The 69,585-nt window shown below is 40.2% G+C and overlaps 9 protein-coding genes across 18 annotated transcripts; all 9 read left to right on the forward strand.

Annotated features, from left to right (window-relative positions):
- The first annotated feature begins 782 nt into the window (after positions 1 to 782).
- Positions 783 to 2,011, forward strand: LOC311300719 (extracellular superoxide dismutase [Cu-Zn]-like). Of its 2 annotated transcripts, none has more exons than XM_084425206.1 (2): positions 783 to 994; positions 1,228 to 2,011. In XM_084425206.1, exon 2 carries the CDS (start codon positions 1,243 to 1,245, stop codon positions 1,891 to 1,893), a length of 651 nt encoding a protein of 216 aa, XP_084281332.1. In that variant the 5' UTR covers positions 783 to 994; positions 1,228 to 1,242; the 3' UTR covers positions 1,894 to 2,011. The 2 variants fall into 2 exon arrangements, with proteins under 2 accessions (XP_084281332.1, XP_084281333.1); XM_084425207.1 differs by having other exon boundaries at positions 783 to 989.
- An 11,942-nt stretch (positions 2,012 to 13,953) lies between these two features.
- Positions 13,954 to 15,182, forward strand: LOC311294455 (extracellular superoxide dismutase [Cu-Zn]-like). 2 transcript variants are annotated; one of them, XM_084415356.1, is made up of 2 exons: positions 13,954 to 14,165; positions 14,399 to 15,182. In XM_084415356.1, exon 2 carries the CDS (start codon positions 14,414 to 14,416, stop codon positions 15,062 to 15,064), a length of 651 nt encoding a protein of 216 aa, XP_084271482.1. In that variant the 5' UTR covers positions 13,954 to 14,165; positions 14,399 to 14,413; the 3' UTR covers positions 15,065 to 15,182. The 2 variants fall into 2 exon arrangements, with proteins under 2 accessions (XP_084271482.1, XP_084271483.1); XM_084415357.1 differs by having other exon boundaries at positions 13,954 to 14,160.
- A 6,051-nt stretch (positions 15,183 to 21,233) lies between these two features.
- LOC311276519 (extracellular superoxide dismutase [Cu-Zn]-like) lies at positions 21,234 to 22,462 on the forward strand. Of its 2 annotated transcripts, none has more exons than XM_084386218.1 (2): positions 21,234 to 21,445; positions 21,679 to 22,462. In XM_084386218.1, the coding sequence occupies exon 2, from the start codon at positions 21,694 to 21,696 to the stop codon at positions 22,342 to 22,344; it is 651 nt and encodes a 216-aa protein (XP_084242344.1). In that variant the 5' UTR covers positions 21,234 to 21,445; positions 21,679 to 21,693; the 3' UTR covers positions 22,345 to 22,462. The 2 variants fall into 2 exon arrangements, with proteins under 2 accessions (XP_084242344.1, XP_084242345.1); XM_084386219.1 differs by having other exon boundaries at positions 21,234 to 21,440.
- A 6,057-nt stretch (positions 22,463 to 28,519) lies between these two features.
- Positions 28,520 to 29,748, forward strand: LOC311306099 (extracellular superoxide dismutase [Cu-Zn]-like). Of its 2 annotated transcripts, none has more exons than XM_084434293.1 (2): positions 28,520 to 28,731; positions 28,965 to 29,748. In XM_084434293.1, exon 2 carries the CDS (start codon positions 28,980 to 28,982, stop codon positions 29,628 to 29,630), a length of 651 nt encoding a protein of 216 aa, XP_084290419.1. In that variant the 5' UTR covers positions 28,520 to 28,731; positions 28,965 to 28,979; the 3' UTR covers positions 29,631 to 29,748. The 2 variants fall into 2 exon arrangements, with proteins under 2 accessions (XP_084290419.1, XP_084290420.1); XM_084434294.1 differs by having other exon boundaries at positions 28,520 to 28,726.
- A 6,027-nt stretch (positions 29,749 to 35,775) lies between these two features.
- Positions 35,776 to 37,004, forward strand: LOC311286310 (extracellular superoxide dismutase [Cu-Zn]-like). 2 transcript variants are annotated; one of them, XM_084402451.1, is made up of 2 exons: positions 35,776 to 35,987; positions 36,221 to 37,004. In XM_084402451.1, the coding sequence occupies exon 2, from the start codon at positions 36,236 to 36,238 to the stop codon at positions 36,884 to 36,886; it is 651 nt and encodes a 216-aa protein (XP_084258577.1). In that variant the 5' UTR covers positions 35,776 to 35,987; positions 36,221 to 36,235; the 3' UTR covers positions 36,887 to 37,004. The 2 variants fall into 2 exon arrangements, with proteins under 2 accessions (XP_084258577.1, XP_084258578.1); XM_084402452.1 differs by having other exon boundaries at positions 35,776 to 35,982.
- A 6,027-nt stretch (positions 37,005 to 43,031) lies between these two features.
- Positions 43,032 to 44,260, forward strand: LOC311288364 (extracellular superoxide dismutase [Cu-Zn]-like). 2 transcript variants are annotated; one of them, XM_084405737.1, is made up of 2 exons: positions 43,032 to 43,243; positions 43,477 to 44,260. In XM_084405737.1, the coding sequence occupies exon 2, from the start codon at positions 43,492 to 43,494 to the stop codon at positions 44,140 to 44,142; it is 651 nt and encodes a 216-aa protein (XP_084261863.1). In that variant the 5' UTR covers positions 43,032 to 43,243; positions 43,477 to 43,491; the 3' UTR covers positions 44,143 to 44,260. The 2 variants fall into 2 exon arrangements, with proteins under 2 accessions (XP_084261863.1, XP_084261864.1); XM_084405738.1 differs by having other exon boundaries at positions 43,032 to 43,238.
- Positions 44,261 to 50,317: 6,057 nt separating this feature from the next.
- On the forward strand, positions 50,318 to 51,546 carry LOC311290582 (extracellular superoxide dismutase [Cu-Zn]-like). 2 transcript variants are annotated; one of them, XM_084409161.1, is made up of 2 exons: positions 50,318 to 50,529; positions 50,763 to 51,546. In XM_084409161.1, exon 2 carries the CDS (start codon positions 50,778 to 50,780, stop codon positions 51,426 to 51,428), a length of 651 nt encoding a protein of 216 aa, XP_084265287.1. In that variant the 5' UTR covers positions 50,318 to 50,529; positions 50,763 to 50,777; the 3' UTR covers positions 51,429 to 51,546. The 2 variants fall into 2 exon arrangements, with proteins under 2 accessions (XP_084265287.1, XP_084265288.1); XM_084409162.1 differs by having other exon boundaries at positions 50,318 to 50,524.
- Positions 51,547 to 57,682: 6,136 nt separating this feature from the next.
- On the forward strand, positions 57,683 to 58,835 carry LOC311286980 (extracellular superoxide dismutase [Cu-Zn]-like). Of its 2 annotated transcripts, none has more exons than XM_084403495.1 (2): positions 57,683 to 57,818; positions 58,052 to 58,835. In XM_084403495.1, the coding sequence occupies exon 2, from the start codon at positions 58,067 to 58,069 to the stop codon at positions 58,715 to 58,717; it is 651 nt and encodes a 216-aa protein (XP_084259621.1). In that variant the 5' UTR covers positions 57,683 to 57,818; positions 58,052 to 58,066; the 3' UTR covers positions 58,718 to 58,835. The 2 variants fall into 2 exon arrangements, with proteins under 2 accessions (XP_084259621.1, XP_084259622.1); XM_084403496.1 differs by having other exon boundaries at positions 57,702 to 57,813.
- Positions 58,836 to 64,892: 6,057 nt separating this feature from the next.
- LOC311298499 (extracellular superoxide dismutase [Cu-Zn]-like) lies at positions 64,893 to 66,121 on the forward strand. Of its 2 annotated transcripts, none has more exons than XM_084421492.1 (2): positions 64,893 to 65,104; positions 65,338 to 66,121. In XM_084421492.1, the coding sequence occupies exon 2, from the start codon at positions 65,353 to 65,355 to the stop codon at positions 66,001 to 66,003; it is 651 nt and encodes a 216-aa protein (XP_084277618.1). In that variant the 5' UTR covers positions 64,893 to 65,104; positions 65,338 to 65,352; the 3' UTR covers positions 66,004 to 66,121. The 2 variants fall into 2 exon arrangements, with proteins under 2 accessions (XP_084277618.1, XP_084277619.1); XM_084421493.1 differs by having other exon boundaries at positions 64,893 to 65,099.
- The last annotated feature ends 3,464 nt before the right edge of the window (positions 66,122 to 69,585 follow it).

Raw genomic sequence — 69,585 nt, forward strand, 5'->3', positions numbered from 1 at the left:
CATGCGATTGAAAGAACCTCAACACCTGAGTGTGTTTCCTAGATGGAAATCAGCTGTGATTTATAATATTTGCATAATTCAATCAGCTGTTTCTCAGTAACAATAGGATAAAATACAGGGGATATATTTGTGTTTCAATTCACAATATAAACAGCTGTTTACCTTGACTTTAGCCTGTAAGGTTAGGTTTAGAACATGGTGTTATCTGTTCTGACATACAGTGTTAAAGCATTGGTAAATTTGGCAGTAAAAATCCATTGGTTTGGTCTTGTTTGAGCTTGTGTGTAAAAGAAGCATTTTAAATTTGTGTTAATTGTACGCATTTTGTGTTAAAGCAACAAGAAATGTGTTAATAGGATAGCTTACACAGACGGATGTAGTGCTAACTGTGTTTGGAAAATTGTTAAAAGTATTGAAAAATCTGTCATAGCAATCGTAAAAAACTGCAAATAACAGTCCAATTGCATGTGTAATATAGGCTTGTCAGGCTTGGTACATCAGAGTCTGTAGAAATGGTTTCTTGAAAAAGAAGAACTGTCAGCTATTCACTTATGTTTGATGAATATCTGCTATAAGAAGTGGTGTCAAGCGTGAACGTCAAGTGGAATTGTACACTAAGAATGAATGAGTCACAAATGAGCCACCAAATGAAGAGAAGAGGAATCTATAGCAGTACTTCTTTTAATAAACACAAAACACTGGAGAACACATTGTGCAATGCAAGACAAAGAACTGAATAAACTGAGTGCTATATATAAACAGGCAAACAAAGGGAGCTAAATGAAACACAGGTGAACTTAATTAGTGACTAACAGACTATCATGGTTAACTTGTAGCTCAACATGAGTTCCTATAAGAGCAGCCGAAAGTGTGATTGAAAAGGAACATTCTCTCAACCCCAGGTCAGGACTGCACACGGATTAAGCGTTGTAGTATTTTTGTGACTGCAATATTCAGGCTCCACACGGATTGAGGACAACTTTTCAGCTGTACGGTAATGCACCTTTGCTGTTTTAGGCTTGTTTTTTTTTTTCCATTCCATTTTCTCCATCAACTGACTTGATTTAGTACAACTAAAAAAAGTTAGTTTAAGCAAAAGTATTGTGCTATATTACCTAATGCAACTTTCATTCTCAAAGCTCCCTGCAACAAAGCTTTGACCTTTTATCAAAAATATTATTCTTAAACCAAACGGCATGATTTCACTGAATTCACTCTTCACTGTAGGCTTTAAAGATCAACATGGAGAAAATCATCCTAATATTCCCTCTGATATTGCTGGTGCTGCATATACAAGGAGGAGAGTTCTCCAAACCTCCAGTTTGTTTGCCTGAAGCTCCACAGCCGGAAGTCGTGGAGTTCGACAACACAATCTATGCCACTTGTGAAGTAACTCCCAGCCCCAATTTGCCACGTAACCAGCCAAAGATCTTTGGGCAAATCCTCTTCAAGCAGGTCTTCCCCAATGGAGATTTAGAAGTGAAAATCAACCTCCGTGGTTTGCCTGCCATCGATCCTCAAGAGCGTGCCATGCACATCCATCAGTATGGAGACCTCAGTCAAGGCTGCATCACTGTTGGTCCTCATTATAATCCAAACGGCGTTGACCACCCTCATCCTGGAGACCTGGGCAACTTTGCTTCCGAGAAAGGAGTTATAAGGCAGTTCCTGACGCTTCCAGACGCCAAGCTCTTTGGGCCTTATTCCATTCTGGGACGTGCGGTGGCGGTTCATGAGAAGGAGGATGATCTGGGAATGGGTTCAGATGAGGAGAGTAAACTTAGTGGGAATGCTGGAGAGATAATTGCTCTCGGTGTGATTGGTATTACTACTCCAAGTCTGTGGCAGAAGACTCAAGCGCTCCCCAAGAAAAAATGTAGAGAAAGGAACTGAGAGTCAAAGATGAGGGAGTCGGATATGGTGGAAGGGCAGATTCAAATAGGATAATCATGATTTTTCCTTGTGTATTCTTTGTATGTGTCCTACATTAAAGTATATTTCATAACCTGAACATTCCTATGGTTTTTTTTGTGTGTTTTTTCTTGGTCTTTTCAGAGGCTTTTTGGCCATAGCTTCCAATAGTAAATGCACTCTTAAAAATAAATGTAGGGTGAATGCAGGCAAAGTGGGCCGTTTAGTTTGATTTACTGTGCTCAATGGGTCCAACACTTTAAGAGCATGACGATGGCCTTTAATTAAAGATACACTATTTCTTTAAATGATACAATGGTTTTGGTTGATGCAATATGACACTGGAGGGTGTGGCTACATCTCAAGGGAGGACACCCTTATTGTTGAAGGTAGCCATAACCTCTGACATAAGATTTTATTTTCTAAATTATAAGGTTTCTCGCTAAATGTCAACATATGGGTATATTATTCTGACAATTTGTTACTACAGTTAACAGGGAAAAAAAAAGATTTTAAATGTGTTGGTTTTCTTGGAAGGTGTTTAAAGCTACAATATGTAAGATTTTTGTAATAAAATAACCAAAAATCACTTGCAAAGTGTGATATCTTTCCTGCAGTTGTGTACTTCCAGTATCCCAAAAGTTCTCAAAGATTTTTAATTTCAGAGAAATTCCAATTTTAAATTAAAGCTGCAAGCAGCATTCATCGGGGTTCAAGCATTTAAGGCCGTTAAGCACAAATGCATAAAAAGACTAAGTTTTATTTGGCAACCATTTAACCACTGACATCATACATGGAAAAGACCATTTCCAGCCAATTTAACATAGGAAATATATGGTTTTCAAAGCTTTTTAACAGTTATAGCGCCACCTATGGTCCGATCTCCATAAAATTGTGCATGCTTGTTTACAATGTTATTTCACATATGCTCACCAATTTTCGTGAAGTTCTGAGTTTTCGTTTAGGATTTATAGGCTTTCGAGTGAATTTTGCCACGCCCATTTTCTAAATGACCCTGTTATAGCCATCCAAATGCAAAAGTTCAACTTTTTTTTGATAATTATTGATCCAGAGAATTGTCCTTTGGTTGCGATCGGGCGAAAACACCTAGGACTAGTTCGCAAAAGTAGGTTTTTGACATAATCATGAATATTCAATGAACGGTTTGATTGACAGCAGTGGTTCTTGAGGCAAAGTTGTTCAGGATGAGGAGATCTGTCAAATGATATGCATATTGTGTGGATGTGTGTAACACCACGTGATTACAGAGGGCGTAAACCTCGTTAGCGCCAACTAGTGGCCGATTTCTTTCAAAATTCTTAGAGACCTCTAGGACCATGAGTTGAACATGCCCACCGAGTCAAACTTCATTGGCCGATGGCGGCCATGCTTTTTGAGATACGCCAATGTCCTCATATACGACCAAGACGCTGCATACCAATTTTCTTTTTTTTTTTTTTTTTTTTTTCTTTTTTTTTTGACATGTTTATTCAATATTAGCAGGATGAGTGTACAATGTGCTTTCCAGAAATACAATAGGTTAACAACAATTCTTTAGGCCATTGTGACATGAATTTTTAAACAATAAACAATAATATCAAATAAATAAGCAAATCCAAAATGAGTAAATATACATTTAGAGAGTAAAAGGATGATAAAATAAAAATTAAAAACATAATACCATCTATAAGTATAAATGTTGGTGACTAACTAGCCACTAAATTAAACAGTCACAACTTCTGTAAAAGCACACAAACAAAAGATATTTCCTGTATATATTACCCTAGATATGTTCAGTAATATAACCCTATAATGAAGACATGTCATTTAGAACAACAACAACAACAACAAAGAAAAAAAAAATAATAATAATAATAATAATAATTGTTAAAACAAAGGAACCAAGACCATTCTTTATTTATTATTGAGCCCACCTCCAGGAGGAGGGATCTGACAACCCAAAAGCCCTAATTAACACACAAAACCATTTTTCTCACATCTGGAGGCAAGTGATCTATAAAAGGAGACCATACATTCTGAAAGCTCTGTATATTACCCCTAAGTACAGCTGCCAGCCTCTCGTGTGGTAAAACTGCAAAAATCTCCTTATACCACTGTGTGACAGAGGGGGGAGTACTTTCTATCCATTTAATAAGGATGCATTTCCTTGCCACAAGTAGCAGTTTATCTAGCAATCTATAACCTTTTGCATTAAGTGACAACGACATTGCCTGCCTTTTAGAAGGGAGCCCCAAAAGAAAGAGACCAGGATCCAGTTTCAATTTTATCTTAAGAATAGTGCTAATTTCGTATGCAATAAAGTTCCAGAATCTTGAAATGAACTTGCACCTCCAAAAACAATGAAAGTATGTTCCTAGTTCTGTATGGCACTTAATACAAAGAGATGGCATAGAGGGATCAATTTTATTCATTAAAACTGGCGTTATATGCAACCTATGCAAGATCTTATACTGAGTCTCTCTAAGCCGGTTACAAGTAAAAGTGGATCTAACACTTTTCAGAGCCTCCTGCCAGTCATCGTCTATATAAACATTACATAGATCTTCCTCCCACTTTCGAGCCACAGTGTTTAAAAGTCCAGAGACATTAGAATATAAAAAAGAATAAAATCTAGAAATAAAATGAGCAGCATTAGTTGTGTTGATAAGGAAACTCTCCAAACTGCTAGGTGCTAATGGATCTGGCACCTGTTTTTGCTTTGAAATAGCATAGTGCCGAATTTGCAGATATCCAAAGTGATGTTGATTTGGGAGATCAAACTTTTGTTGTACTTGTTGATAAGACATTAGCGAGCCATCCTGAAACAGGTCTCCTAGCACACGAATCCCCTTCATGTGCCATGTTTTAAAGAGAGGTGAACCTATTCCGGGAGCAAAATCCTGATTCGAATATATTGGATTCAGCATGAATATAGTTCTGCCTCTCCCAAAGAACCTAGAGATCTGTCGCCAAACTTTAATAGAACTATAGAGTATTGGATTCTTTCTCACAGTCTCATCATACTTATGGGGACAGGCAAACAGGCTCCAGACAGAGAGCGGAGTGCAGGCCCAGGAATCCACAATAGGACACAGATCATAGTAAGACCTAAACCACTCCCAAATAAGTCTAGCATGGCAAGCCCAATTATAATATAGAATGTTTGGCATAGCTAATCCACCCAACTCCACTGGCATCTGCAGAGATTTAAACTTTTGTCTAGGCTTTTTACCATTCCATATAAATCTAGAAAAAGCACTTTCCAGCTGAGCAGAGACTTTCCTGCTTAACCATAAGGGTAACATCTGAAGAGGGTACAATAGTCGAGGGAGGATATTCATCTTGATTAAACTTATCCTACCAAGCAGTGAAAGAGGGAGAGCTTGCCAACGGTTTAAGTCTCTTTTTACAGTATGAATAATTGGAGCATAATTAAGTTTCCATAATTTATTTAAATCAGTTGACACATTAATCCCAAGATAAACAAATCCAGATGTTGACCATTTAAAGGGGAAATTAATTAATGATTTAGTATCAAAATTACCTAGCGGTAATGCTTCCGATTTGTTAAAGTTAATTTTGTACCCTGAGATTGCGCTAAATTCATCAAATAATGATAATGTTGCTGGTATCGACAATTCAGGTGAGGATAGAAACAACAAGATATCATCTGCATATAGTGCAATTTTGTGCTCAGCACCCCTCATCGATATACCCTTTATATCCCTATTCTGTCTAATAGCCTCTGCTAAAGGTTCTAGAGCCAGCGCAAACAAAAGAGGGCTCAACGGACAGCCCTGTCTGGTGCCCCTAGCAAGCGGAAAAGAATCTGACCGTAGACCATTAGTAATAACACAAGACATAGGGGAATGGTAAATAGTTTGAATCCATTTTAGAAATTCACCCTCTATACCAAATCTCTGCAAAGCCTCAAACAGGTAGCCCCACTCAACCCTGTCAAAAGCTTTCTCTGCATCTAAAGATACAGAGATCGCCTCACAATTCTGCTGGTTGGTATACTGTATAACATTCAAGAGTCTCCTTATATTTGTGATAGAAAAACGTTTCTGTATAAAGCCCGTCTGATCTGGGTTTATAAGGTTAGGAAGAACCACCTCAAGTCTTCTGGCCAGCAGTTTAGAGAGTATCTTAGCATCAACCCCAATTAAGCTAATAGGTCTATAGGAGCTACATGAATCAGGTGATTTATTCTTTTTAAGAATTAAAGAAATATTTGCCAAATTTAAAGTGGGTGGAAGGTGACCATTTTTCAATGAATCAGTAAACATTTCAGTAAGTGATCCTACTATTTCTTTTCCCATTTTTTTATAGAATTCTGGGCAAAAACCATCTGGCCCAGGGGCCTTCCCTCCTCTTAGAGCGTTTATGGAAAAAAGAACCTCCTCCTCTGTAATTGGCCTACAGAGTTCTGCTTGCTCTTCAACTGTAAGAGAGGGTAATCTGATGTTATCAAGAAAAAGGTTCATCCTTTGCTCTGTCGAATGGCATTCTGATGAGTAAAGATTTTGATAATATTCTTTCATAATTTTATTAATGTATTTATTTTCAAACCTATGAGCCCCGGAGGTATCCTTTAAGGATGAGATTACATTAGTCTCTATCCTCCCCCTAGCCAGCCGTGCAAGAAGACGGCCAGGTTTATTCCCTGACTCATAAAGTCTGTGTCTGGCAAAAAAAAGAGAAGATTCAACCTTCTTGGTTAGTAGTTGATCTAAAGCCAAACGGGCTGCGTTAAGTTGTTGGGACACACCTCTGGATGGTAACAATTTAAAATCTCTCTCCAAAGACTTAATTTTCTTTTCAAGTTCTACTATGTTTTTCATTGCTGCTTTCTTTTTGGCTGAGGTGTAACCTATAATTACACCTCGCAAATAGGCTTTTGCTGACTCCCATAAGACTGACGGAGTGATCTCAGGAGCTTTGTTGATTTCAATAAAGATTTTCCATTGTTGTTTGAGAAAATGCATAAATTTAGGACAGCTCAGTAATGAAGGGTTAAGTCGCCACTGTCTACTACATGGGTCTCTGTAGGGAGGACAGACTATTATTGTAATGGGAGAGTGGTCAGACAAAGTCCTAATCCCAATAGAGCTATCCACTGTTCTATCCAATAACTCCTGGGATACTAAAAATAGATCGATACGTGAAAACGTTTGATGGGGCTGAGAGTAGAAAGTATAATCTTTCTCCCTCATATGAGATACCCTCCAAACATCAAACAGTTCCAGATCCTTGCAGAATTCCAAAAGCCTAAGACTTTTCCTTTGTCTGATACCTCTTGAAGGGGACTGATCTATGGATGGGTCTAGAACGCAGTTAAAATCCCCTCCCAAGAGTATGCGAGAGCATGAAAATGAAGAAATGTCAGCTAATAACTTAGAAAAAAAATTAGGCTCATATACCGTAGGAGCATAAATGCAGCCAATCAGAACATGCTCCCCATATAAGAAACCTGAAAGGAGTACATAGCGACCTTCATTATCTGCAACTGATTTTTCAAATGTAAAGGAAAGATTTTTATGAAGAAGAATTGCAACTCCCCTACTATTGGACTTATACGAAGAAAAAAAAACTTGGCCAACCCAGTTTCTACGCAGCTTCATATGCTCTGTATCAGAGAGGTGGGTTTCTTGCAACAATGCAATCTGACATTTCTCCTTCTGAAAAAAAGAAAGAAGTTTTTGCCTTTTAACAACATGGTTAATACCTTTTACATTAAGGCTAATAAATTTAAGATCACTCATAATCAGATTATACCAATATATTTAAGTTGTCTTAATAATACAGAAATCCAAGTGTGAAAGGGTCTTGGGTTGTTGGAACAACACAGAGAATGGTCAAAATAAAGAACAAAAAAACACACAAAACCAAACCATAACCACCCCACTCCTTTACCAGAAACGAGTACAAACGCAGTTTGATAAACACCTCCCGCCCCCACAGCCAAACTTAAATGCAAATGTGTAGAGAACGTGAAAAAAAGTAGCCACATCACACCGAAAGACGGAGTATAACTCTATCTAACCCCCCCACTTCCATCGCGCAAAATCTTGCATAACAATAACTACGCGGTAATAAAATACGAGCCCTAGGCCAGACACCTCAAATGGAAAAAAATAATAACATCGCTCGTTATAGAACAATAAGAATTCCAGTAAAATAAAAATAAAAATAAAGGTCTTTAAGTGCACCATAAGTCACTCAAAACGAATTCAGCGCAGAACAGGTAAAGAATCAGCAATAAAGTCTTTAAATGAACCGTGTCTTTAAAGTACCTATCTGTCCACATATTTACCTAATGTGTAAAAAAGGGACACTGCGCTCCTCCCATCTGTTCGTGTAAGCAGTATAATGTTAGTCCAACCCGCTCAAAAACGCCCGGGCATCCTCTGCACAGCTGAAGGAGTAGTCTGATCCGTTAAAGTTGAAACAGAGGTTAGCAGGGTAGCGCATCACGAAACGGACTCCTCTTTGAATAAGCTGCCCGCAGACTTCGTTGTATGCCCGTCTCGCCTCCCTGACCTTGACTGACAGATCCTGTGTAATATAAATGTCACTGCCTTCATATGCGAGATGATCCTTCTTCTTAGCAGCTGCCAGTATTTTAGTCTTGTCCGAGTAGTTATGAAGCTTGATCAACACAGGACGTGTGCGGTTTGGTTTGAGCGGGCCAAGTGTTCTATGCGCCCGGTCAATTTTAACAGCGGCATTTTTAGTTTCAATTCCCAGCATCTTAGGCAGCCAAGTCTGGAAAAATTCAACAGGTCTGCGACCCTCCGCGCCTTCTTTCAAGCCTATGATGCGAATATTATCACGCCGGCTGCGATTTTCGGCGTCTTCTGCTCTCTCCGAAAGGGACTGCACTGTTTTTTCCAGCGCCGCTACCTTATTGTGAAGTTCCGCCACTTTGTCTTCAGTCTGGGAAACACGACTCTCCGCCTCCGTGATGCGCTTCGTGTTGTCCTCTAAACGGGTTGCAATTGAGTCTAACGTCGACTCAAAACGAGCAAATTTCTCGTCCAGAAACGCACTTAAATTTTCAGTTACAGCCTGTGCTAGGCTGGACTGTTCGGCCGAGGAACCGCCATCTTTACTACTTTGATTAGCGGCCGATTGGCCTTTCGTTGTCGTGCGACCCCGTCTAGTTTCTTGCTGGGAGGCGGCGGGACCGGTTCCCGACATGGTTAGGAATAAAATTCCCGGAGTTTAAGTGAAACAGCCACGCAGTTCGATGTGAATAAAATGAAAATAGCGCGACGGTCGCGGGAGCTCAGCGAAACCGTGCCACTTAGATGAAGAGCATCACGTCCACAAGCTGCATACCAATTTTCAAGTCAATCGGACTAACGGTCAGGTGGTCATAGCCCTTTTTAGTTTTTTTTCATGTTATAGCGCCTACTAGTGTTCAGTCGGCGCGATTTTTTTTTTTTACTGTGACCAAATATTGAGCCCGTACATATGTGTACCGAATTTGGTGAAGCTATCTCATTTGCTTCTCGGGTTATAGCCATTTTAGTAAAAGTGGCTCCGCCCACAGCGTACGTTTTAGCCCCCCTTAGCGACCGTGAATGTAAATTTCACCTTTTTTCCGATAATTATTGATATTCAGTCTACAGAGAATCTTTCTGCACTGGTTTGGTTCCGGTCGGGCAAAAAACCTGGGACTAGTTCGCAGAAGTAGGTTTTGGACAAAAATCAAGATGGCAGAATAAGACGCTTGAGTCTAGGACAAACCGTCTAGGAGTTATGAACAATTTCATACTTTTGCTTGCTGTAGCGCCACCTATTGGCCAATCGGGGTCATACTTTGATAGGTTCTCCCCAAATTGAGGACTACCATTTGGCCAAGTTTCAAGACTCCAGCATTTACGGTTTGGGCTGCATGATCAGTTTTACGGCGGGATAATAATAATAAAAACCCTAACAATTACAATAGGGTTTCAGCACTTCGTGCTTGAACCCCTGATAATGGCTCGTCCATGTTCACTTGTCGCCTGTCAATGACGTAATATCCGCGTTATCCCTGGTTTCCGCTCGTACTGCCATAGTAACCATGGCGACAACTGCGTTACGTCTAGCGGCACGCTCATGGAGTTGTTTCGTTCAAACATTATGGACCATGGCAAGCAGACTTTGGGACAAAAGGAGAACTAAAACGAGGATCAATATCGGCGTGGTGTTTTCGAGATGCCGAGAGCTCCACGTCCGTGACAAACTTCGACTTGACAGAGACGTCTTGCATGTACTTTATTAGACAGTTGAGCAAATGTACATAAAACTAATCAATGTCATATAGCTCAACATGATGAAATGTTAGAATATGATCAGTATGTTATTCTAATGTTCATCTAGCTTACTGCTAGTCTCATACAGACAAACAAACGCATAGAATAACATTATAACTTTCAATACACTCAAATGCAGTTTAGTGTGATAGTGTAGACCAAGTGAAACAGCGCTGCGTTACCTCACAAGTTTAATTCGCCAAATAAACTGACTTGTTAACCCTTTTCCACCAAGGCAGTGCTGGTGCTGGTTCGGAGCTAGAGCCTAGTTTCAAATCGGTTCTTTGTTTTTCGACACCCAAAGCACCAGCTCTGGACCAGGAAAAGTGGTTCTTAAGTAGCACCAAAACATTGCTGGTCTAGAAGTAAGAACCGCTTGCGTCAGGGGCTGGGGGCGGGGTTACCGTGACCAACAAGACGAACAGAAACTTGTGACCGCCATTTTTCAAATAGCAGCTAATCGAGCTAATAGCAGCTTGATTGTAATCTCCGTCTATGCAAGTTACGGCGAGCTGCACGAACACGTTGGATTCGCCGTGTTTGGATGCCGATGTAGGTTCGCAAAGCCATGAGCATCAATAGTAACGCAACGACCTCCATTGTTGATGGAAGGCTTGTTCGAGATGCATCGGAGCGGCACGGACCGATCGGAGCTGCGGGAGTGTTTGGAGAGCATCCGAGTCCTTGTGCTTTTGGATTGCTTTCGCAGTGCTTTGATGTCATGAGCCGATCGGTCTGCGAGAAGCCGAACCATCTAGAACAAGCCTGGTGTGTTTGTGTTTGGCGCTGCCACGCTAGCGTTGCTGGGCAACATGAGATGTATACAGTGACCTTGTGGAAAGGCAAACCGGATCTTAGAGAGCTCGTCAGTCGAACCAACTCCGGACTGGCAATAGCTCTGGCTCTGAACTGGCACCTGGTTCATGCTGGTGGAAAAGGGGTATGTGTGAGTATTAATTCAGCACTCGCGGGTAGATCGGTAGAATGAAATGTCCTTATTCCTTTATAGCCGCGGGACTCGCATGTGGCTCTGATATCTGTCTCTCATTAGCAATCGCGACCTGCTTCATACCGCAGTCATGTTAAAAACATCAATGTATTCACTCATCCATAAACATTATTAGATCCTTCGGCATGACGACAAGTTCCATAATTCCGCTTATGCGTCATCAACCTACACCTTTGTTATTGTAAGAGGTTAGCAAGCCTGGTCAGTACCTGGATGGGAGACCTCCTGAGAAAACCAGGTTGCTGCTGGAAGGGGTGTTAGTGAGGCCAGCAGGGGGTGCTCACCCGTGGTCTATGTGGGACCTAACGCTCCAGTGTAGCGATCGGGACACTATACTGTCAAAGAGCACCATCCTTCCAATGAGACGTTAAACCGAGGTCCTGACTCTCTGTGGTCATTAAAAATCCCAGGATGTCCTTCGAAAAAGAGTAGGGGTGTAACCCCGGCATCCTGGCCAAATTTGCCCCTTGGCCTCTGTCCATAATGGCCTCCTAATCATCCCCATATACTGATTGGCTTCATCACTGTCTCCTCTCCACCATTAAGCTGGTGTGTGGTGGGCGTTCTGGCCCAATATGGCTGCCGTCGCATCATCCAGGTGGATGCTGCACATTGGTGGTGGTTGAGGATATTCCCCCTTCCATGTAAAGTGCTTTTGGTACCCAGAAAAGCGCTATATAAATGTAACGAATTATTATTATTATTATTATTATTAAAATGTAGATGCAGAATATAACGCTTTAAAATATGGACACAATTTAAGTTCATCTACAGTGTTTAGAGAAAACAGACAGAAAAAAAGTTTTACAATATGGTTACCATTTAAAAGTTTCCTCTTATTGAATTTTTGTTAGTCTATTTGTTGTTGCATGTGTTGTAGTTCCATTTGTAATATGTTGTAGAGTTCATTAAGATATCTGATATTCAAATTTCATAAAACTTCATGTCAACATAACATGTTCTAGTTGTTTTGAACTTTACACATGCATTGAGTGAACTGATGAGTATTACTCATCATAGCCTATCTATGTGCTTTTGGGTCTGTTAAATATGCTGTGGAATATGTTTGTGTGATGTGTTAATAAATCATGTGTTTTTAAGATCCAGGATCATTTTTGATAAATTAGGGATGGGTCACATTACCTGAAAAGAAATTTGTCTGGAGTGCATGATCTCAAAATGTTTATTGGTATATACCTTGCAAATAACACATATCAACTGTATTCAAAATGAAATATTAAAGTTGGACCTTAAAGTTAACAAAAGTAATAAAAAGAAATAAACATCTAGGTACTGTATCTAAATGACAAGTGTCCCACCTTACCTGCATTCAATCTACTAAAAGGGGATTTTAACATCGATGCCATAGAAGAATCATTCCCTCAGAAATGTTTACTTCTGCCTTCAAAGACAAGTACAGTTTTTTACAATCGCTATGACAATTTTTTCAATACTTTTAACAAATTTCCTAAACTCTTAACGCACCAACACACCTACAACACACAATTGGCAAAACAGTTAATTTCATGCTCAAAATCACACATTGTAAACTAAACTCCAACACTAATTTTCTAAATACAATAATACACTATGTCTACCAAAACACTGCAAACATGTCTCAAAATCAAATCATTTTTCAAAACACTAACATATGTAACATAGCCGTCCAACAGGAAGATTTAGTCAATCATAGCACAATGTCATAAAAACACTAACATCAGATGGAATTACAGAAACTGCATTATTGTATACGTGTCAGGTATGCCCTTATACAACAGACAGTATATTGTATTGATCATAGATTGTGTTTTGCACTGCAGTTTCTTTTGAAGCCTCTCTCCATTTTTGTTTTGTTGGGTTTAGGTCTTTTGCTGCAGAAATTCAATAAAAAAAGACCCATCTCAGAGTGCTTTATAGAATGTACGGTTACAGTATACCATATGGTCATGCGATTGAAAGAACCTCAACACCTGAGTGTGTTTCCTAGATGGAAATCAGCTGTGATTTATAATATTTGCATAATTCAATCAGCTGTTTCTCAGTAACAATAGGATAAGATACAGGGGATATATTTGTGTTTCAATTCACAATGTAAACAGCTGTTTACCTTGACTTTAGCCTGTAAGGTTAGGTTTAGAACATGGTGTTATCTGTTCTGACATACAGTGTTAAAGCATTGGTAAATTTGGCAGTAAAAATCCATTGGTTTGGTCTTGTTTGAGCTTGTGTGTAAAAGAAGCATTTTAAATTTGTGTTAATTGTACGCATTTTGTGTTAAAGCAACAAGAAATGTGTTAATAGGATAGCTTACACAGACGGATGTAGTGCTAACTGTGTTTGGAAAATTGTTAAAAGTATTGAAAAATCTGTCATAGCAATCGTAAAAAACTGCAAATAACAGTCCAATTGCATGTGTAATATAGGCTTGTCAGGCTTGGTACATCAGAGTCTGTAGAAATGGTTTCTTGAAAAAGAAGAACTGTCAGCTATTCACTTATGTTTGATGAATATCTGCTATAAGAAGTGGTGTCAAGCGTGAACGTCAAGTGGAATTGTACACTAAGAATGAATGAGTCACAAATGAGCCACCAAATGAAGAGAAGAGGAATCTATAGCAGTACTTCTTTTAATAAACACAAAACGCTGGAGAACACATTGTGCAATGCAAGACAAAAAACTGAATAAACTGAGTGCTATATATAAACAGGCAAACAAAGGGAGCTAAATGAAACACAGGTGAACTTAATTAGTGACTAACAGACTATCATGGTTAACTTGTAGCTCAACATGAGTTCCTATAAGAGCAGCCGAAAGTGTGATTGAAAAGGAACATTCTCTCAACCCCAGGTCAGGACTGCACACGGATTAAGCGTTGTAGTATTTTTGTGACTGCAATATTCAGGCTCCACACGGATTGAGGACAACTTTTCAGCTGTACGGTAATGCACCTTTGCTGTTTTAGGCTTGTTTTTTTTTCTCCATTCCATTTTCTCCATCAACTGACTTGATTTAGTACAACTAAAAAAAGTTAGTTTAAGCAAAAGTATTGTGCTATATTACCTAATGCAACTTTCATTCTCAAAGCTCCCTGCAACAAAGCTTTGACCTTTTATCAAAAATATTATTCTTAAACCAAACGGCATGATTTCACTGAATTCACTCTTCACTGTAGGCTTTAAAGATCAACATGGAGAAAATCATCCTAATATTCCCTCTGATATTGCTGGTGCTGCATATACAAGGAGGAGAGTTCTCCAAACCTCCAGTTTGTTTGCCTGAAGCTCCACAGCCGGAAGTCGTGGAGTTCGACAACACAATCTATGCCACTTGTGAAGTAACTCCCAGCCCCAATTTGCCACGTAACCAGCCAAAGATCTTTGGGCAAATCCTCTTCAAGCAGGTCTTCCCCAATGGAGATTTAGAAGTGAAAATCAACCTCCGTGGTTTGCCTGCCATCGATCCTCAAGAGCGTGCCATGCACATCCATCAGTATGGAGACCTCAGTCAAGGCTGCATCACTGTTGGTCCTCATTATAATCCAAACGGCGTTGACCACCCTCATCCTGGAGACCTGGGCAACTTTGCTTCCGAGAAAGGAGTTATAAGGCAGTTCCTGACGCTTCCAGACGCCAAGCTCTTTGGGCCTTATTCCATTCTGGGACGTGCGGTGGCGGTTCATGAGAAGGAGGATGATCTGGGAATGGGTTCAGATGAGGAGAGTAAACTTAGTGGGAATGCTGGAGAGATAATTGCTCTCGGTGTGATTGGTATTACTACTCCAAGTCTGTGGCAGAAGACTCAAGCGCTCCCCAAGAAAAAATGTAGAGAAAGGAACTGAGAGTCAAAGATGAGGGAGTCGGATATGGTGGAAGGGCAGATTCAAATAGGATAATCATGATTTTTCCTTGTGTATTCTTTGTATGTGTCCTACATTAAAGTATATTTCATAACCTGAACATTCCTATGGTTTTTTTTGTGTGTTTTTTCTTGGTCTTTTCAGAGGCTTTTTGGCCATAGCTTCCAATAGTAAATGCACTCTTAAAAATAAATGTAGGGTGAATGCAGGCAAAGTGGGCCGTTTAGTTTGATTTACTGTGCTCAATGGGTCCAACACTTTAAGAGCATGACAATGGCCTTTAATTAAAGCTACACTATTTCTTTAAATGATACAATGGTTTTGGTTGATGCAATATGACACTGGAGGGTGTGGCTACATCTCAAGGGAGGACACCCTTATTGTTGAAGGTAGCCATAACCTCTGACATAAGATTTTATTTTCTAAATTATAAGGTTTCTCGCTAAATGTCAACATATGGGTATATTATTCTGACAATTTGTTACTACAGTTAACAGGGAAAAAAAAAAGATTTTAAATGTGTTGGTTTTCTTGGAAGGTGTTTAAAGCTACAATATGTAAGATTTTTGTAATAAAATAACCAAAAATCACTTGCAAAGTGTGATATCTTTCCTGCAGTTGTGTACTTCCAGTATCCCAAAAGTTCTCAAAGATTTTTAATTTCAGAGAAATTCCAATTTTAAATTAAAGCTGCAAGCAGCATTCATCGGGGTTCAAGCGTTTAAGGCTGTTAAGCACAAATGCATAAAAAGACTAAGTTTTATTTGGCAACCATTTAACCACTGACATCATACATGGAAAAGACCATTTCCAGCCAATTTAACATGGGAAATATATGGTTTTCAAAGCTTTTTAACAGTTATAGCGCCACCTATGGTCCGATCTCCATAAAATTGTGCATGCTTGTTTACAATGTTATTTCACATATGCTCACCAATTTTCGTGAAGTTCTGAGTTTTCGTTTAGGATTTATAGGCTTTCGAGTGAATTTTGCCACGCCCATTTTCTAAATGACCCTGTTATAGCCATCCAAATGCAAAAGTTCAACTTTTTTTTGATAATTATTGATCCAGAGAATTGTCCTTGACTGGTTTGGTTGCGATCGGGCGAAAACACCTAGGACTAGTTCGCAAAAGTAGGTTTTTGACATAATCATGAATATTCAATGAACGGTTTGATTGACAGCAGTGGTTCTTGAGGCAAAGTTGTTCAGGATGAGGAGATCTGTCAAATGATATGCATATTGTGTGGATGTGTGTAACACCACGTGATTACAGAGGGCGTAAACCTCGTTAGCGCCAACTAGTGGCCGATTTCTTTCAAAATTCTTAGAGACCTCTAGGACCATGAGTTGAACATGCCCACCGAGTCAAACTTCATTGGCCGATGGCGGCCATGCTTTTTGAGATACGCCAATGTCCTCATATACGACCAAGACGCTGCATACCAATTTTCAAGTCAATCGGACTAACGGTCAGGTGGTCATAGCTCTTTTTAGTTTTTTTTCATGTTATAGCGCCTACTAGTGTTCAGTCGGCGCGATCTTTTTTTTTTACTGTGACCAAATATTGAGCCCGTACATATGTGTACCGAATTTGGTGAAGCTATCTCATTTGCTTCTCGGGTTATAGCCATTTTAGTAAAAGTGGCTCCGCCCACAGCGTACGTTTTGGCCCCCCTTACCGTGAATGTACCGTGAATGTAAATTTCACCTTTTTTCCGATAATTATTGATATTCAGTCTACAGAGAATCTTTCTGCACTGGTTTGGTTCCGGTCGGGCAAAAAACCTGGGACTAGTTCGCAGAAGTAGGTTTTGGACAAAAATCAAGATGGCAGAATAAGACGCTTGAGTCTAGGACAAACCGTCTAGGAGTTATGAACAATTTCATACTTTTGCTTGCTGTAGCGCCACCTATTGGCCAATCGGGGTCATACTTTGATAGGTTCTCCCCAAATTGAGGACTACCATTTGGCCAAGTTTCAAGACTCCAGCATTTACGGTTTGGGCTGCATGATCAGTTTTACGGCGGGATAATAATAATAAAAACCCTAACAATTACAATAGGGTTTCAGCACTTCGTGCTTGAACCCCTGATAATGGCTCGTCCATGTTCACTTGTCGCCTGTCAATGACGTAATATCCGCGTTATCCCTGGTTTCCGCTCGTACTGCCATAGTAACCATGGCGACAACTGCGTTACGTCTAGCGACACGCTCATGGAGTTGTTTCGTTCAAACATTATGGACCATGGCAAGCAGACTTTGGGACAAAAGGAGAACTAAAACGAGGATCAATATCGGCGTGGTGTTTTCGAGATGCCGAGAGCTCCACGTCCGTGACAAACTTCGACTTGACAGAGACATCTTGCATGTACTTTATTAGACAGTTGAGCAAATGTACATAAAACTAATCAATGTCATATAGCTCAACATGATGAAATGTTAGAATATGATCAGTATGTTATTCTAATGTTCATCTAGCTTACTGCTAGTCTCATACAGACAAACAAACGCATAGAATAACATTATAACTTTCAATACACTCAAATGCAGTTTAGTGTGATAGTGTAGACCAAGTGAAACAGCGCTGCGTTCCCTCACAAGTTTAATTCGCCAAATAAACTGACTTGTTAACCCTTTTCCACCAAGGCAGTGCTGGTGCTGGTTCGGAGCTAGAGCCTAGTTTCAAATCGGTTCTTTGTTTTTCGACACCCAAAGCACCAGCTCTGGACCAGGAAAAGTGGTTCTTAAGTAGCACCAAAACATTGCTGGTCTAGAAGTAAGAACCGCTTGCGTCAGGGGCTGGGGGCGGGGTTACCGTGACCAACAAGACGAACAGAAACTTGTGACCGCCATTTTTCAAATAGCAGCTAATCGAGCTAATAGCAGCTTGATTGTAATCTCCGTCTATGCAAGTTACGGCGAGCTGCACGAACACGTTGGATTCGCCGTGTTTGGATGCCGATGTAGGTTCGCAAAGCCATGAGCATCAATAGTAACGCAACGACCTCCATTGTTGATGGAAGGCTTGTTCGAGATGCATCGGAGCGGCACGGACCGATCGGAGCTGCGGGAGTGTTTGGAGAGCATCCGAGTCCTTGTGCTTTTGGATTGCTTTCGCAGTGCTTTGATGTCATGAGCCGATCGGTCTGCGAGAAGCCGAACCATCTAGAACAAGCCTGGTGTGTTTGTGTTTGGCGCTGCCACGCTAGCGTTGCTGGGCAACATGAGATGTATACAGTGACCTTGTGGAAAGGCAAACCGGATCTTAGAGAGCTCGTCAGTCGAACCAACTCCGGACTGGCAATAGCTCTGGCTCTGAACTGGCACCTGGTTCATGCTGGTGGAAAAGGGGTATGTGTGAGTATTAATTCAGCACTCGCGGGTAGATCGGTAGAATGAAATGTCCTTATTCCTTTATAGCGGCGGGACTCGCATGTGGCTCTGATATCTGTCTCTCATTAGCAATCGCGACCTGCTTCATACCGCAGTCATGTTAAAAACATCAATGTATTCACTCATCCATAAACATTATTAGATCCTTCGGCATGACGACAAGTTCCATAATTCCGCTTATGCGTCATCAACCTACACCTTTGTTATTGTAAGAGGTTAGCAAGCCTGGTCAGTACCTGGATGGGAGACCTCCTGAGAAAACCAGGTTGCTGCTGGAAGGGGTGTTAGTGAGGCCAGCAGGGGGTGCTCACCCGTGGTCTATGTGGGACCTAACGCTCCAGTGTAGCGATCGGGACACTATACTGTCAAAGAGCACCATCCTTCCAATGAGACGTTAAAACCGAGGTCCTGACTCTCTGTGGTCATTAAAAAATCCCAGGATGTCCTTCGAAAAAGAGTAGGGGTGTAACCCCGGCATCCTGGCCAAATTTGCCCCTTGGCCTCTGTCCATAATGGCCTCCTAATCATCCCCATATACTGATTGGCTTCATCACTGTCTCCTCTCCACCATTAAGCTGGTGTGTGGTGGGCGTTCTGGCCCAATATGGCTGCCGTCGCATCATCCAGGTGGATGCTGCACATTGGTGGTGGTTGAGGATATTCCCCCTTCCATGTAAAGTGCTTTTGGTACCCAGAAAAGCGCTATATAAATGTAACGAATTATTATTATTATTATTATTAAAATGTAGATGCAGAATATAACGCTTTAAAATATGGACACAATTTAAGTTCATCTACAGTGTTTAGAGAAAACAGACAGAAAAAAAGTTTTACAATATGGTTACCATTTAAAAGTTTCCTCTTATTGAATTTTTGTTAGTCTATTTGTTGTTGCATGTGTTGTAGTTCCATTTGTAATATGTTGTAGAGTTCATTAAGATATCTGATATTCAAATTTCATAAAATTTCATGTCAACATAACATGTTCTAGTTGTTTTGAACTTTACACATGCATTGAGTGAACTGATGAGTATTACTCATCATAGCCTATCTATGTGCTTTTGGGTCTGTTAAATATGCTGTGGAATATGTTTGTGTGATGTGTTAATAAATCATGTGTTTTTAAGATCCAGGATCATTTTTGATAAATTAGGGATGGGTCACATTACCTGAAAAGAAATTTGTCTGGAGTGCATGATCTCAAAATGTTTATTGGTATATACCTTGCAAATAACACATATCAACTGTATTCAAAATGAAATATTAAAGTTGGACCTTAAAGTTAACAAAAGTAATAAAAAGAAATAAACATCTAGGTACTGTATCTAAATGACAAGTGTCCCACCTTACCTGCATTCAATCTACTAAAAGGGGATTTTAACATCGATGCCATAGAAGAATCATTCCCTCAGAAATGTTTACTTCTGCCTTCAAAGACAAGTACAGTTTTTTACAATCGCTATGACAATTTTTTCAATACTTTTAACAAATTTCCTAAACTCTTAACGCACCAACACACCTACAACACACAATTGGCAAAACAGTTAATTTCATGCTCAAAATCACACATTGTAAACTAAACTCCAACACTAATTTTCTAAATACAATAATACACTATGTCTACCAAAACACTGCAAACATGTCTCAAAATCAAATCATTTTTCAAAACACTAACATATGTAACATAGCCGTCCAACAGGAAGATTTAGTCAATCATAGCACAATGTCATAAAAACACTAACATCAGATGGAATTACAGAAACTGCATTATTGTATACGTGTCAGGTATGCCCTTATACAACAGACAGTATATTGTATTGATCATAGATTGTGTTTTGCACTGCAGTTTCTTTTGAAGCCTCTCTCCATTTTTGTTTTGTTGGGTTTAGGTCTTTTGCTGCAGAAATTCAATAAAAAAAGACCCATCTCAGAGTGCTTTATAGAATGTACGGTTACAGTATACCATATGGTCATGCGATTGAAAGAACCTCAACACCTGAGTGTGTTTCCTAGATGGAAATCAGCTGTGATTTATAATATTTGCATAATTCAATCAGCTGTTTCTCAGTAACAATAGGATAAAATACAGGGGATATATTTGTGTTTCAATTCACAATGTAAACAGCTGTTTACCTTGACTTTAGCCTGTAAGGTTAGGTTTAGAACATGGTGTTATCTGTTCTGACATACAGTGTTAAAGCATTGGTAAATTTGGCAGTAAAAATCCATTGGTTTGGTCTTGTTTGAGCTTGTGTGTAAAAGAAGCATTTTAAATTTGTGTTAATTGTACGCATTTTGTGTTAAAGCAACAAGAAATGTGTTAATAGGATAGCTTACACAGACGGATGTAGTGCTAACTGTGTTTGGAAAATTGTTAAAAGTATTGAAAAATCTGTCATAGCAATCGTAAAAAACTGCAAATAACAGTCCAATTGCATGTGTAATATAGGCTTGTCAGGCTTGGTACATCAGAGTCTGTAGAAATGGTTTCTTGAAAAAGAAGAACTGTCAGCTATTCACTTATGTTTGATGAATATCTGCTATAAGAAGTGGTGTCAAGCGTGAACGTCAAGTGGAATTGTACACTAAGAATGAATGAGTCACAAATGAGCCACCAAATGAAGAGAAGAGGAATCTATAGCAGTACTTCTTTTAATAAACACAAAACACTGGAGAACACATTGTGCAATGCAAGACAAAGAACTGAATAAACTGAGTGCTATATATAAACAGGCAAACAAAGGGAGCTAAATGAAACACAGGTGAACTTAATTAGTGACTAACAGACTATCATGGTTAACTTGTAGCTCAACATGAGTTCCTATAAGAGCAGCCGAAAGTGTGATTGAAAAGGAACATTCTCTCAACCCCAGGTCAGGACTGCACACGGATTAAGCGTTGTAGTATTTTTGTGACTGCAATATTCAGGCTCCACACGGATTGAGGACAACTTTTCAGCTGTACGGTAATGCACCTTTGCTGTTTTAGGCTTGTTTTTTTTTCTCCATTCCATTTTCTCCATCAACTGACTTGATTTAGTACAACTAAAAAAAGTTAGTTTAAGCAAAAGTATTGTGCTATATTACCTAATGCAACTTTCATTCTCAAAGCTCCCTGCAACAAAGCTTTGACCTTTTATCAAAAATATTATTCTTAAACCAAACGGCATGATTTCACTGAATTCACTCTTCACTGTAGGCTTTAAAGATCAACATGGAGAAAATCATCCTAATATTCCCTCTGATATTGCTGGTGCTGCATATACAAGGAGGAGAGTTCTCCAAACCTCCAGTTTGTTTGCCTGAAGCTCCACAGCCGGAAGTCGTGGAGTTCGACAACACAATCTATGCCACTTGTGAAGTAACTCCCAGCCCCAATTTGCCACGTAACCAGCCAAAGATCTTTGGGCAAATCCTCTTCAAGCAGGTCTTCCCCAATGGAGATTTAGAAGTGAAAATCAACCTCCGTGGTTTGCCTGCCATCGATCCTCAAGAGCGTGCCATGCACATCCATCAGTATGGAGACCTCAGTCAAGGCTGCATCACTGTTGGTCCTCATTATAATCCAAACGGCGTTGACCACCCTCATCCTGGAGACCTGGGCAACTTTGCTTCCGAGAAAGGAGTTATAAGGCAGTTCCTGACGCTTCCAGACGCCAAGCTCTTTGGGCCTTATTCCATTCTGGGACGTGCGGTGGCGGTTCATGAGAAGGAGGATGATCTGGGAATGGGTTCAGATGAGGAGAGTAAACTTAGTGGGAATGCTGGAGAGATAATTGCTCTCGGTGTGATTGGTATTACTACTCCAAGTCTGTGGCAGAAGACTCAAGCGCTCCCCAAGAAAAAATGTAGAGAAAGGAACTGAGAGTCAAAGATGAGGGAGTCGGATATGGTGGAAGGGCAGATTCAAATAGGATAATCATGATTTTTCCTTGTGTATTCTTTGTATGTGTCCTACATTAAAGTATATTTCATAACCTGAACATTCCTATGGTTTTTTTTGTGTGTTTTTTCTTGGTCTTTTCAGAGGCTTTTTGGCCATAGCTTCCAATAGTAAATGCACTCTTAAAAATAAATGTAGGGTGAATGCAGGCAAAGTGGGCCGTTTAGTTTGATTTACTGTGCTCAATGGGTCCAACACTTTAAGAGCATGACAATGGCCTTTAATTAAAGCTACACTATTTCTTTAAATGATACAATGGTTTTGGTTGATGCAATATGACACTGGAGGGTGTGGCTACATCTCAAGGGAGGACACCCTTATTGTTGAAGGTAGCCATAACCTCTGACATAAGATTTTATTTTCTAAATTATAAGGTTTCTCGCTAAATGTCAACATATGGGTATATTATTCTGACAATTTGTTACTACAGTTAACAGGGAAAAAAAAAAGATTTTAAATGTGTTGGTTTTCTTGGAAGGTGTTTAAAGCTACAATATGTAAGATTTTTGTAATAAAATAACCAAAAATCACTTGCAAAGTGTGATATCTTTCCTGCAGTTGTGTACTTCCAGTATCCCAAAAGTTCTCAAAGATTTTTAATTTCAGAGAAATTCCAATTTTAAATTAAAGCTGCAAGCAGCATTCATCGGGGTTCAAGCGTTTAAGGCTGTTAAGCACAAATGCATAAAAAGACTAAGTTTTATTTGGCAACCATTTAACCACTGACATCATACATGGAAAAGACCATTTCCAGCCAATTTAACATGGGAAATATATGGTTTTCAAAGCTTTTTAACAGTTATAGCGCCACCTATGGTCCGATCTCCATAAAATTGTGCATGCTTGTTTACAATGTTATTTCACATATGCTCACCAATTTTCGTGAAGTTCTGAGTTTTCGTTTAGGATTTATAGGCTTTCGAGTGAATTTTGCCACGCCCATTTTCTAAATGACCCTGTTATAGCCATCCAAATGCAAAAGTTCAACTTTTTTTTGATAATTATTGATCCAGAGAATTGTCCTTGACTGGTTTGGTTGCGATCGGGCGAAAACACCTAGGACTAGTTCGCAAAAGTAGGTTTTTGACATAATCATGAATATTCAATGAACGGTTTGATTGACAGCAGTGGTTCTTGAGGCAAAGTTGTTCAGGATGAGGAGATCTGTCAAATGATATGCATATTGTGTGGATGTGTGTAACACCACGTGATTACAGAGGGCGTAAACCTCGTTAGCGCCAACTAGTGGCCGATTTCTTTCAAAATTCTTAGAGACCTCTAGGACCATGAGTTGAACATGCCCACCGAGTCAAACTTCATTGGCCGATGGCGGCCATGCTTTTTGAGATACGCCAATGTCCTCATATACGACCAAGACGCTGCATACCAATTTTCAAGTCAATCGGACTAACGGTCAGGTGGTCATAGCTCTTTTTAGTTTTTTTTCATGTTATAGCGCCTACTAGTGTTCAGTCGGCGCGATCTTTTTTTTTTACTGTGACCAAATATTGAGCCCGTACATATGTGTACCGAATTTGGTGAAGCTATCTCATTTGCTTCTCGGGTTATAGCCATTTTAGTAAAAGTGGCTCCGCCCACAGCGTACGTTTTGGCCCCCCTTACCGTGAATGTACCGTGAATGTAAATTTCACCTTTTTTCCGATAATTATTGATATTCAGTCTACAGAGAATCTTTCTGCACTGGTTTGGTTCCGGTCGGGCAAAAAACCTGGGACTAGTTCGCAGAAGTAGGTTTTGGACAAAAATCAAGATGGCAGAATAAGACGCTTGAGTCTAGGACAAACCGTCTAGGAGTTATGAACAATTTCATACTTTTGCTTGCTGTAGCGCCACCTATTGGCCAATCGGGGTCATACTTTGATAGGTTCTCCCCAAATTGAGGACTACCATTTGGCCAAGTTTCAAGACTCCAGCATTTACGGTTTGGGCTGCATGATCAGTTTTACGGCGGGATAATAATAATAAAAACCCTAACAATTACAATAGGGTTTCAGCACTTCGTGCTTGAACCCCTGATAATGGCTCGTCCATGTTCACTTGTCGCCTGTCAGTGACGTAATATCCGCGTTATCCCTGGTTTCCGCTCGTACTGCCATAGTAACCATGGCGACAACTGCGTTACGTCTAGCGGCACGCTCATGGAGTTGTTTCGTTCAAACATTATGGACCATGGCAAGCAGACTTTGGGACAAAAGGAGAACTAAAACGAGGATCAATATCGGCGTGGTGTTTTCGAGATGCCGAGAGCTCCACGTCCGTGACAAACTTCGACTTGACAGAGACGTCTTGCATGTACTTTATTAGACAGTTGAGCAAATGTACATAAAACTAATCAATGTCATATAGCTCAACATGATGAAATGTTAGAATATGATCAGTATGTTATTCTAATGTTCATCTAGCTTACTGCTAGTCTCATACAGACAAACAAACGCATAGAATAACATTATAACTTTCAATACACTCAAATGCAGTTTAGTGTGATAGTGTAGACCAAGTGAAACAGCGCTGCGTTCCCTCACAAGTTTAATTCGCCAAATAAACTGACTTGTTAACCCTTTTCCACCAAGGCAGTGCTGGTGCTGGTTCGGAGCTAGAGCCTAGTTTCAAATCGGTTCTTTGTTTTTCGACACCCAAAGCACCAGCTCTGGACCAGGAAAAGTGGTTCTTAAGTAGCACCAAAACATTGCTGGTCTAGAAGTAAGAACCGCTTGCGTCAGGGGCTGGGGGCGGGGTTACCGTGACCAACAAGACGAACAGAAACTTGTGACCGCCATTTTTCAAATAGCAGCTAATCGAGCTAATAGCAGCTTGATTGTAATCTCCGTCTATGCAAGTTACGGCGAGCTGCACGAACACGTTGGATTCGCCGTGTTTGGATGCCGATGTAGGTTCGCAAAGCCATGAGCATCAATAGTAACGCAACGACCTCCATTGTTGATGGAAGGCTTGTTCGAGATGCATCGGAGCGGCACGGACCGATCGGAGCTGCGGGAGTGTTTGGAGAGCATCCGAGTCCTTGTGCTTTTGGATTGCTTTCGCAGTGCTTTGATGTCATGAGCCGATCGGTCTGCGAGAAGCCGAACCATCTAGAACAAGCCTGGTGTGTTTGTGTTTGGCGCTGCCACGCTAGCGTTGCTGGGCAACATGAGATGTATACAGTGACCTTGTGGAAAGGCAAACCGGATCTTAGAGAGCTCGTCAGTCGAACCAACTCCGGACTGGCAATAGCTCTGGCTCTGAACTGGCACCTGGTTCATGCTGGTGGAAAAGGGGTATGTGTGAGTATTAATTCAGCACTCGCGGGTAGATCGGTAGAATGAAATGTCCTTATTCCTTTATAGCGGCGGGACTCGCATGTGGCTCTGATATCTGTCTCTCATTAGCAATCGCGACCTGCTTCATACCGCAGTCATGTTAAAAACATCAATGTATTCACTCATCCATAAACATTATTAGATCCTTCGGCATGACGACAAGTTCCATAATTCCGCTTATGCGTCATCAACCTACACCTTTGTTATTGTAAGAGGTTAGCAAGCCTGGTCAGTACCTGGATGGGAGACCTCCTGAGAAAACCAGGTTGCTGCTGGAAGGGGTGTTAGTGAGGCCAGCAGGGGGTGCTCACCCGTGGTCTATGTGGGACCTAACGCTCCAGTGTAGCGATCGGGACACTATACTGTCAAAGAGCACCATCCTTCCAATGAGACGTTAAAACCGAGGTCCTGACTCTCTGTGGTCATTAAAAAATCCCAGGATGTCCTTCGAAAAAGAGTAGGGGTGTAACCCCGGCATCCTGGCCAAATTTGCCCCTTGGCCTCTGTCCATAATGGCCTCCTAATCATCCCCATATACTGATTGGCTTCATCACTGTCTCCTCTCCACCATTAAGCTGGTGTGTGGTGGGCGTTCTGGCCCAATATGGCTGCCGTCGCATCATCCAGGTGGATGCTGCACATTGGTGGTGGTTGAGGATATTCCCCCTTCCATGTAAAGTGCTTTTGGTACCCAGAAAAGCGCTATATAAATGTAACGAATTATTATTATTATTATTATTATTATTAAAATGTAGATGCAGAATATAACGCTTTAAAATATGGACACAATTTAAGTTCATCTACAGTGTTTAGAGAAAACAGACAGAAAAAAAGTTTTACAATATGGTTACCATTTAAAAGTTTCCTCTTATTGAATTTTTGTTAGTCTATTTGTTGTTGCATGTGTTGTAGTTCCATTTGTAATATGTTGTAGAGTTCATTAAGATATCTGATATTCAAATTTCATAAAATTTCATGTCAACATAACATGTTCTAGTTGTTTTGAACTTTACACATGCATTGAGTGAACTGATGAGTATTACTCATCATAGCCTATCTATGTGCTTTTGGGTCTGTTAAATATGCTGTGGAATATGTTTGTGTGATGTGTTAATAAATCATGTGTTTTTAAGATCCAGGATCATTTTTGATAAATTAGGGATGGGTCACATTACCTGAAAAGAAATTTGTCTGGAGTGCATGATCTCAAAATGTTTATTGGTATATACCTTGCAAATAACACATATCAACTGTATTCAAAATGAAATATTAAAGTTGGACCTTAAAGTTAACAAAAGTAATAAAAAGAAATAAACATCTAGGTACTGTATCTAAATGACAAGTGTCCCACCTTACCTGCCTTCAATCTACTAAAAGGGGATTTTAACATCGATGCCATAGAAGAATCATTCCCTCAGAAATGTTTACTTCTGCCTTCAAAGACAAGTACAGTTTTTTACAATCGCTATGACAATTTTTTCAATACTTTTAACAAATTTCCTAAACTCTTAACGCACCAACACACCTACAACACACAATTGGCAAAACAGTTAATTTCATGCTCAAAATCACACATTGTAAACTAAACTCCAACACTAATTTTCTAAATACAATAATACACTATGTCTACCAAAACACTGCAAACATGTCTCAAAATCAAATCATTTTTCAAAACACTAACATATGTAACATAGCCGTCCAACAGGAAGATTTAGTCAATCATAGCACAATGTCATAAAAACACTAACATCAGATGGAATTACAGAAACTGCATTATTGTATACGTGTCAGGTATGCCCTTATACAACAGACAGTATATTGTATTGATCATAGATTGTGTTTTGCACTGCAGTTTCTTTTGAAGCCTCTCTCCATTTTTGTTTTGTTGGGTTTAGGTCTTTTGCTGCAGAAATTCAATAAAAAAAGACCCATCTCAGAGTGCTTTATAGAATGTACGGTTACAGTATACCATATGGTCATGCGATTGAAAGAACCTCAACACCTGAGTGTGTTTCCTAGATGGAAATCAGCTGTGATTTATAATATTTGCATAATTCAATCAGCTGTTTCTCAGTAACAATAGGATAAAATACAGGGGATATATTTGTGTTTCAATTCACAATGTAAACAGCTGTTTACCTTGACTTTAGCCTGTAAGGTTAGGTTTAGAACATGGTGTTATCTGTTCTGACATACAGTGTTAAAGCATTGGTAAATTTGGCAGTAAAAATCCATTGGTTTGGTCTTGTTTGAGCTTGTGTGTAAAAGAAGCATTTTAAATTTGTGTTAATTGTACGCATTTTGTGTTAAAGCAACAAGAAATGTGTTAATAGGATAGCTTACACAGACGGATGTAGTGCTAACTGTGTTTGGAAAATTGTTAAAAGTATTGAAAAATCTGTCATAGCAATCGTAAAAAACTGCAAATAACAGTCCAATTGCATGTGTAATATAGGCTTGTCAGGCTTGGTACATCAGAGTCTGTAGAAATGGTTTCTTGAAAAAGAAGAACTGTCAGCTATTCACTTATGTTTGATGAATATCTGCTATAAGAAGTGGTGTCAAGCGTGAACGTCAAGTGGAATTGTACACTAAGAATGAATGAGTCACAAATGAGCCACCAAATGAAGAGAAGAGGAATCTATAGCAGTACTTCTTTTAATAAACACAAAACACTGGAGAACACATTGTGCAATGCAAGACAAAGAACTGAATAAACTGAGTGCTATATATAAACAGGCAAACAAAGGGAGCTAAATGAAACACAGGTGAACTTAATTAGTGACTAACAGACTATCATGGTTAACTTGTAGCTCAACATGAGTTCCTATAAGAGCAGCCGAAAGTGTGATTGAAAAGGAACATTCTCTCAACCCCAGGTCAGGACTGCACACGGATTAAGCGTTGTAGTATTTTTGTGACTGCAATATTCAGGCTCCACACGGATTGAGGACAACTTTTCAGCTGTACGGTAATGCACCTTTGCTGTTTTAGGCTTGTTTTTTTTTCTCCATTCCATTTTCTCCATCAACTGACTTGATTTAGTACAACTAAAAAAAGTTAGTTTAAGCAAAAGTATTGTGCTATATTACCTAATGCAACTTTCATTCTCAAAGCTCCCTGCAACAAAGCTTTGACCTTTTATCAAAAATATTATTCTTAAACCAAACGGCATGATTTCACTGAATTCACTCTTCACTGTAGGCTTTAAAGATCAACATGGAGAAAATCATCCTAATATTCCCTCTGATATTGCTGGTGCTGCATATACAAGGAGGAGAGTTCTCCAAACCTCCAGTTTGTTTGCCTGAAGCTCCACAGCCGGAAGTCGTGGAGTTCGACAACACAATCTATGCCACTTGTGAAGTAACTCCCAGCCCCAATTTGCCACGTAACCAGCCAAAGATCTTTGGGCAAATCCTCTTCAAGCAGGTCTTCCCCAATGGAGATTTAGAAGTGAAAATCAACCTCCGTGGTTTGCCTGCCATCGATCCTCAAGAGCGTGCCATGCACATCCATCAGTATGGAGACCTCAGTCAAGGCTGCATCACTGTTGGTCCTCATTATAATCCAAACGGCGTTGACCACCCTCATCCTGGAGACCTGGGCAACTTTGCTTCCGAGAAAGGAGTTATAAGGCAGTTCCTGACGCTTCCAGACGCCAAGCTCTTTGGGCCTTATTCCATTCTGGGACGTGCGGTGGCGGTTCATGAGAAGGAGGATGATCTGGGAATGGGTTCAGATGAGGAGAGTAAACTTAGTGGGAATGCTGGAGAGATAATTGCTCTCGGTGTGATTGGTATTACTACTCCAAGTCTGTGGCAGAAGACTCAAGCGCTCCCCAAGAAAAAATGTAGAGAAAGGAACTGAGAGTCAAAGATGAGGGAGTCGGATATGGTGGAAGGGCAGATTCAAATAGGATAATCATGATTTTTCCTTGTGTATTCTTTGTATGTGTCCTACATTAAAGTATATTTCATAACCTGAACATTCCTATGGTTTTTTTTGTGTGTTTTTTCTTGGTCTTTTCAGAGGCTTTTTGGCCATAGCTTCCAATAGTAAATGCACTCTTAAAAATAAATGTAGGGTGAATGCAGGCAAAGTGGGCCGTTTAGTTTGATTTACTGTGCTCAATGGGTCCAACACTTTAAGAGCATGACAATGGCCTTTAATTAAAGCTACACTATTTCTTTAAATGATACAATGGTTTTGGTTGATGCAATATGACACTGGAGGGTGTGGCTACATCTCAAGGGAGGACACCCTTATTGTTGAAGGTAGCCATAACCTCTGACATAAGATTTTATTTTCTAAATTATAAGGTTTCTCGCTAAATGTCAACATATGGGTATATTATTCTGACAATTTGTTACTACAGTTAACAGGGAAAAAAAAAAAGATTTTAAATGTGTTGGTTTTCTTGGAAGGTGTTTAAAGCTACAATATGTAAGATTTTTGTAATAAAATAACCAAAAATCACTTGCAAAGTGTGATATCTTTCCTGCAGTTGTGTACTTCCAGTATCCCAAAAGTTCTCAAAGATTTTTAATTTCAGAGATATTCCAATTTAAAATTAAAGCTGCAAGCAGCATTCATCGGGGTTCAAGCGTTTAAGGCCGTTAAGCACAAATGCATAAAAAGACTAAGTTTTATTTGGCAACCATTTAACCACTGACATCATACATGGAAAAGACCATTTCCAGCCAATTTAACATGGGAAATATATGGTTTTCAAAGCTTTTTAACAGTTATAGCGCCACCTATGGTCCGATCTCCATAAAATTGTGCATGCTTGTTTACAATGTTATTTCACATATGCTCACCAATTTTCGTGAAGTTCTGAGTTTTCGTTTAGGATTTATAGGCTTTCGAGTGAATTTTGCCACGCCCATTTTCTAAATGACCCTGTTATAGCCATCCAAATGCAAAAGTTCAACTTTTTTTTGATAATTATTGATCCAGAGAATTGTCCTTGACTGGTTTGGTTGCGATCGGGCGAAAACACCTAGGACTAGTTCGCAAAAGTAGGTTTTTGACATAATCATGAATATTCAATGAACGGTTTGATTGACAGCAGTGGTTCTTGAGGCAAAGTTGTTCAGGATGAGGAGATCTGTCAAATGATATGCATATTGTGTGGATGTGTGTAACACCACGTGATTACAGAGGGCGTAAACCTCGTTAGCGCCAACTAGTGGCCGATTTCTTTCAAAATTCTTAGAGACCTCTAGGACCATGAGTTGAACATGCCCACCGAGTCAAACTTCATTGGCCGATGGCGGCCATGCTTTTTGAGATACGCCAATGTCCTCATATACGACCAAGACGCTGCATACCAATTTTCAAGTCAATCGGACTAACGGTCAGGTGGTCATAGCCCTTTTTAGTTTTTTTTCATGTTATAGCGCCTACTAGTGTTCAGTCGGCGCGATCTTTTTTTTTTACTGTGACCAAATATTGAGCCCGTACATATGTGTACCGAATTTGGTGAAGCTATCTCATTTGCTTCTCGGGTTATAGCCATTTTAGTAAAAGTGGCTCCGCCCACAGCGTACGTTTTGGCCCCCCTTACCGTGAATGTACCGTGAATGTAAATTTCACCTTTTTTCCGATAATTATTGATATTCAGTCTACAGAGAATCTTTCTGCACTGGTTTGGTTCCGGTCGGGCAAAAAACCTGGGACTAGTTCGCAGAAGTAGGTTTTGGACAAAAATCAAGATGGCAGAATAAGACGCTTGAGTCTAGGACAAACCGTCTAGGAGTTATGAACAATTTCATACTTTTGCTTGCTGTAGCGCCACCTATTGGCCAATCGGGGTCATACTTTGATAGGTTCTCCCCAAATTGAGGACTACCATTTGGCCAAGTTTCAAGACTCCAGCATTTACGGTTTGGGCTGCATGATCAGTTTTACGGCGGGATAATAATAATAAAAACCCTAACAATTACAATAGGGTTTCAGCACTTCGTGCTTGAACCCCTGATAATGGCTCGTCCATGTTCACTTGTCGCCTGTCAGTGACGTAATATCCGCGTTATCCCTGGTTTCCGCTCGTACTGCCATAGTAACCATGGCGACAACTGCGTTACGTCTAGCGGCACGCTCATGGAGTTGTTTCGTTCAAACATTATGGACCATGGCAAGCAGACTTTGGGACAAAAGGAGAACTAAAACGAGGATCAATATCGGCGTGGTGTTTTCGAGATGCCGAGAGCTCCACGTCCGTGACAAACTTCGACTTGACAGAGACGTCTTGCATGTACTTTATTAGACAGTTGAGCAAATGTACATAAAACTAATCAATGTCATATAGCTCAACATGATGAAATGTTAGAATATGATCAGTATGTTATTCTAATGTTCATCTAGCTTACTGCTAGTCTCATACAGACAAACAAACGCATAGAATAACATTATAACTTTCAATACACTCAAATGCAGTTTAGTGTGATAGTGTAGACCAAGTGAAACAGCGCTGCGTTACCTCACAAGTTTAATTCGCCAAATAAACTGACTTGTTAACCCTTTTCCACCAAGGCAGTGCTGGTGCTGGTTCGGAGCTAGAGCCTAGTTTCAAATCGGTTCTTTGTTTTTCGACACCCAAAGCACCAGCTCTGGACCAGGAAAAGTGGTTCTTAAGTAGCACCAAAACATTGCTGGTCTAGAAGTAAGAACCGCTTGCGTCAGGGGCTGGGGGCGGGGTTACCGTGACCAACAAGACGAACAGAAACTTGTGACCGCCATTTTTCAAATAGCAGCTAATCGAGCTAATAGCAGCTTGATTGTAATCTCCGTCTATGCAAGTTACGGCGAGCTGCACGAACACGTTGGATTCGCCGTGTTTGGATGCCGATGTAGGTTCGCAAAGCCATGAGCATCAATAGTAACGCAACGACCTCCATTGTTGATGGAAGGCTTGTTCGAGATGCATCGGAGCGGCACGGACCGATCGGAGCTGCGGGAGTGTTTGGAGAGCATCCGAGTCCTTGTGCTTTTGGATTGCTTTCGCAGTGCTTTGATGTCATGAGCCGATCGGTCTGCGAGAAGCCGAACCATCTAGAACAAGCCTGGTGTGTTTGTGTTTGGCGCTGCCACGCTAGCGTTGCTGGGCAACATGAGATGTATACAGTGACCTTGTGGAAAGGCAAACCGGATCTTAGAGAGCTCGTCAGTCGAACCAACTCCGGACTGGCAATAGCTCTGGCTCTGAACTGGCACCTGGTTCATGCTGGTGGAAAAGGGGTATGTGTGAGTATTAATTCAGCACTCGCGGGTAGATCGGTAGAATGAAATGTCCTTATTCCTTTATAGCGGCGGGACTCGCATGTGGCTCTGATATCTGTCTCTCATTAGCAATCGCGACCTGCTTCATACCGCAGTCATGTTAAAAACATCAATGTATTCACTCATCCATAAACATTATTAGATCCTTCGGCATGACGACAAGTTCCATAATTCCGCTTATGCGTGCAAGCCTGGTCAGTACCTGGATGGGAGACCTCCTGAGAAAACCAGGTTGCTGCTGGAAGGGGTGTTAGTGAGGCCAGCAGGGGGTGCTCACCCGTGGTCTATGTGGGACCTAACGCTCCAGTGTAGCGATCGGGACACTATACTGTCAAAGAGCACCATCCTTCCAATGAGACGTTAAAACCGAGGTCCTGACTCTCTGTGGTCATTAAAAAATCCCAGGATGTCCTTCGAAAAAGAGTAGGGGTGTAACCCCGGCATCCTGGCCAAATTTGCCCCTTGGCCTCTGTCCATAATGGCCTCCTAATCATCCCCATATACTGATTGGCTTCATCACTGTCTCCTCTCCACCATTAAGCTGGTGTGTGGTGGGCGTTCTGGCCCAATATGGCTGCCGTCGCATCATCCAGGTGGATGCTGCACATTGGTGGTGGTTGAGGATATTCCCCCTTCCATGTAAAGTGCTTTTGGTACCCAGAAAAGCGCTATATAAATGTAACGAATTATTATTATTATTATTATTATTATTATTAAAATGTAGATGCAGAATATAACGCTTTAAAATATGGACACAATTTAAGTTCATCTACAGTGTTTAGAGAAAACAGACAGAAAAAAAGTTTTACAATATGGTTACCATTTAAAAGTTTCCTCTTATTGAATTTTTGTTAGTCTATTTGTTGTTGCATGTGTTGTAGTTCCATTTGTAATATGTTGTAGAGTTCATTAAGATATCTGATATTCAAATTTCATAAAATTTCATGTCAACATAACATGTTCTAGTTGTTTTGAACTTTACACATGCATTGAGTGAACTGATGAGTATTACTCATCATAGCCTATCTATGTGCTTTTGGGTCTGTTAAATATGCTGTGGAATATGTTTGTGTGATGTGTTAATAAATCATGTGTTTTTAAGATCCAGGATCATTTTTGATAAATTAGGGATGGGTCACATTACCTGAAAAGAAATTTGTCTGGAGTGCATGATCTCAAAATGTTTATTGGTATATACCTTGCAAATAACACATATCAACTGTATTCAAAATGAAATATTAAAGTTGGACCTTAAAGTTAACAAAAGTAATAAAAAGAAATAAACATCTAGGTACTGTATCTAAATGACAAGTGTCCCACCTTACCTGCCTTCAATCTACTAAAAGGGGATTTTAACATCGATGCCATAGAAGAATCATTCCCTCAGAAATGTTTACTTCTGCCTTCAAAGACAAGTACAGTTTTTTACAATCGCTATGACAATTTTTTCAATACTTTTAACAAATTTCCTAAACTCTTAACGCACCAACACACCTACAACACACAATTGGCAAAACAGTTAATTTCATGCTCAAAATCACACATTGTAAACTAAACTCCAACACTAATTTTCTAAATACAATAATACACTATGTCTACCAAAACACTGCAAACATGTCTCAAAATCAAATCATTTTTCAAAACACTAACATATGTAACATAGCCGTCCAACAGGAAGATTTAGTCAATCATAGCACAATGTCATAAAAACACTAACATCAGATGGAATTACAGAAACTGCATTATTGTATACGTGTCAGGTATGCCCTTATACAACAGACAGTATATTGTATTGATCATAGATTGTGTTTTGCACTGCAGTTTCTTTTGAAGCCTCTCTCCATTTTTGTTTTGTTGGGTTTAGGTCTTTTGCTGCAGAAATTCAATAAAAAAAGACCCATCTCAGAGTGCTTTATAGAATGTACGGTTACAGTATACCATATGGTCATGCGATTGAAAGAACCTCAACACCTGAGTGTGTTTCCTAGATGGAAATCAGCTGTGATTTATAATATTTGCATAATTCAATCAGCTGTTTCTCAGTAACAATAGGATAAAATACAGGGGATATATTTGTGTTTCAATTCACAATGTAAACAGCTGTTTACCTTGACTTTAGCCTGTAAGGTTAGGTTTAGAACATGGTGTTATCTGTTCTGACATACAGTGTTAAAGCATTGGTAAATTTGGCAGTAAAAATCCATTGGTTTGGTCTTGTTTGAGCTTGTGTGTAAAAGAAGCATTTTAAATTTGTGTTAATTGTACGCATTTTGTGTTAAAGCAACAAGAAATGTGTTAATAGGATAGCTTACACAGACGGATGTAGTGCTAACTGTGTTTGGAAAATTGTTAAAAGTATTGAAAAATCTGTCATAGCAATCGTAAAAAACTGCAAATAACAGTCCAATTGCATGTGTAATATAGGCTTGTCAGGCTTGGTACATCAGAGTCTGTAGAAATGGTTTCTTGAAAAAGAAGAACTGTCAGCTATTCACTTATGTTTGATGAATATCTGCTATAAGAAGTGGTGTCAAGCGTGAACGTCAAGTGGAATTGTACACTAAGAATGAATGAGTCACAAATGAGCCACCAAATGAAGAGAAGAGGAATCTATAGCAGTACTTCTTTTAATAAACACAAAACACTGGAGAACACATTGTGCAATGCAAGACAAAGAACTGAATAAACTGAGTGCTATATATAAACAGGCAAACAAAGGGAGCTAAATGAAACACAGGTGAACTTAATTAGTGACTAACAGACTATCATGGTTAACTTGTAGCTCAACATGAGTTCCTATAAGAGCAGCCGAAAGTGTGATTGAAAAGGAACATTCTCTCAACCCCAGGTCAGGACTGCACACGGATTAAGCGTTGTAGTATTTTTGTGACTGCAATATTCAGGCTCCACACGGATTGAGGACAACTTTTCAGCTGTACGGTAATGCACCTTTGCTGTTTTAGGCTTGTTTTTTTTTCTCCATTCCATTTTCTCCATCAACTGACTTGATTTAGTACAACTAAAAAAAGTTAGTTTAAGCAAAAGTATTGTGCTATATTACCTAATGCAACTTTCATTCTCAAAGCTCCCTGCAACAAAGCTTTGACCTTTTATCAAAAATATTATTCTTAAACCAAACGGCATGATTTCACTGAATTCACTCTTCACTGTAGGCTTTAAAGATCAACATGGAGAAAATCATCCTAATATTCCCTCTGATATTGCTGGTGCTGCATATACAAGGAGGAGAGTTCTCCAAACCTCCAGTTTGTTTGCCTGAAGCTCCACAGCCGGAAGTCGTGGAGTTCGACAACACAATCTATGCCACTTGTGAAGTAACTCCCAGCCCCAATTTGCCACGTAACCAGCCAAAGATCTTTGGGCAAATCCTCTTCAAGCAGGTCTTCCCCAATGGAGATTTAGAAGTGAAAATCAACCTCCGTGGTTTGCCTGCCATCGATCCTCAAGAGCGTGCCATGCACATCCATCAGTATGGAGACCTCAGTCAAGGCTGCATCACTGTTGGTCCTCATTATAATCCAAACGGCGTTGACCACCCTCATCCTGGAGACCTGGGCAACTTTGCTTCCGAGAAAGGAGTTATAAGGCAGTTCCTGACGCTTCCAGACGCCAAGCTCTTTGGGCCTTATTCCATTCTGGGACGTGCGGTGGCGGTTCATGAGAAGGAGGATGATCTGGGAATGGGTTCAGATGAGGAGAGTAAACTTAGTGGGAATGCTGGAGAGATAATTGCTCTCGGTGTGATTGGTATTACTACTCCAAGTCTGTGGCAGAAGACTCAAGCGCTCCCCAAGAAAAAATGTAGAGAAAGGAACTGAGAGTCAAAGATGAGGGAGTCGGATATGGTGGAAGGGCAGATTCAAATAGGATAATCATGATTTTTCCTTGTGTATTCTTTGTATGTGTCCTACATTAAAGTATATTTCATAACCTGAACATTCCTATGGTTTTTTTTGTGTGTTTTTTCTTGGTCTTTTCAGAGGCTTTTTGGCCATAGCTTCCAATAGTAAATGCACTCTTAAAAATAAATGTAGGGTGAATGCAGGCAAAGTGGGCCGTTTAGTTTGATTTACTGTGCTCAATGGGTCCAACACTTTAAGAGCATGACAATGGCCTTTAATTAAAGCTACACTATTTCTTTAAATGATACAATGGTTTTGGTTGATGCAATATGACACTGGAGGGTGTGGCTACATCTCAAGGGAGGACACCCTTATTGTTGAAGGTAGCCATAACCTCTGACATAAGATTTTATTTTCTAAATTATAAGGTTTCTCGCTAAATGTCAACATATGGGTATATTATTCTGACAATTTGTTACTACAGTTAACAGGGAAAAAAAAAAAGATTTTAAATGTGTTGGTTTTCTTGGAAGGTGTTTAAAGCTACAATATGTAAGATTTTTGTAATAAAATAACCAAAAATCACTTGCAAAGTGTGATATCTTTCCTGCAGTTGTGTACTTCCAGTATCCCAAAAGTTCTCAAAGATTTTTAATTTCAGAGATATTCCAATTTAAAATTAAAGCTGCAAGCAGCATTCATCGGGGTTCAAGCGTTTAAGGCCGTTAAGCACAAATGCATAAAAAGACTAAGTTTTATTTGGCAACCATTTAACCACTGACATCATACATGGAAAAGACCATTTCCAGCCAATTTAACATGGGAAATATATGGTTTTCAAAGCTTTTTAACAGTTATAGCGCCACCTATGGTCCGATCTCCATAAAATTGTGCATGCTTGTTTACAATGTTATTTCACATATGCTCACCAATTTTCGTGAAGTTCTGAGTTTTCGTTTAGGATTTATAGGCTTTCGAGTGAATTTTGCCACGCCCATTTTCTAAATGACCCTGTTATAGCCATCCAAATGCAAAAGTTCAACTTTTTTTTGATAATTATTGATCCAGAGAATTGTCCTTGACTGGTTTGGTTGCGATCGGGCGAAAACACCTAGGACTAGTTCGCAAAAGTAGGTTTTTGACATAATCATGAATATTCAATGAACGGTTTGATTGACAGCAGTGGTTCTTGAGGCAAAGTTGTTCAGGATGAGGAGATCTGTCAAATGATATGCATATTGTGTGGATGTGTGTAACACCACGTGATTACAGAGGGCGTAAACCTCGTTAGCGCCAACTAGTGGCCGATTTCTTTCAAAATTCTTAGAGACCTCTAGGACCATGAGTTGAACATGCCCACCGAGTCAAACTTCATTGGCCGATGGCGGCCATGCTTTTTGAGATACGCCAATGTCCTCATATACGACCAAGACGCTGCATACCAATTTTCAAGTCAATCGGACTAACGGTCAGGTGGTCATAGCCCTTTTTAGTTTTTTTTCATGTTATAGCGCCTACTAGTGTTCAGTCGGCGCGATCTTTTTTTTTTACTGTGACCAAATATTGAGCCCGTACATATGTGTACCGAATTTGGTGAAGCTATCTCATTTGCTTCTCGGGTTATAGCCATTTTAGTAAAAGTGGCTCCGCCCACAGCGTACGTTTTGGCCCCCCTTACCGTGAATGTACCGTGAATGTAAATTTCACCTTTTTTCCGATAATTATTGATATTCAGTCTACAGAGAATCTTTCTGCACTGGTTTGGTTCCGGTCGGGCAAAAAACCTGGGACTAGTTCGCAGAAGTAGGTTTTGGACAAAAATCAAGATGGCAGAATAAGACGCTTGAGTCTAGGACAAACCGTCTAGGAGTTATGAACAATTTCATACTTTTGCTTGCTGTAGCGCCACCTATTGGCCAATCGGGGTCATACTTTGATAGGTTCTCCCCAAATTGAGGACTACCATTTGGCCAAGTTTCAAGACTCCAGCATTTACGGTTTGGGCTGCATGATCAGTTTTACGGCGGGATAATAATAATAAAAACCCTAACAATTACAATAGGGTTTCAGCACTTCGTGCTTGAACCCCTGATAATGGCTCGTCCATGTTCACTTGTCGCCTGTCAGTGACGTAATATCCGCGTTATCCCTGGTTTCCGCTCGTACTGCCATAGTAACCATGGCGACAACTGCGTTACGTCTAGCGGCACGCTCATGGAGTTGTTTCGTTCAAACATTATGGACCATGGCAAGCAGACTTTGGGACAAAAGGAGAACTAAAACGAGGATCAATATCGGCGTGGTGTTTTCGAGATGCCGAGAGCTCCACGTCCGTGACAAACTTCGACTTGACAGAGACGTCTTGCATGTACTTTATTAGACAGTTGAGCAAATGTACATAAAACTAATCAATGTCATATAGCTCAACATGATGAAATGTTAGAATATGATCAGTATGTTATTCTAATGTTCATCTAGCTTACTGCTAGTCTCATACAGACAAACAAACGCATAGAATAACATTATAACTTTCAATACACTCAAATGCAGTTTAGTGTGATAGTGTAGACCAAGTGAAACAGCGCTGCGTTACCTCACAAGTTTAATTCGCCAAATAAACTGACTTGTTAACCCTTTTCCACCAAGGCAGTGCTGGTGCTGGTTCGGAGCTAGAGCCTAGTTTCAAATCGGTTCTTTGTTTTTCGACACCCAAAGCACCAGCTCTGGACCAGGAAAAGTGGTTCTTAAGTAGCACCAAAACATTGCTGGTCTAGAAGTAAGAACCGCTTGCGTCAGGGGCTGGGGGCGGGGTTACCGTGACCAACAAGACGAACAGAAACTTGTGACCGCCATTTTTCAAATAGCAGCTAATCGAGCTAATAGCAGCTTGATTGTAATCTCCGTCTATGCAAGTTACGGCGAGCTGCACGAACACGTTGGATTCGCCGTGTTTGGATGCCGATGTAGGTTCGCAAAGCCATGAGCATCAATAGTAACGCAACGACCTCCATTGTTGATGGAAGGCTTGTTCGAGATGCATCGGAGCGGCACGGACCGATCGGAGCTGCGGGAGTGTTTGGAGAGCATCCGAGTCCTTGTGCTTTTGGATTGCTTTCGCAGTGCTTTGATGTCATGAGCCGATCGGTCTGCGAGAAGCCGAACCATCTAGAACAAGCCTGGTGTGTTTGTGTTTGGCGCTGCCACGCTAGCGTTGCTGGGCAACATGAGATGTATACAGTGACCTTGTGGAAAGGCAAACCGGATCTTAGAGAGCTCGTCAGTCGAACCAACTCCGGACTGGCAATAGCTCTGGCTCTGAACTGGCACCTGGTTCATGCTGGTGGAAAAGGGGTATGTGTGAGTATTAATTCAGCACTCGCGGGTAGATCGGTAGAATGAAATGTCCTTATTCCTTTATAGCGGCGGGACTCGCATGTGGCTCTGATATCTGTCTCTCATTAGCAATCGCGACCTGCTTCATACCGCAGTCATGTTAAAAACATCAATGTATTCACTCATCCATAAACATTATTAGATCCTTCGGCATGACGACAAGTTCCATAATTCCGCTTATGCGTGCAAGCCTGGTCAGTACCTGGATGGGAGACCTCCTGAGAAAACCAGGTTGCTGCTGGAAGGGGTGTTAGTGAGGCCAGCAGGGGGTGCTCACCCGTGGTCTATGTGGGACCTAACGCTCCAGTGTAGCGATCGGGACACTATACTGTCAAAGAGCACCATCCTTCCAATGAGACGTTAAAACCGAGGTCCTGACTCTCTGTGGTCATTAAAAAATCCCAGGATGTCCTTCGAAAAAGAGTAGGGGTGTAACCCCGGCATCCTGGCCAAATTTGCCCCTTGGCCTCTGTCCATAATGGCCTCCTAATCATCCCCATATACTGATTGGCTTCATCACTGTCTCCTCTCCACCATTAAGCTGGTGTGTGGTGGGCGTTCTGGCCCAATATGGCTGCCGTCGCATCATCCAGGTGGATGCTGCACATTGGTGGTGGTTGAGGATATTCCCCCTTCCATGTAAAGTGCTTTTGGTACCCAGAAAAGCGCTATATAAATGTAACGAATTATTATTATTATTATTATTATTATTATTAAAATGTAGATGCAGAATATAACGCTTTAAAATATGGACACAATTTAAGTTCATCTACAGTGTTTAGAGAAAACAGACAGAAAAAAAGTTTTACAATATGGTTACCATTTAAAAGTTTCCTCTTATTGAATTTTTGTTAGTCTATTTGTTGTTGCATGTGTTGTAGTTCCATTTGTAATATGTTGTAGAGTTCATTAAGATATCTGATATTCAAATTTCATAAAATTTCATGTCAACATAACATGTTCTAGTTGTTTTGAACTTTACACATGCATTGAGTGAACTGATGAGTATTACTCATCATAGCCTATCTATGTGCTTTTGGGTCTGTTAAATATGCTGTGGAATATGTTTGTGTGATGTGTTAATAAATCATGTGTTTTTAAGATCCAGGATCATTTTTGATAAATTAGGGATGGGTCACATTACCTGAAAAGAAATTTGTCTGGAGTGCATGATCTCAAAATGTTTATTGGTATATACCTTGCAAATAACACATATCAACTGTATTCAAAATGAAATATTAAAGTTGGACCTTAAAGTTAACAAAAGTAATAAAAAGAAATAAACATCTAGGTACTGTATCTAAATGACAAGTGTCCCACCTTACCTGCCTTCAATCTACTAAAAGGGGATTTTAACATCGATGCCATAGAAGAATCATTCCCTCAGAAATGTTTACTTCTGCCTTCAAAGACAAGTACAGTTTTTTACAATCGCTATGACAATTTTTTCAATACTTTTAACAAATTTCCTAAACTCTTAACGCACCAACACACCTACAACACACAATTGGCAAAACAGTTAATTTCATGCTCAAAATCACACATTGTAAACTAAACTCCAACACTAATTTTCTAAATACAATAATACACTATGTCTACCAAAACACTGCAAACATGTCTCAAAATCAAATCATTTTTCAAAACACTAACATATGTAACATAGCCGTCCAACAGGAAGATTTAGTCAATCATAGCACAATGTCATAAAAACACTAACATCAGATGGAATTACAGAAACTGCATTATTGTATACGTGTCAGGTATGCCCTTATACAACAGACAGTATATTGTATTGATCATAGATTGTGTTTTGCACTGCAGTTTCTTTTGAAGCCTCTCTCCATTTTTGTTTTGTTGGGTTTAGGTCTTTTGCTGCAGAAATTCAATAAAAAAAGACCCATCTCAGAGTGCTTTATAGAATGTACGGTTACAGTATACCATATGGTCATGCGATTGAAAGAACCTCAACACCTGAGTGTGTTTCCTAGATGGAAATCAGCTGTGATTTATAATATTTGCATAATTCAATCAGTTGTTTCTCAGTAACAATAGGATAAAATACAGGGGATATATTTGTGTTTCAATTCACAATGTAAACAGCTGTTTACCTTGACTTTAGCCTGTAAGGTTAGGTTTAGAACATGGTGTTATCTGTTCTGACATACAGTGTTAAAGCATTGGTAAATTTGGCAGTAAAAATCCATTGGTTTGGTCTTGTTTGAGCTTGTGTGTAAAAGAAGCATTTTAAATTTGTGTTAATTGTACGCATTTTGTGTTAAAGCAACAAGAAATGTGTTAATAGGATAGCTTACACAGACGGATGTAGTGCTAACTGTGTTTGGAAAATTGTTAAAAGTATTGAAAAATCTGTCATAGCAATCGTAAAAAACTGCAAATAACAGTCCAATTGCATGTGTAATATAGGCTTGTCAGGCTTGGTACATCAGAGTCTGTAGAAATGGTTTCTTGAAAAAGAAGAACTGTCAGCTATTCACTTATGTTTGATGAATATCTGCTATAAGAAGTGGTGTCAAGCGTGAACGTCAAGTGGAATTGTACACTAAGAATGAATGAGTCACAAATGAGCCACCAAATGAAGAGAAGAGGAATCTATAGCAGTACTTCTTTTAATAAACACAAAACACTGGAGAACACATTGTGCAATGCAAGACAAAGAACTGAATAAACTGAGTGCTATATATAAACAGGCAAACAAAGGGAGCTAAATGAAACACAGGTGAACTTAATTAGTGACTAACAGACTATCATGGTTAACTTGTAGCTCAACATGAGTTCCTATAAGAGCAGCCGAAAGTGTGATTGAAAAGGAACATTCTCTCAACCCCAGGTCAGGACTGCACACGGATTAAGCGTTGTAGTATTTTTGTGACTGCAATATTCAGGCTCCACACGGATTGAGGACAACTTTTCAGCTGTACGGTAATGCACCTTTGCTGTTTTAGGCTTGTTTTTTTTTCTCCATTCCATTTTCTCCATCAACTGACTTGATTTAGTACAACTAAAAAAAGTTAGTTTAAGCAAAAGTATTGTGCTATATTACCTAATGCAACTTTCATTCTCAAAGCTCCCTGCAACAAAGCTTTGACCTTTTATCAAAAATATTATTCTTAAACCAAACGGCATGATTTCACTGAATTCACTCTTCACTGTAGGCTTTAAAGATCAACATGGAGAAAATCATCCTAATATTCCCTCTGATATTGCTGGTGCTGCATATACAAGGAGGAGAGTTCTCCAAACCTCCAGTTTGTTTGCCTGAAGCTCCACAGCCGGAAGTCGTGGAGTTCGACAACACAATCTATGCCACTTGTGAAGTAACTCCCAGCCCCAATTTGCCACGTAACCAGCCAAAGATCTTTGGGCAAATCCTCTTCAAGCAGGTCTTCCCCAATGGAGATTTAGAAGTGAAAATCAACCTCCGTGGTTTGCCTGCCATCGATCCTCAAGAGCGTGCCATGCACATCCATCAGTATGGAGACCTCAGTCAAGGCTGCATCACTGTTGGTCCTCATTATAATCCAAACGGCGTTGACCACCCTCATCCTGGAGACCTGGGCAACTTTGCTTCCGAGAAAGGAGTTATAAGGCAGTTCCTGACGCTTCCAGACGCCAAGCTCTTTGGGCCTTATTCCATTCTGGGACGTGCGGTGGCGGTTCATGAGAAGGAGGATGATCTGGGAATGGGTTCAGATGAGGAGAGTAAACTTAGTGGGAATGCTGGAGAGATAATTGCTCTCGGTGTGATTGGTATTACTACTCCAAGTCTGTGGCAGAAGACTCAAGCGCTCCCCAAGAAAAAATGTAGAGAAAGGAACTGAGAGTCAAAGATGAGGGAGTCGGATATGGTGGAAGGGCAGATTCAAATAGGATAATCATGATTTTTCCTTGTGTATTCTTTGTATGTGTCCTACATTAAAGTATATTTCATAACCTGAACATTCCTATGGTTTTTTTTGTGTGTTTTTTCTTGGTCTTTTCAGAGGCTTTTTGGCCATAGCTTCCAATAGTAAATGCACTCTTAAAAATAAATGTAGGGTGAATGCAGGCAAAGTGGGCCGTTTAGTTTGATTTACTGTGCTCAATGGGTCCAACACTTTAAGAGCATGACAATGGCCTTTAATTAAAGCTACACTATTTCTTTAAATGATACAATGGTTTTGGTTGATGCAATATGACACTGGAGGGTGTGGCTACATCTCAAGGGAGGACACCCTTATTGTTGAAGGTAGCCATAACCTCTGACATAAGATTTTATTTTCTAAATTATAAGGTTTCTCGCTAAATGTCAACATATGGGTATATTATTCTGACAATTTGTTACTACAGTTAACAGGGAAAAAAAAAAGATTTTAAATGTGTTGGTTTTCTTGGAAGGTGTTTAAAGCTACAATATGTAAGATTTTTGTAATAAAATAACCAAAAATCACTTGCAAAGTGTGATATCTTTCCTGCAGTTGTGTACTTCCAGTATCCCAAAAGTTCTCAAAGATTTTTAATTTCAGAGAAATTCCAATTTAAAATTAAAGCTGCAAGCAGCATTCATCGGGGTTCAAGCGTTTAAGGCCGTTAAGCACAAATGCATAAAAAGACTAAGTTTTATTTGGCAACCATTTAACCACTGACATCATACATGGAAAAGACCATTTCCAGCCAATTTAACATGGGAAATATATGGTTTTCAAAGCTTTTTAACAGTTATAGCGCCACCTATGGTCCGATCTCCATAAAATTGTGCATGCTTGTTTACAATGTTATTTCACATATGCTCACCAATTTTCGTGAAGTTCTGAGTTTTCGTTTAGGATTTATAGGCTTTCGAGTGAATTTTGCCACGCCCATTTTCTAAATGACCCTGTTATAGCCATCCAAATGCAAAAGTTCAACTTTTTTTTGATAATTATTGATCCAGAGAATTGTCCTTGACTGGTTTGGTTGCGATCGGGCGAAAACACCTAGGACTAGTTCGCAAAAGTAGGTTTTTGACATAATCATGAATATTCAATGAACGGTTTGATTGACAGCAGTGGTTCTTGAGGCAAAGTTGTTCAGGATGAGGAGATCTGTCAAATGATATGCATATTGTGTGGATGTGTGTAACACCACGTGATTACAGAGGGCGTAAACCTCGTTAGCGCCAACTAGTGGCCGATTTCTTTCAAAATTCTTAGAGACCTCTAGGACCATGAGTTGAACATGCCCACCGAGTCAAACTTCATTGGCCGATGGCGGCCATGCTTTTTGAGATACGCCAATGTCCTCATATACGACCAAGACGCTGCATACCAATTTTCAAGTCAATCGGACTAACGGTCAGGTGGTCATAGCCCTTTTTAGTTTTTTTTCATGTTATAGCGCCTACTAGTGTTCAGTCGGCGCGATCTTTTTTTTTTACTGTGACCAAATATTGAGCCCGTACATATGTGTACCGAATTTGGTGAAGCTATCTCATTTGCTTCTCGGGTTATAGCCATTTTAGTAAAAGTGGCTCCGCCCACAGCGTACGTTTTGGCCCCCCTTACCGTGAATGTACCGTGAATGTAAATTTCACCTTTTTTCCGATAATTATTGATATTCAGTCTACAGAGAATCTTTCTGCACTGGTTTGGTTCCGGTCGGGCAAAAAACCTGGGACTAGTTCGCAGAAGTAGGTTTTGGACAAAAATCAAGATGGCAGAATAAGACGCTTGAGTCTAGGACAAACCGTCTAGGAGTTATGAACAATTTCATACTTTTGCTTGCTGTAGCGCCACCTATTGGCCAATCGGGGTCATACTTTGATAGGTTCTCCCCAAATTGAGGACTACCATTTGGCCAAGTTTCAAGACTCCAGCATTTACGGTTTGGGCTGCATGATCAGTTTTACGGCGGGATAATAATAATAAAAACCCTAACAATTACAATAGGGTTTCAGCACTTCGTGCTTGAACCCCTGATAATGGCTCGTCCATGTTCACTTGTCGCCTGTCAGTGACGTAATATCCGCGTTATCCCTGGTTTCCGCTCGTACTGCCATAGTAACCATGGCGACAACTGCGTTACGTCTAGCGGCACGCTCATGGAGTTGTTTCGTTCAAACATTATGGACCATGGCAAGCAGACTTTGGGACAAAAGGAGAACTAAAACGAGGATCAATATCGGCGTGGTGTTTTCGAGATGCCGAGAGCTCCACGTCCGTGACAAACTTCGACTTGACAGAGACGTCTTGCATGTACTTTATTAGACAGTTGAGCAAATGTACATAAAACTAATCAATGTCATATAGCTCAACATGATGAAATGTTAGAATATGATCAGTATGTTATTCTAATGTTCATCTAGCTTACTGCTAGTCTCATACAGACAAACAAACGCATAGAATAACATTATAACTTTCAATACACTCAAATGCAGTTTAGTGTGATAGTGTAGACCAAGTGAAACAGCGCTGCGTTACCTCACAAGTTTAATTCGCCAAATAAACTGACTTGTTAACCCTTTTCCACCAAGGCAGTGCTGGTGCTGGTTCGGAGCTAGAGCCTAGTTTCAAATCGGTTCTTTGTTTTTCGACACCCAAAGCACCAGCTCTGGACCAGGAAAAGTGGTTCTTAAGTAGCACCAAAACATTGCTGGTCTAGAAGTAAGAACCGCTTGCGTCAGGGGCTGGGGGCGGGGTTACCGTGACCAACAAGACGAACAGAAACTTGTGACCGCCATTTTTCAAATAGCAGCTAATCGAGCTAATAGCAGCTTGATTGTAATCTCCGTCTATGCAAGTTACGGCGAGCTGCACGAACACGTTGGATTCGCCGTGTTTGGATGCCGATGTAGGTTCGCAAAGCCATGAGCATCAATAGTAACGCAACGACCTCCATTGTTGATGGAAGGCTTGTTCGAGATGCATCGGAGCGGCACGGACCGATCGGAGCTGCGGGAGTGTTTGGAGAGCATCCGAGTCCTTGTGCTTTTGGATTGCTTTCGCAGTGCTTTGATGTCATGAGCCGATCGGTCTGCGAGAAGCCGAACCATCTAGAACAAGCCTGGTGTGTTTGTGTTTGGCGCTGCCACGCTAGCGTTGCTGGGCAACATGAGATGTATACAGTGACCTTGTGGAAAGGCAAACCGGATCTTAGAGAGCTCGTCAGTCGAACCAACTCCGGACTGGCAATAGCTCTGGCTCTGAACTGGCACCTGGTTCATGCTGGTGGAAAAGGGGTATGTGTGAGTATTAATTCAGCACTCGCGGGTAGATCGGTAGAATGAAATGTCCTTATTCCTTTATAGCGGCGGGACTCGCATGTGGCTCTGATATCTGTCTCTCATTAGCAATCGCGACCTGCTTCATACCGCAGTCATGTTAAAAACATCAATGTATTCACTCATCCATAAACATTATTAGATCCTTCGGCATGACGACAAGTTCCATAATTCCGCTTATGCGTCATCAACCTACACCTTTGTTATTGTAAGAGGTTAGCAAGCCTGGTCAGTACCTGGATGGGAGACCTCCTGAGAAAACCAGGTTGCTGCTGGAAGGGGTGTTAGTGAGGCCAGCAGGGGGTGCTCACCCGTGGTCTATGTGGGACCTAACGCTCCAGTGTAGCGATCGGGACACTATACTGTCAAAGAGCACCATCCTTCCAATGAGACGTTAAAACCGAGGTCCTGACTCTCTGTGGTCATTAAAAAATCCCAGGATGTCCTTCGAAAAAGAGTAGGGGTGTAACCCCGGCATCCTGGCCAAATTTGCCCCTTGGCCTCTGTCCATAATGGCCTCCTAATCATCCCCATATACTGATTGGCTTCATCACTGTCTCCTCTCCACCATTAAGCTGGTGTGTGGTGGGCGTTCTGGCCCAATATGGCTGCCGTCGCATCATCCAGGTGGATGCTGCACATTGGTGGTGGTTGAGGATATTCCCCCTTCCATGTAAAGTGCTTTTGGTACCCAGAAAAGCGCTATATAAATGTAACGAATTATTATTATTATTATTATTATTATTAAAATGTAGATGCAGAATATAACGCTTTAAAATATGGACACAATTTAAGTTCATCTACAGTGTTTAGAGAAAACAGACAGAAAAAAAGTTTTACAATATGGTTACCATTTAAAAGTTTCCTCTTATTGAATTTTTGTTAGTCTATTTGTTGTTGCATGTGTTGTAGTTCCATTTGTAATATGTTGTAGAGTTCATTAAGATATCTGATATTCAAATTTCATAAAATTTCATGTCAACATAACATGTTCTAGTTGTTTTGAACTTTACACATGCATTGAGTGAACTGATGAGTATTACTCATCATAGCCTATCTATGTGCTTTTGGGTCTGTTAAATATGCTGTGGAATATGTTTGTGTGATGTGTTAATAAATCATGTGTTTTTAAGATCCAGGATCATTTTTGATAAATTAGGGATGGGTCACATTACCTGAAAAGAAATTTGTCTGGAGTGCATGATCTCAAAATGTTTATTGGTATATACCTTGCAAATAACACATATCAACTGTATTCAAAATGAAATATTAAAGTTGGACCTTAAAGTTAACAAAAGTAATAAAAAGAAATAAACATCTAGGTACTGTATCTAAATGACAAGTGTCCCACCTTACCTGCCTTCAATCTACTAAAAGGGGATTTTAACATCGATGCCATAGAAGAATCATTCCCTCAGAAATGTTTACTTCTGCCTTCAAAGACAAGTACAGTTTTTTACAATCGCTATGACAATTTTTTCAATACTTTTAACAAATTTCCTAAACTCTTAACGCACCAACACACCTACAACACACAATTGGCAAAACAGTTAATTTCATGCTCAAAATCACACATTGTAAACTAAACTCCAACACTAATTTTCTAAATACAATAATACACTATGTCTACCAAAACACTGCAAACATGTCTCAAAATCAAATCATTTTTCAAAACACTAACATATGTAACATAGCCGTCCAACAGGAAGATTTAGTCAATCATAGCACAATGTCATAAAAACACTAACATCAGATGGAATTACAGAAACTGCATTATTGTATACGTGTCAGGTATGCCCTTATACAACAGACAGTATATTGTATTGATCATAGATTGTGTTTTGCACTGCAGTTTCTTTTGAAGCCTCTCTCCATTTTTGTTTTGTTGGGTTTAGGTCTTTTGCTGCAGAAATTCAATAAAAAAAGACCCATCTCAGAGTGCTTTATAGAATGTACGGTTACAGTATACCATATGGTCATGCGATTGAAAGAACCTCAACACCTGAGTGTGTTTCCTAGATGGAAATCAGCTGTGATTTATAATATTTGCATAATTCAATCAGCTGTTTCTCAGTAACAATAGGATAAAATACAGGGGATATATTTGTGTTTCAATTCACAATGTAAACAGCTGTTTACCTTGACTTTAGCCTGTAAGGTTAGGTTTAGAACATGGTGTTATCTGTTCTGACATACAGTGTTAAAGCATTGGTAAATTTGGCAGTAAAAATCCATTGGTTTGGTCTTGTTTGAGCTTGTGTGTAAAAGAAGCATTTTAAATTTGTGTTAATTGTACGCATTTTGTGTTAAAGCAACAAGAAATGTGTTAATAGGATAGCTTACACAGACGGATGTAGTGCTAACTGTGTTTGGAAAATTGTTAAAAGTATTGAAAAATCTGTCATAGCAATCGTAAAAAACTGCAAATAACAGTCCAATTGCATGTGTAATATAGGCTTGTCAGGCTTGGTACATCAGAGTCTGTAGAAATGGTTTCTTGAAAAAGAAGAACTGTCAGCTATTCACTTATGTTTGATGAATATCTGCTATAAGAAGTGGTGTCAAGCGTGAACGTCAAGTGGAATTGTACACTAAGAATGAATGAGTCACAAATGAGCCACCAAATGAAGAGAAGAGGAATCTATAGCAGTACTTCTTTTAATAAACACAAAACACTGGAGAACACATTGTGCAATGCAAGACAAAGAACTGAATAAACTGAGTGCTATATATAAACAGGCAAACAAAGGGAGCTAAATGAAACACAGGTGAACTTAATTAGTGACTAACAGACTATCATGGTTAACTTGTAGCTCAACATGAGTTCCTATAAGAGCAGCCGAAAGTGTGATTGAAAAGGAACATTCTCTCAACCCCAGGTCAGGACTGCACACGGATTAAGCGTTGTAGTATTTTTGTGACTGCAATATTCAGGCTCCACACGGATTGAGGACAACTTTTCAGCTGTACGGTAATGCACCTTTGCTGTTTTAGGCTTGTTTTTTTTTCTCCATTCCATTTTCTCCATCAACTGACTTGATTTAGTACAACTAAAAAAAGTTAGTTTAAGCAAAAGTATTGTGCTATATTACCTAATGCAACTTTCATTCTCAAAGCTCCCTGCAACAAAGCTTTGACCTTTTATCAAAAATATTATTCTTAAACCAAACGGCATGATTTCACTGAATTCACTCTTCACTGTAGGCTTTAAAGATCAACATGGAGAAAATCATCCTAATATTCCCTCTGATATTGCTGGTGCTGCATATACAAGGAGGAGAGTTCTCCAAACCTCCAGTTTGTTTGCCTGAAGCTCCACAGCCGGAAGTCGTGGAGTTCGACAACACAATCTATGCCACTTGTGAAGTAACTCCCAGCCCCAATTTGCCACGTAACCAGCCAAAGATCTTTGGGCAAATCCTCTTCAAGCAGGTCTTCCCCAATGGAGATTTAGAAGTGAAAATCAACCTCCGTGGTTTGCCTGCCATCGATCCTCAAGAGCGTGCCATGCACATCCATCAGTATGGAGACCTCAGTCAAGGCTGCATCACTGTTGGTCCTCATTATAATCCAAACGGCGTTGACCACCCTCATCCTGGAGACCTGGGCAACTTTGCTTCCGAGAAAGGAGTTATAAGGCAGTTCCTGACGCTTCCAGACGCCAAGCTCTTTGGGCCTTATTCCATTCTGGGACGTGCGGTGGCGGTTCATGAGAAGGAGGATGATCTGGGAATGGGTTCAGATGAGGAGAGTAAACTTAGTGGGAATGCTGGAGAGATAATTGCTCTCGGTGTGATTGGTATTACTACTCCAAGTCTGTGGCAGAAGACTCAAGCGCTCCCCAAGAAAAAATGTAGAGAAAGGAACTGAGAGTCAAAGATGAGGGAGTCGGATATGGTGGAAGGGCAGATTCAAATAGGATAATCATGATTTTTCCTTGTGTATTCTTTGTATGTGTCCTACATTAAAGTATATTTCATAACCTGAACATTCCTATGGTTTTTTTTGTGTGTTTTTTCTTGGTCTTTTCAGAGGCTTTTTGGCCATAGCTTCCAATAGTAAATGCACTCTTAAAAATAAATGTAGGGTGAATGCAGGCAAAGTGGGCCGTTTAGTTTGATTTACTGTGCTCAATGGGTCCAACACTTTAAGAGCATGACGATGGCCTTTAATTAAAGATACACTATTTCTTTAAATGATACAATGGTTTTGGTTGATGCAATATGACACTGGAGGGTGTGGCTACATCTCAAGGGAGGACACCCTTATTGTTGAAGGTAGCCATAACCTCTGACATAAGATTTTATTTTCTAAATTATAAGGTTTCTCGCTAAATGTCAACATATGGGTATATTATTCTGACAATTTGTTACTACAGTTAACAGGGAAAAAAAAAAGATTTTAAATGTGTTGGTTTTCTTGGAAGGTGTTTAAAGCTACAATATGTAAGATTTTTGTAATAAAATAACCAAAAATCACTTGCAAAGTGTGATATCTTTCCTGCAGTTGTGTACTTCCAGTATCCCAAAAGTTCTCAAAGATTTTTAATTTCAGAGAAATTCCAATTTTAAATTAAAGCTGCAAGCAGCATTCATCGGGGTTCAAGCGTTTAAGGCTGTTAAGCACAAATGCATAAAAAGACTAAGTTTTATTTGGCAACCATTTAACCACTGACATCATACATGGAAAAGACCATTTCCAGCCAATTTAACATGGGAAATATATGGTTTTCAAAGCTTTTTAACAGTTATAGCGCCACCTATGGTCCGATCTCCATAAAATTGTGCATGCTTGTTTACAATGTTATTTCACATATGCTCACCAATTTTCGTGAAGTTCTGAGTTTTCGTTTAGGATTTATAGGCTTTCGAGTGAATTTTGCCACGCCCATTTTCTAAATGACCCTGTTATAGCCATCCAAATGCAAAAGTTCAACTTTTTTTTGATAATTATTGATCCAGAGAATTGTCCTTGACTGGTTTGGTTGCGATCGGGCGAAAACACCTAGGACTAGTTCGCAAAAGTAGGTTTTTGACATAATCATGAATATTCAATGAACGGTTTGATTGACAGCAGTGGTTCTTGAGGCAAAGTTGTTCAGGATGAGGAGATCTGTCAAATGATATGCATATTGTGTGGATGTGTGTAACACCACGTGATTACAGAGGGCGTAAACCTCGTTAGCGCCAACTAGTGGCCGATTTCTTTCAAAATTCTTAGAGACCTCTAGGACCATGAGTTGAACATGCCCACCGAGTCAAACTTCATTGGCCGATGGCGGCCATGCTTTTTGAGATACGCCAATGTCCTCATATACGACCAAGACGCTGCATACCAATTTTCAAGTCAATCGGACTAACGGTCAGGTGGTCATAGCCCTTTTTAGTTTTTTTTCATGTTATAGCGCCTACTAGTGTTCAGTCGGCGCGATCTTTTTTTTTTACTGTGACCAAATATTGAGCCCGTACATATGTGTACCGAATTTGGTGAAGCTATCTCATTTGCTTCTCGGGTTATAGCCATTTTAGTAAAAGTGGCTCCGCCCACAGCGTACGTTTTGGCCCCCCTTACCGTGAATGTACCGTGAATGTAAATTTCACCTTTTTTCCGATAATTATTGATATTCAGTCTACAGAGAATCTTTCTGCACTGGTTTGGTTCCGGTCGGGCAAAAAACCTGGGACTAGTTCGCAGAAGTAGGTTTTGGACAAAAATCAAGATGGCAGAATAAGACGCTTGAGTCTAGGACAAACCGTCTAGGAGTTATGAACAATTTCATACTTTTGCTTGCTGTAGCGCCACCTATTGGCCAATCGGGGTCATACTTTGATAGGTTCTCCCCAAATTGAGGACTACCATTTGGCCAAGTTTCAAGACTCCAGCATTTACGGTTTGGGCTGCATGATCAGTTTTACGGCGGGATAATAATAATAAAAACCCTAACAATTACAATAGGGTTTCAGCACTTCGTGCTTGAACCCCTGATAATGGCTCGTCCATGTTCACTTGTCGCCTGTCAGTGACGTAATATCCGCGTTATCCCTGGTTTCCGCTCGTACTGCCATAGTAACCATGGCGACAACTGCGTTACGTCTAGCGGCACGCTCATGGAGTTGTTTCGTTCAAACATTATGGACCATGGCAAGCAGACTTTGGGACAAAAGGAGAACTAAAACGAGGATCAATATCGGCGTGGTGTTTTCGAGATGCCGAGAGCTCCACGTCCGTGACAAACTTCGACTTGACAGAGACGTCTTGCATGTACTTTATTAGACAGTTGAGCAAATGTACATAAAACTAATCAATGTCATATAGCTCAACATGATGAAATGTTAGAATATGATCAGTATGTTATTCTAATGTTCATCTAGCTTACTGCTAGTCTCATACAGACAAACAAACGCATAGAATAACATTATAACTTTCAATACACTCAAATGCAGTTTAGTGTGATAGTGTAGACCAAGTGAAACAGCGCTGCGTTACCTCACAAGTTTAATTCGCCAAATAAACTGACTTGTTAACCCTTTTCCACCAAGGCAGTGCTGGTGCTGGTTCGGAGCTAGAGCCTAGTTTCAAATCGGTTCTTTGTTTTTCGACACCCAAAGCACCAGCTCTGGACCAGGAAAAGTGGTTCTTAAGTAGCACCAAAACATTGCTGGTCTAGAAGTAAGAACCGCTTGCGTCAGGGGCTGGGGGCGGGGTTACCGTGACCAACAAGACGAACAGAAACTTGTGACCGCCATTTTTCAAATAGCAGCTAATCGAGCTAATAGCAGCTTGATTGTAATCTCCGTCTATGCAAGTTACGGCGAGCTGCACGAACACGTTGGATTCGCCGTGTTTGGATGCCGATGTAGGTTCGCAAAGCCATGAGCATCAATAGTAACGCAACGACCTCCATTGTTGATGGAAGGCTTGTTCGAGATGCATCGGAGCGGCACGGACCGATCGGAGCTGCGGGAGTGTTTGGAGAGCATCCGAGTCCTTGTGCTTTTGGATTGCTTTCGCAGTGCTTTGATGTCATGAGCCGATCGGTCTGCGAGAAGCCGAACCATCTAGAACAAGCCTGGTGTGTTTGTGTTTGGCGCTGCCACGCTAGCGTTGCTGGGCAACATGAGATGTATACAGTGACCTTGTGGAAAGGCAAACCGGATCTTAGAGAGCTCGTCAGTCGAACCAACTCCGGACTGGCAATAGCTCTGGCTCTGAACTGGCACCTGGTTCATGCTGGTGGAAAAGGGGTATGTGTGAGTATTAATTCAGCACTCGCGGGTAGATCGGTAGAATGAAATGTCCTTATTCCTTTATAGCGGCGGGACTCGCATGTGGCTCTGATATCTGTCTCTCATTAGCAATCGCGACCTGCTTCATACCGCAGTCATGTTAAAAACATCAATGTATTCACTCATCCATAAACATTATTAGATCCTTCGGCATGACGACAAGTTCCATAATTCCGCTTATGCGTCATCAACCTACACCTTTGTTATTGTAAGAGGTTAGCAAGCCTGGTCAGTACCTGGATGGGAGACCTCCTGAGAAAACCAGGTTGCTGCTGGAAGGGGTGTTAGTGAGGCCAGCAGGGGGTGCTCACCCGTGGTCTATGTGGGACCTAACGCTCCAGTGTAGCGATCGGGACACTATACTGTCAAAGAGCACCATCCTTCCAATGAGACGTTAAAACCGAGGTCCTGACTCTCTGTGGTCATTAAAAAATCCCAGGATGTCCTTCGAAAAAGAGTAGGGGTGTAACCCCGGCATCCTGGCCAAATTTGCCCCTTGGCCTCTGTCCATAATGGCCTCCTAATCATCCCCATATACTGATTGGCTTCATCACTGTCTCCTCTCCACCATTAAGCTGGTGTGTGGTGGGCGTTCTGGCCCAATATGGCTGCCGTCGCATCATCCAGGTGGATGCTGCACATTGGTGGTGGTTGAGGATATTCCCCCTTCCATGTAAAGTGCTTTTGGTACCCAGAAAAGCGCTATATAAATGTAACGAATTATTATTATTATTATTATTATTATTATTAAAATGTAGATGCAGAATATAACGCTTTAAAATATGGACACAATTTAAGTTCATCTACAGTGTTTAGAGAAAACAGACAGAAAAAAAGTTTTACAATATGGTTACCATTTAAAAGTTTCCTCTTATTGAATTTTTGTTAGTCTATTTGTTGTTGCATGTGTTGTAGTTCCATTTGTAATATGTTGTAGAGTTCATTAAGATATCTGATATTCAAATTTCATAAAATTTCATGTCAACATAACATGTTCTAGTTGTTTTGAACTTTACACATGCATTGAGTGAACTGATGAGTATTACTCATCATAGCCTATCTATGTGCTTTTGGGTCTGTTAAATATGCTGTGGAATATGTTTGTGTGATGTGTTAATAAATCATGTGTTTTTAAGATCCAGGATCATTTTTGATAAATTAGGGATGGGTCACATTACCTGAAAAGAAATTTGTCTGGAGTGCATGATCTCAAAATGTTTATTGGTATATACCTTGCAAATAACACATATCAACTGTATTCAAAATGAAATATTAAAGTTGGACCTTAAAGTTAACAAAAGTAATAAAAAGAAATAAACATCTAGGTACTGTATCTAAATGACAAGTGTCCCACCTTACCTGCCTTCAATCTACTAAAAGGGGATTTTAACATCGATGCCATAGAAGAATCATTCCCTCAGAAATGTTTACTTCTGCCTTCAAAGACAAGTACAGTTTTTTACAATCGCTATGACAATTTTTTCAATACTTTTAACAAATTTCCTAAACTCTTAACGCACCAACACACCTACAACACACAATTGGCAAAACAGTTAATTTCATGCTCAAAATCACACATTGTAAACTAAACTCCAACACTAATTTTCTAAATACAATAATACACTATGTCTACCAAAACACTGCAAACATGTCTCAAAATCAAATCATTTTTCAAAACACTAACATATGTAACATAGCCGTCCAACAGGAAGATTTAGTCAATCATAGCACAATGTCATAAAAACACTAACATCAGATGGAATTACAGAAACTGCATTATTGTATACGTGTCAGGTATGCCCTTATACAACAGACAGTATATTGTATTGATCATAGATTGTGTTTTGCACTGCAGTTTCTTTTGAAGCCTCTCTCCATTTTTGTTTTGTTGGGTTTAGGTCTTTTGCTGCAGAAATTCAATAAAAAAAGACCCATCTCAGAGTGCTTTATAGAATGTACGGTTACAGTATACCATATGGTCATGCGATTGAAAGAACCTCAACACCTGAGTGTGTTTCCTAGATGGAAATCAGCTGTGATTTATAATATTTGCATAATTCAATCAGCTGTTTCTCAGTAACAATAGGATAAAATACAGGGGATATATTTGTGTTTCAATTCACAATGTAAACAGCTGTTTACCTTGACTTTAGCCTGTAAGGTTAGGTTTAGAACATGGTGTTATCTGTTCTGACATACAGTGTTAAAGCATTGGTAAATTTGGCAGTAAAAATCCATTGGTTTGGTCTTGTTTGAGCTTGTGTGTAAAAGAAGCATTTTAAATTTGTGTTAATTGTACGCATTTTGTGTTAAAGCAACAAGAAATGTGTTAATAGGATAGCTTACACAGACGGATGTAGTGCTAACTGTGTTTGGAAAATTGTTAAAAGTATTGAAAAATCTGTCATAGCAATCGTAAAAAACTGCAAATAACAGTCCAATTGCATGTGTAATATAGGCTTGTCAGGCTTGGTACATCAGAGTCTGTAGAAATGGTTTCTTGAAAAAGAAGAACTGTCAGCTATTCACTTATGTTTGATGAATATCTGCTATAAGAAGTGGTGTCAAGCGTGAACGTCAAGTGGAATTGTACACTAAGAATGAATGAGTCACAAATGAGCCACCAAATGAAGAGAAGAGGAATCTATAGCAGTACTTCTTTTAATAAACACAAAACACTGGAGAACACATTGTGCAATGCAAGACAAAGAACTGAATAAACTGAGTGCTATATATAAACAGGCAAACAAAGGGAGCTAAATGAAACACAGGTGAACTTAATTAGTGACTAACAGACTATCATGGTTAACTTGTAGCTCAACATGAGTTCCTATAAGAGCAGCCGAAAGTGTGATTGAAAAGGAACATTCTCTCAACCCCAGGTCAGGACTGCACACGGATTAAGCGTTGTAGTATTTTTGTGACTGCAATATTCAGGCTCCACACGGATTGAGGACAACTTTTCAGCTGTACGGTAATGCACCTTTGCTGTTTTAGGCTTGTTTTTTTTTCTCCATTCCATTTTCTCCATCAACTGACTTGATTTAGTACAACTAAAAAAAGTTAGTTTAAGCAAAAGTATTGTGCTATATTACCTAATGCAACTTTCATTCTCAAAGCTCCCTGCAACAAAGCTTTGACCTTTTATCAAAAATATTATTCTTAAACCAAACGGCATGATTTCACTGAATTCACTCTTCACTGTAGGCTTTAAAGATCAACATGGAGAAAATCATCCTAATATTCCCTCTGATATTGCTGGTGCTGCATATACAAGGAGGAGAGTTCTCCAAACCTCCAGTTTGTTTGCCTGAAGCTCCACAGCCGGAAGTCGTGGAGTTCGACAACACAATCTATGCCACTTGTGAAGTAACTCCCAGCCCCAATTTGCCACGTAACCAGCCAAAGATCTTTGGGCAAATCCTCTTCAAGCAGGTCTTCCCCAATGGAGATTTAGAAGTGAAAATCAACCTCCGTGGTTTGCCTGCCATCGATCCTCAAGAGCGTGCCATGCACATCCATAAGTATGGAGACCTCAGTCAAGGCTGCATCACTGTTGGTCCTCATTATAATCCAAACGGCGTTGACCACCCTCATCCTGGAGACCTGGGCAACTTTGCTTCCGAGAAAGGAGTTATAAGGCAGTTCCTGACGCTTCCAGACGCCAAGCTCTTTGGGCCTTATTCCATTCTGGGACGTGCGGTGGCGGTTCATGAGAAGGAGGATGATCTGGGAATGGGTTCAGATGAGGAGAGTAAACTTAGTGGGAATGCTGGAGAGATAATTGCTCTCGGTGTGATTGGTATTACTACTCCAAGTCTGTGGCAGAAGACTCAAGCGCTCCCCAAGAAAAAATGTAGAGAAAGGAACTGAGAGTCAAAGATGAGGGAGTCGGATATGGTGGAAGGGCAGATTCAAATAGGATAATCATGATTTTTCCTTGTGTATTCTTTGTATGTGTCCTACATTAAAGTATATTTCATAACCTGAACATTCCTATGGTTTTTTTTGTGTGTTTTTTCTTGGTCTTTTCAGAGGCTTTTTGGCCATAGCTTCCAATAGTAAATGCACTCTTAAAAATAAATGTAGGGTGAATGCAGGCAAAGTGGGCCGTTTAGTTTGATTTACTGTGCTCAATGGGTCCAACACTTTAAGAGCATGACAATGGCCTTTAATTAAAGCTACACTATTTCTTTAAATGATACAATGGTTTTGGTTGATGCAATATGACACTGGAGGGTGTGGCTACATCTCAAGGGAGGACACCCTTATTGTTGAAGGTAGCCATAACCTCTGACATAAGATTTTATTTTCTAAATTATAAGGTTTCTCGCTAAATGTCAACATATGGGTATATTATTCTGACAATTTGTTACTACAGTTAACAGGGGAAAAAAAAAGATTTTAAATGTGTTGGTTTTCTTGGAAGGTGTTTAAAGCTACAATATGTAAGATTTTTGTAATAAAATAACCAAAAATCACTTGCAAAGTGTGATATCTTTCCTGCAGTTGTGTACTTCCAGTATCCCAAAAGTTCGCAAAGATTTTTAATTTCAGAGAAATTCCAATTTTAAATTAAAGCTGCAAGCAGCATTCATCGGGGTTCAAGCGTTTAAGGCCGTTAAGCACAAATGCATAAAAAGACTAAGTTTTATTTGGCAACCATTTAACCACTGACATCATACATGGAAAAGACCATTTCCAGCCAATTTAACATGGGAAATATATGGTTTTCAAAGCTTTTTAACAGTTATAGCGCCACCTATGGTCCGATCTCCATAAAATTGTGCATGCTTGTTTACAATGTTATTTCACATATGCTCACCAATTTTCGTGAAGTTCTGAGTTTTCGTTTAGGATTTATAGGCTTTCGAGTGAATTTTGCCACGCCCATTTTCTAAATGACCCTGTTATAGCCATCCAAATGCTAAAGTTCAACTTTTTTTTGATAATTATTGATCCAGAGAATTGTCCTTGACTGGTTTGGTTGCGATCGGGCGAAAACACCTAGGACTAGTTCGCAAAAGTAGGTTTTTGACATAATCATGAATATTCAATGAACGGTTTGATTGACAGCAGTGGTTCTTGAGGCAAAGTTGTTCAGGATGAGGAGATCTGTCAAATGATATGCATATTGTGTGGATGTGTGTAACACCACGTGATTACAGAGGGCGTAAACCTCGTTAGCGCCAACTAGTGGCCGATTTCTTTCAAAATTCTTAGAGACCTCTAGGACCATGAGTTGAACATGCCCACCGAGTCAAACTTCATTGGCCGATGGCGGCCATGCTTTTTGAGATACGCCAATGTCCTCATATACGACCAAGACGCTGCATACCAATTTTCAAGTCAATCGGACTAACGGTCAGGTGGTCATAGCCCTTTTTAGTTTTTTTTCATGTTATAGCGCCTACTAGTGTTCAGTCGGCGCGATCTTTTTTTTTTACTGTGACCAAATATTGAGCCCGTACATATGTGTACCGAATTTGGTGAAGCTATCTCATTTGCTTCTCGGGTTATAGCCATTTTAGTAAAAGTGGCTCCGCCCACAGCGTACGTTTTGGCCCCCCTTACCGTGAATGTACCGTGAATGTAAATTTCACCTTTTTTCCGATAATTATTGATATTCAGTCTACAGAGAATCTTTCTGCACTGGTTTGGTTCCGGTCGGGCAAAAAACCTGGGACTAGTTCGCAGAAGTAGGTTTTGGACAAAAATCAAGATGGCAGAATAAGACGCTTGAGTCTAGGACAAACCGTCTAGGAGTTATGAACAATTTCATACTTTTGCTTGCTGTAGCGCCACCTATTGGCCAATCGGGGTCATACTTTGATAGGTTCTCCCCAAATTGAGGACTACCATTTGGCCAAGTTTCAAGACTCCAGCATTTACGGTTTGGGCTGCATGATCAGTTTTACGGCGGGATAATAATAATAAAAACCCTAACAATTACAATAGGGTTTCAGCACTTCGTGCTTGAACCCCTGATAATGGCTCGTCCATGTTCACTTGTCGCCTGTCAGTGACGTAATATCCGCGTTATCCCTGGTTTCCGCTCGTACTGCCATAGTAACCATGGCGACAACTGCGTTACGTCTAGCGGCACGCTCATGGAGTTGTTTCGTTCAAACATTATGGACCATGGCAAGCAGACTTTGGGACAAAAGGAGAACTAAAACGAGGATCAATATCGGCGTGGTGTTTTCGAGATGCCGAGAGCTCCACGTCCGTGACAAACTTCGACTTGACAGAGACGTCTTGCATGTACTTTATTAGACAGTTGAGCAAATGTACATAAAACTAATCAATGTCATATAGCTCAACATGATGAAATGTTAGAATATGATCAGTATGTTATTCTAATGTTCATCTAGCTTACTGCTAGTCTCATACAGACAAACAAACGCATAGAATAACATTATAACTTTCAATACACTCAAATGCAGTTTAGTGTGATAGTGTAGACCAAGTGAAACAGCGCTGCGTTACCTCACAAGTTTAATTCGCCAAATAAACTGACTTGTTAACCCTTTTCCACCAAGGCAGTGCTGGTGCTGGTTCGGAGCTAGAGCCTAGTTTCAAATCGGTTCTTTGTTTTTCGACACCCAAAGCACCAGCTCTGGACCAGGAAAAGTGGTTCTTAAGTAGCACCAAAACATTGCTGGTCTAGAAGTAAGAACCGCTTGCGTCAGGGGCTGGGGGCGGGGTTACCGTGACCAACAAGACGAACAGAAACTTGTGACCGCCATTTTTCAAATAGCAGCTAATCGAGCTAATAGCAGCTTGATTGTAATCTCCGTCTATGCAAGTTACGGCGAGCTGCACGAACACGTTGGATTCGCCGTGTTTGGATGCCGATGTAGGTTCGCAAAGCCATGAGCATCAATAGTAACGCAACGACCTCCATTGTTGATGGAAGGCTTGTTCGAGATGCATCGGAGCGGCACGGACCGATCGGAGCTGCGGGAGTGTTTGGAGAGCATCCGAGTCCTTGTGCTTTTGGATTGCTTTCGCAGTGCTTTGATGTCATGAGCCGATCGGTCTGCGAGAAGCCGAACCATCTAGAACAAGCCTGGTGTGTTTGTGTTTGGCGCTGCCACGCTAGCGTTGCTGGGCAACATGAGATGTATACAGTGACCTTGTGGAAAGGCAAACCGGATCTTAGAGAGCTCGTCAGTCGAACCAACTCCGGACTGGCAATAGCTCTGGCTCTGAACTGGCACCTGGTTCATGCTGGTGGAAAAGGGGTATGTGTGAGTATTAATTCAGCACTCGCGGGTAGATCGGTAGAATGAAATGTCCTTATTCCTTTATAGCGGCGGGACTCGCATGTGGCTCTGATATCTGTCTCTCATTAGCAATCGCGACCTGCTTCATACCGCAGTCATGTTAAAAACATCAATGTATTCACTCATCCATAAACATTATTAGATCCTTCGGCATGACGACAAGTTCCATAATTCCGCTTATGCGTCATCAACCTACACCTTTGTTATTGTAAGAGGTTAGCAAGCCTGGTCAGTACCTGGATGGGAGACCTCCTGAGAAAACCAGGTTGCTGCTGGAAGGGGTGTTAGTGAGGCCAGCAGGGGGTGCTCACCCGTGGTCTATGTGGGACCTAACGCTCCAGTGTAGCGATCGGGACACTATACTGTCAAAGAGCACCATCCTTCCAATGAGACGTTAAAACCGAGGTCCTGACTCTCTGTGGTCATTAAAAAATCCCAGGATGTCCTTCGAAAAAGAGTAGGGGTGTAACCCCGGCATCCTGGCCAAATTTGCCCCTTGGCCTCTGTCCATAATGGCCTCCTAATCATCCCCATATACTGATTGGCTTCATCACTGTCTCCTCTCCACCATTAAGCTGGTGTGTGGTGGGCGTTCTGGCCCAATATGGCTGCCGTCGCATCATCCAGGTGGATGCTGCACATTGGTGGTGGTTGAGGATATTCCCCCTTCCATGTAAAGTGCTTTTGGTACCCAGAAAAGCGCTATATAAATGTAACGAATTATTATTATTATTATTATTATTATTAAAATGTAGATGCAGAATATAACGCTTTAAAATATGGACACAATTTAAGTTCATCTACAGTGTTTAGAGAAAACAGACAGAAAAAAAGTTTTACAATATGGTTACCATTTAAAAGTTTCCTCTTATTGAATTTTTGTTAGTCTATTTGTTGTTGCATGTGTTGTAGTTCCATTTGTAATATGTTGTAGAGTTCATTAAGATATCTGATATTCAAATTTCATAAAATTTCATGTCAACATAACATGTTCTAGTTGTTTTGAACTTTACACATGCATTGAGTGAACTGATGAGTATTACTCATCATAGCCTATCTATGTGCTTTTGGGTCTGTTAAATATGCTGTGGAATATGTTTGTGTGATGTGTTAATAAATCATGTGTTTTTAAGATCCAGGATCATTTTTGATAAATTAGGGATGGGTCACATTACCTGAAAAGAAATTTGTCTGGAGTGCATGATCTCAAAATGTTTATTGGTATATACCTTGCAAATAACACATATCAACTGTATTCAAAATGAAATATTAAAGTTGGACCTTAAAGTTAACAAAAGTAATAAAAAGAAATAAACATCTAGGTACTGTATCTAAATGACAAGTGTCCCACCTTACCTGCCTTCAATCTACTAAAAGGGGATTTTAACATCGATGCCATAGAAGAATCATTCCCTCAGAAATGTTTACTTCTGCCTTCAAAGACAAGTACAGTTTTTTACAATCGCTATGACAATTTTTTCAATACTTTTAACAAATTTCCTAAACTCTTAACGCACCAACACACCTACAACACACAATTGGCAAAACAGTTAATTTCATGCTCAAAATCACACATTGTAAACTAAACTCCAACACTAATTTTCTAAATACAATAATACACTATGTCTACCAAAACACTGCAAACATGTCTCAAAATCAAATCATTTTTCAAAACACTAACATATGTAACATAGCCGTCCAACAGGAAGATTTAGTCAATCATAGCACAATGTCATAAAAACACTAACATCAGATGGAATTACAGAAACTGCATTATTGTATACGTGTCAGGTATGCCCTTATACAACAGACAGTATATTGTATTGATCATAGATTGTGTTTTGCACTGCAGTTTCTTTTGAAGCCTCTCTCCATTTTTGTTTTGTTGGGTTTAGGTCTTTTGCTGCAGAAATTCAATAAAAAAAGACCCATCTCAGAGTGCTTTATAGAATGTACGGTTACAGTATACCATATGGTCATGCGATTGAAAGAACCTCAACACCTGAGTGTGTTTCCTAGATGGAAATCAGCTGTGATTTATAATATTTGCATAATTCAATCAGCTGTTTCTCAGTAACAATAGGATAAAATACAGGGGATATATTTGTGTTTCAATTCACAATGTAAACAGCTGTTTACCTTGACTTTAGCCTGTAAGGTTAGGTTTAGAACATGGTGTTATCTGTTCTGACATACAGTGTTAAAGCATTGGTAAATTTGGCAGTAAAAATCCATTGGTTTGGTCTTGTTTGAGCTTGTGTGTAAAAGAAGCATTTTAAATTTGTGTTAATTGTACGCATTTTGTGTTAAAGCAACAAGAAATGTGTTAATAGGATAGCTTACACAGACGGATGTAGTGCTAACTGTGTTTGGAAAATTGTTAAAAGTATTGAAAAATCTGTCATAGCAATCGTAAAAAACTGCAAATAACAGTCCAATTGCATGTGTAATATAGGCTTGTCAGGCTTGGTACATCAGAGTCTGTAGAAATGGTTTCTTGAAAAAGAAGAACTGTCAGCTATTCACTTATGTTTGATGAATATCTGCTATAAGAAGTGGTGTCAAGCGTGAACGTCAAGTGGAATTGTACACTAAGAATGAATGAGTCACAAATGAGCCACCAAATGAAGAGAAGAGGAATCTATAGCAGTACTTCTTTTAATAAACACAAAACACTGGAGAACACATTGTGCAATGCAAGACAAAGAACTGAATAAACTGAGTGCTATATATAAACAGGCAAACAAAGGGAGCTAAATGAAACACAGGTGAACTTAATTAGTGACTAACAGACTATCATGGTTAACTTGTAGCTCAACATGAGTTCCTATAAGAGCAGCCGAAAGTGTGATTGAAAAGGAACATTCTCTCAACCCCAGGTCAGGACTGCACACGGATTAAGCGTTGTAGTATTTTTGTGACTGCAATATTCAGGCTCCACACGGATTGAGGACAACTTTTCAGCTGTACGGTAATGCACCTTTGCTGTTTTAGGCTTGTTTTTTTTTCTCCATTCCATTTTCTCCATCAACTGACTTGATTTAGTACAACTAAAAAAAGTTAGTTTAAGCAAAAGTATTGTGCTATATTACCTAATGCAACTTTCATTCTCAAAGCTCCCTGCAACAAAGCTTTGACCTTTTATCAAAAATATTATTCTTAAACCAAACGGCATGATTTCACTGAATTCACTCTTCACTGTAGGCTTTAAAGATCAACATGGAGAAAATCATCCTAATATTCCCTCTGATATTGCTGGTGCTGCATATACAAGGAGGAGAGTTCTCCAAACCTCCAGTTTGTTTGCCTGAAGCTCCACAGCCGGAAGTCGTGGAGTTCGACAACACAATCTATGCCACTTGTGAAGTAACTCCCAGCCCCAATTTGCCACGTAACCAGCCAAAGATCTTTGGGCAAATCCTCTTCAAGCAGGTCTTCCCCAATGGAGATTTAGAAGTGAAAATCAACCTCCGTGGTTTGCCTGCCATCGATCCTCAAGAGCGTGCCATGCACATCCATCAGTATGGAGACCTCAGTCAAGGCTGCATCACTGTTGGTCCTCATTATAATCCAAACGGCGTTGACCACCCTCATCCTGGAGACCTGGGCAACTTTGCTTCCGAGAAAGGAGTTATAAGGCAGTTCCTGACGCTTCCAGACGCCAAGCTCTTTGGGCCTTATTCCATTCTGGGACGTGCGGTGGCGGTTCATGAGAAGGAGGATGATCTGGGAATGGGTTCAGATGAGGAGAGTAAACTTAGTGGGAATGCTGGAGAGATAATTGCTCTCGGTGTGATTGGTATTACTACTCCAAGTCTGTGGCAGAAGACTCAAGCGCTCCCCAAGAAAAAATGTAGAGAAAGGAACTGAGAGTCAAAGATGAGGGAGTCGGATATGGTGGAAGGGCAGATTCAAATAGGATAATCATGATTTTTCCTTGTGTATTCTTTGTATGTGTCCTACATTAAAGTATATTTCATAACCTGAACATTCCTATGGTTTTTTTTGTGTGTTTTTTCTTGGTCTTTTCAGAGGCTTTTTGGCCATAGCTTCCAATAGTAAATGCACTCTTAAAAATAAATGTAGGGTGAATGCAGGCAAAGTGGGCCGTTTAGTTTGATTTACTGTGCTCAATGGGTCCAACACTTTAAGAGCATGACGATGGCCTTTAATTAAAGCTACACTATTTCTTTAAATGATACAATGGTTTTGGTTGATGCAATATGACACTGGAGGGTGTGGCTACATCTCAAGGGAGGACACCCTTATTGTTGAAGGTAGCCATAACCTCTGACATAAGATTTTATTTTCTAAATTATAAGGTTTCTCGCTAAATGTCAACATATGGGTATATTATTCTGACAATTTGTTACTACAGTTAACAGGGAAAAAAAAAAAGATTTTAAATGTGTTGGTTTTCTTGGAAGGTGTTTAAAGCTACAATATGTAAGATTTTTGTAATAAAATAACCAAAAATCACTTGCAAAGTGTGATATCTTTCCTGCAGTTGTGTACTTCCAGTATCCCAAAAGTTCTCAAAGATTTTTAATTTCAGAGATATTCCAATTTAAAATTAAAGCTGCAAGCAGCATTCATCGGGGTTCAAGCGTTTAAGGCCGTTAAGCACAAATGCATAAAAAGACTAAGTTTTATTTGGCAACCATTTAACCACTGACATCATACATGGAAAAGACCATTTCCAGCCAATTTAACATGGGAAATATATGGTTTTCAAAGCTTTTTAACAGTTATAGCGCCACCTATGGTCCGATCTCCATAAAATTGTGCATGCTTGTTTACAATGTTATTTCACATATGCTCACCAATTTTCGTGAAGTTCTGAGTTTTCGTTTAGGATTTATAGGCTTTCGAGTGAATTTTGCCACGCCCATTTTCTAAATGACCCTGTTATAGCCATCCAAATGCAAAAGTTCAACTTTTTTTTGATAATTATTGATCCAGAGAATTGTCCTTGACTGGTTTGGTTGCGATCGGGCGAAAACACCTAGGACTAGTTCGCAAAAGTAGGTTTTTGACATAATCATGAATATTCAATGAACGGTTTGATTGACAGCAGTGGTTCTTGAGGCAAAGTTGTTCAGGATGAGGAGATCTGTCAAATGATATGCATATTGTGTGGATGTGTGTAACACCACGTGATTACAGAGGGCGTAAACCTCGTTAGCGCCAACTAGTGGCCGATTTCTTTCAAAATTCTTAGAGACCTCTAGGACCATGAGTTGAACATGCCCACCGAGTCAAACTTCATTGGCCGATGGCGGCCATGCTTTTTGAGATACGCCAATGTCCTCATATACGACCAAGACGCTGCATACCAATTTTCAAGTCAATCGGACTAACGGTCAGGTGGTCATAGCCCTTTTTAGTTTTTTTTCATGTTATAGCGCCTACTAGTGTTCAGTCGGCGCGATCTTTTTTTTTTACTGTGACCAAATATTGAGCCCGTACATATGTGTACCGAATTTGGTGAAGCTATCTCATTTGCTTCTCGGGTTATAGCCATTTTAGTAAAAGTGGCTCCGCCCACAGCGTACGTTTTGGCCCCCCTTACCGTGAATGTACCGTGAATGTAAATTTCACCTTTTTTCCGATAATTATTGATATTCAGTCTACAGAGAATCTTTCTGCACTGGTTTGGTTCCGGTCGGGCAAAAAACCTGGGACTAGTTCGCAGAAGTAGGTTTTGGACAAAAATCAAGATGGCAGAATAAGACGCTTGAGTCTAGGACAAACCGTCTAGGAGTTATGAACAATTTCATACTTTTGCTTGCTGTAGCGCCACCTATTGGCCAATCGGGGTCATACTTTGATAGGTTCTCCCCAAATTGAGGACTACCATTTGGCCAAGTTTCAAGACTCCAGCATTTACGGTTTGGGCTGCATGATCAGTTTTACGGCGGGATAATAATAATAAAAACCCTAACAATTACAATAGGGTTTCAGCACTTCGTGCTTGAACCCCTGATAATGGCTCGTCCATGTTCACTTGTCGCCTGTCAGTGACGTAATATCCGCGTTATCCCTGGTTTCCGCTCGTACTGCCATAGTAACCATGGCGACAACTGCGTTACGTCTAGCGGCACGCTCATGGAGTTGTTTCGTTCAAACATTATGGACCATGGCAAGCAGACTTTGGGACAAAAGGAGAACTAAAACGAGGATCAATATCGGCGTGGTGTTTTCGAGATGCCGAGAGCTCCACGTCCGTGACAAACTTCGACTTGACAGAGACGTCTTGCATGTACTTTATTAGACAGTTGAGCAAATGTACATAAAACTAATCAATGTCATATAGCTCAACATGATGAAATGTTAGAATATGATCAGTATGTTATTCTAATGTTCATCTAGCTTACTGCTAGTCTCATACAGACAAACAAACGCATAGAATAACATTATAACTTTCAATACACTCAAATGCAGTTTAGTGTGATAGTGTAGACCAAGTGAAACAGCGCTGCGTTACCTCACAAGTTTAATTCGCCAAATAAACTGACTTGTTAACCCTTTTCCACCAAGGCAGTGCTGGTGCTGGTTCGGAGCTAGAGCCTAGTTTCAAATCGGTTCTTTGTTTTTCGACACCCAAAGCACCAGCTCTGGACCAGGAAAAGTGGTTCTTAAGTAGCACCAAAACATTGCTGGTCTAGAAGTAAGAACCGCTTGCGTCAGGGGCTGGGGGCGGGGTTACCGTGACCAACAAGACGAACAGAAACTTGTGACCGCCATTTTTCAAATAGCAGCTAATCGAGCTAATAGCAGCTTGATTGTAATCTCCGTCTATGCAAGTTACGGCGAGCTGCACGAACACGTTGGATTCGCCGTGTTTGGATGCCGATGTAGGTTCGCAAAGCCATGAGCATCAATAGTAACGCAACGACCTCCATTGTTGATGGAAGGCTTGTTCGAGATGCATCGGAGCGGCACGGACCGATCGGAGCTGCGGGAGTGTTTGGAGAGCATCCGAGTCCTTGTGCTTTTGGATTGCTTTCGCAGTGCTTTGATGTCATGAGCCGATCGGTCTGCGAGAAGCCGAACCATCTAGAACAAGCCTGGTGTGTTTGTGTTTGGCGCTGCCACGCTAGCGTTGCTGGGCAACATGAGATGTATACAGTGACCTTGTGGAAAGGCAAACCGGATCTTAGAGAGCTCGTCAGTCGAACCAACTCCGGACTGGCAATAGCTCTGGCTCTGAACTGGCACCTGGTTCATGCTGGTGGAAAAGGGGTATGTGTGAGTATTAATTCAGCACTCGCGGGTAGATCGGTAGAATGAAATGTCCTTATTCCTTTATAGCGGCGGGACTCGCATGTGGCTCTGATATCTGTCTCTCATTAGCAATCGCGACCTGCTTCATACCGCAGTCATGTTAAAAACATCAATGTATTCACTCATCCATAAACATTATTAGATCCTTCGGCATGACGACAAGTT

Source organism: Rutilus rutilus (genome assembly GCF_951802725.1).
Source record: "Rutilus rutilus genome assembly, chromosome: 1".
NCBI lineage: Eukaryota > Metazoa > Chordata > Actinopteri > Cypriniformes > Leuciscidae > Rutilus > Rutilus rutilus.

Coding starts and splice junctions, on each gene's coding strand:
- LOC311300719 (XM_084425206.1), top strand. CDS start 1,243: ATGGAGAAAATCATCCTAATATTCCCTCTGATATTGCTGGTGCTGCAT.
- LOC311294455 (XM_084415356.1), top strand. CDS start 14,414: ATGGAGAAAATCATCCTAATATTCCCTCTGATATTGCTGGTGCTGCAT.
- LOC311276519 (XM_084386218.1), top strand. CDS start 21,694: ATGGAGAAAATCATCCTAATATTCCCTCTGATATTGCTGGTGCTGCAT.
- LOC311306099 (XM_084434293.1), top strand. CDS start 28,980: ATGGAGAAAATCATCCTAATATTCCCTCTGATATTGCTGGTGCTGCAT.
- LOC311286310 (XM_084402451.1), top strand. CDS start 36,236: ATGGAGAAAATCATCCTAATATTCCCTCTGATATTGCTGGTGCTGCAT.
- LOC311288364 (XM_084405737.1), top strand. CDS start 43,492: ATGGAGAAAATCATCCTAATATTCCCTCTGATATTGCTGGTGCTGCAT.
- LOC311290582 (XM_084409161.1), top strand. CDS start 50,778: ATGGAGAAAATCATCCTAATATTCCCTCTGATATTGCTGGTGCTGCAT.
- LOC311286980 (XM_084403495.1), top strand. CDS start 58,067: ATGGAGAAAATCATCCTAATATTCCCTCTGATATTGCTGGTGCTGCAT.
- LOC311298499 (XM_084421492.1), top strand. CDS start 65,353: ATGGAGAAAATCATCCTAATATTCCCTCTGATATTGCTGGTGCTGCAT.